This window comes from Lissotriton vulgaris, chromosome 4_1, assembly GCF_964263255.1.
Source record: "Lissotriton vulgaris chromosome 4_1, aLisVul1.2, whole genome shotgun sequence".
NCBI classification, from domain to species: Eukaryota; Metazoa; Chordata; class Amphibia; order Caudata; family Salamandridae; genus Lissotriton; species Lissotriton vulgaris.
In genome coordinates, this window is record NC_141691.1 from 1,486,955,908 (window position 1) to 1,487,027,996 (window position 72,089).

The window sequence follows — 72,089 nt, forward strand, 5'->3', positions numbered from 1 at the left end:
TGAAATTATAGCACCACAGGAAACAGGAAGGAAGAAAAAAACCTCACATAAGAAAAAACAATACCTCAGAGTGGTAGAGACTGCCGACGTATATCCTGAACAAAATATGTTTTTTACATAAGAATGGCAGTTCATATTAATTATGAATAGCACCTCAAGCAAGTTTATTTGTTTTTTGAAAAATGTTTTGGGAATCAGCAATTGGTTGGTATTTTCCTATGATTCATTTTTTTTAAAATATGTTTGTTTCTTTTGAATGGCATCATCAGTGGTTGAATGAACACTGAACTACAATTTTCATCCTTCTCAATAAATAAACAGGCTTATAAATAGCCATTTGAATTAAGTAGCACTGTGCACTATAATTAATAACAAAAATCGGTTGTGTTTATTGCATCGTGGTGTTACTCTTTGGAACCTAAGACTGTATAGTTTGTGATCCTATTTGTCTCTAAGCCTCGTCCAGCATTTTGGACTAAAATCCTTATTCTTTTAATTTATTCAACATTTTAGTTTTTTCCCCCCATATTTGTTGATTATGGGAGAGGATTGATGAGACCCATAGGATGAAAACATTTTGCATGAATCCTATTGTTATGGTCAGTTGGTTACCTGTAAAGAGTTGTTTCCAAATTACCATTATCATAGTCTAGTGGGACATCAAGACACCGTTGTTGTTGGGATTTATTGCCCTGAGAATTTAATTTTCATTTATTTCGAGTGTGGAACTTAGTGTGGCTATGTTGTCTACCAAGTGGGTCAAGACGTCCATCCACCAAGTTCTTTTTGGTGCCCTGCCATAAAAAAAGAAAATCATCACTGAACAGGAGAAAAGTTTGCAATCCTATCATCCACATGTCATATTGAAAATTTCTTCTTCAAAATGCTCCATGAAATTATTTGTGTACACAGGCTGTTTAAACTTAATGCTGACTCAATTATATCATTGTGCAGTGATACTGTTGCAATAACATCACAGGATCAAGAACATTCTGGGAAATAATATTGAAATTATTATTTAATATATTTATTAGTACATTCTGTTTAGATTTTTGCATTTTTCAATTATCTGTATTGATTAATTTATTAGCAGAATGTAAAAGTCTCATTATTTGCACTGGCTTCTTATAAATATATTATACATATATTCAGTACCAGGTAACTGTTTGTATTATGTTGTATTTAATATTATTTGACATTAAAGGCTATTGGTGTCTTTTAATAATACATTGATTAATTTAATAGAAATTATAAATCTATGTTATTATTATTGCTGTTGAAATAATAATACACTAATTATATACTTTTGTAAATAATGTTATTTTTACATTTTAAATTGTCAAAATAGTATATGCAATTTTTAAATTCTAAAATTCATACCACTTTAGTTATCATTTTTTATTTCTATATCTAACTATCAATATAAATATTTCTGTACCCTATTTAACTGTTTTGGATTTACATCATGTATTACTTATGTTGAATAATATATAGGGAGAGAATGAGAATAGTAAATGTAACTTCCTCAGATTTGAACACTTTCCTCATTATTTAGGGTGAAGTGTGAATAGTTAAAATAAATTCCCCATAAATTCCCCAAAATAGAACACTTTCCTTAATGTTGGTTGGGTTGGAGTGTTATTAGCATATATGTCCTCCAAAATCAAGCACTTTCCCATTATGAACTGAGAAATATAGTACCAGATTTGTTAAGGATTTCTTTTGGTTTAGGACTTTAAGATGCCTGGGACTTTTAAGGATTTTTCATGGGTCTCGAAGGTCTCAAGATTATTGCAGGCGATAATATACATTATTAAGACTGCCCTATACCAGCACAAAACTGTTTGTCATTCCAGGCCATCTTTCCTAGCTTCACACCAATTTAAAATTGTAAAATTCCTGGACAAATATTCTTTAAAGGAAGAAAGATGTGGCCAGTGCTGGTCCATGAGAGCAAAAGCTATGCAAGAATTTTACTTAAACCACATGGGGTAAATGTATACACAATACTCCTTTACATTGTCATTGGTTATAATGAAAATGTGCTATGTCACTGGCCGAAGAAGACTTTTGTGGGACAACCCTGTATAAAGGCATTGTTCATGGTGTCTATTTTTTAATGATTGTATATAGCATGAACTCGAGGAGTAGGTACTGCAGTGCTTGACATAAGTCCAAATTACACTACACAAGGCCAAGGTAATTCTTTAGACACATGAGGACTAAGGGCCTGATTACGAGTAAAGGTGCTAGTTAACCCCTTCCGTGCGGCCGCGATTTTCCCCGTGTGCGGCCGCCGGCAGAACACGGGCGGGCCATGACGAACCCCAGCCGTCATCAGCACACGAGCACCATAGTGCATGACGGCTGGGGTTCGTCACCAGCATGGAAGGGGTTAAAGCACCTTGTGAATAATGATACCCCAGAGTACGTTATTTATTGGATGCATTAAATAGAGCCTTTTGCAAGTATTTGGGGAATAACTTGAATTGCGGTGTATAACAAGCCAAAATGTCATGCTTTAATAAATACCATACACAGGTTAGACCTGTCGAAATTTAACAACCGTTGAGGTATTTAATACGATAATTATTGGATGTGCTAAATATAAATTCCTATTTTTGGCATGAGTGCAAACAGGGTTAACTGAGTGGCTGAAAACCAATGACACAGTCATTATCAGGCCCTAAGTGATTTGCCCTGATTCACAAAACATTGAACCAATACAAGGTTTTGAATTTCATTCCCCAGTTTCAAAGTTTATTTATGTATTTATTTGCGGGTTTATATCGCCCTCGAATCGACTCCCGAAGGAGTATCTCTGCGCCCTAAGAACACCACAAGCACAATCAGGGAGAACATTTAAGAAGAGTTAGTTTTGAAACAGGAAAGTTTTAAGCTTTTTCCTGAACAGCAGATGTTCCGGGTATTGCCTGAGCGCCAAGGGGAGTTTGTTCCATAACGTGGGCCCGACCACTGATAGAGCTTTACCTCCCTGTCTGGCAGATCTGCCCCTAATTCGCTATTGTCCAGGTCTTGCAATTCCTTTTCACTTGTGTTTGCTTCCTTTCCATGGTGGGTAAATGTCAATAACTTTCTTACATCAGTTAGTCGCAGAGGAATAGCTGTATAAGTAGCTGTATGGGAAATGCATATGAATGGGAAAAATTATGTGTAGGATTCAGTTATCAGCCTCTATCGATACACTGTCCTTTGTTTTCACCAAGGTTTTTGATGCTCTGCATTTCCTGTGTTTCCTTGGAGATTTTACCACTGGTTTAGGGGCAGAGCATGTGTGTTATAAAGTCATCCTTTTGCCCTGTTCAACCCCATTTATTTGTTGAATGATGCTGGTGGTAAATGACTATGACTATACCGAATCACTGAAAGAATTTCGACTACAAAAATATCGACCTACAAGAATATCGAGTCAACAATATCGAGGGCAAAAATATCGACATCCTATCTACAACATGGTAAGTACAAAAATATCGAAAAAAAAATATCGATGTAAAAAATATCGATGTTAAAAATATCGTTTTTTTTTATATATAAATGTAAAATTAAGTCTATAAGACTAATAAATAAAATAAACATATTTAAAAGTATCTAATAATGTTTAAAAGTAATAAATAATACATATATATTAAGAATACATTAATTAAATATATACTGTAAATATGTAATATATATGCACTGAACAATAAGTATTAATAATTATTTTACGAATTTATAAATTAATGAAATATATTCTAATTTACTAACACATATACAAACATAAAAGAGTAACATAAATAAAATGTAAGTAATATAAAAAATAAAATAAACATTTGATATTTTAACAATTAATTAAATAAAACGTTGGATAGCGTAAGGGTAAACATTTCTATTCCTACTCCAGAGAGTGCAACAGTAGGGAGAACTGACCCTGAACTCAAAAAACACCCCTTTACCCAAGAACTGAAACTGACCCTGAACCCTAAAAATACCCCTTTACCCAAAAACTGAAAACTGACCCTGAACCCAAAAAATACACCTTTACCCAAAAACTAAAAACTGACCCTGAACCCAAAAAATACCCCTTTACCCAAGAGCTGAAAACTGACCCTGAACCCTAAAAATACCCCTTTACCCAAAAACTGAAAACTGACCCAGAACCCAAAAAATACCCCTTTACCCAAGAACTGAAAACTGACCCTGAACCCAAAAAATACCCCTTTACCCAAGAACTGAAAATTGACCCTGAACCCTAAAAATACCCCTTTACCCAAAAACTGAAAACTGACCCTGAACCCTAAAAATAACCCTTTACCCAAAAACTGAAAACTGACCCTAAACCCTCAAAATACCCCTTTACCCAAAAACTGAAAACTGACCCTGAACCCTAAAAATACCCCTTTACCCAAGAACTGAAAACTGACCCTGAACACTAAAAATACCCCGTTACCCAAAAACTGAAAACTGACCCTGAACCCAAAAAATACCCCTTTACCCAGGAACTGAAAACTGGCCCTAAACCCAAAAAATACCCCTTTACCCAAGAACTGAAAACTGACCCTGAACCCAAAAAATACCCCTTTACCCAAGAACTAAAAACTGACCCTGAACCCTAAAAAAACCCCTTTACCCAAAAACTCAAAACTGACCCTGAACACTAAAAATACCCCTTTACCCAAAAACCCAAAACTGACCCTGAACCCTAAAAATACTCCTTTACCCAAACTTAATTAATATTATTTAATTAGCAATTAATTATTAATGAACAATAACAAATAAAGTAAATATATTAGCACATTAGCTGTAATTAATATAATGTAATAATTAATAATATTTTTCCCCAATTAATTAATTAACAGTAACTAAAAATTGTATATAAATAAATTACTCTAATTAATGTAACTAATTAATATTATTTAATTACCAATTAATTAATAATTTTAAATATGTACAAAATTATAATAATTAATTAACTAATTAATATTAATTATTTCCCAATAAATTAAATATAAATTTTTAAAAACATATATTAATTAATTAATTATTATTAAATTACTTCCCACCCTATTCCCCTATAAACCCACATCCCGCTACAGAAAAAATATATCAATTAATCAATTAATTTTTTCCCAATTAATCAATATTAATGAGCAATTAAATATAATTTATTAATTAATCCTACTAATTATTAATCAACTTACCATAATTAAATTACTTCCCACCCTAATCCCCTATAAACCCACAACCCGCTACAGAACATATATATCAATTAATAAATTAATTAAAATTATTTTCCCATTATTTTCACATAATTACCAATTAATGATAATTTATTAATAAATCCTACTAATTACTAATCAATTTACCATAATTAAATTACTTCCCACCCTATTCCCCTATAAACCCACAACCCGCTCATAAAATTTACTTATACATTTATTTATTATTATATAAAATTTATACACATATAATAGTAATTATTTTAAATACTTAAATTAAACATATAACACATACATAATAAAAAACTATACAATAATACAAATATCGATATTAGTGTCATCGAAATTAGTAACATCGATATATATGCTATCGATATTACTAACTTCGATATTACTTACATCGATATTAAGTATTTCGATATTACTTACCTTGGGTCGATATTCTGTCCTACGATATTTTTGCCTTCGATATTATGCACCTTCGATATTTCAGACTCGATATTATGGTAGGTCGACATTTCCTACTCGATATTTTGACTGTGTACCGACTATACCCTAGGCTCTGCTAACAGGGCCCAGGGCCAGTGCTATGCTTAAAAATGTGCATGTAATAGGATACGCCTACAATTGGCAATGACAGACCTTATAAGTCCCAAAAAGATAATTGGGCCAGGAAGTGCAATCTATCTATAAGTCCCTAGTATATTATAGGGCATAGAGGTTTAGAGGCCCTGCAGATTTTCCACACTTGCATATGTGCTCTGTTATGTGCCTTCTGTCCATTTAAAGGTAGTCCTGCCCTGCAGCCTGTCTTTTAAAGTACATTCTCACAATTGGTATTGACAAACCCTATCAGTCTCTACTATATAATCGGGCTAGGGGGGTTCAAACTACCTACACATCGCTTGTATGTAATAGGTCATAGAAAAGTACAGGCTCAGCAGGTTTCCTGCACGTGCATGCATGCACTGCTCAGTGCCTGCATTCATTTTAAAGGCAGACTGGCTTTGCAGACTGCTTTAAAAGTAAATGGTGTGCAAACTCAACTTTAGTGGCATGGGGCATTTAAAAATGATAACCAACCTTATTTTTGCATATTAAGAACTCCCCAGGTCTCCCGTATGTATCCCAGGGTGGATGGGTGTGTAATTGTAAGTAGGGACCTTATAAAAGAGGTTTTATATGCCCTGGTGAGGAAAAAACTGCCCATTTCATTTTTCCCAATTGTATATAATTAGCTCTATATGCTAACATTGCAATATTGTATTTAGATGTAACTATTGCTAGGAAAAGATTGAAATATCATTCAAAGACTTGAAATATTTGTATTGATAGGTCCAACTACTTGCCACTGTAAAATGTATCATAACTAGTGCAGAAGAGAAGTTAAAAACCGTTCTACTCTGTGAGCCAATCCAGCTTCTAGTGGTCCCTGTTGATTGGTCGGCCTTAACAGGTTTAGCCAGGTTACTTTGATTAGATGATAAGTGGCCTGGCCAGCGCAGAGGTTATCTAATGGAGAGCTCTGCGGCTGTGGAGGTTAGGTACTAGAAGAGGGGACTGTCTAGTGTGAAGTGGAGAAGTGTGGCTCACTGGTTAGAGGCGGCAGACCCTGAAGCAGAGATCAGGCCCGGGACCAGGGTTCAATTCCCGAGGCGGCAGGGTCTAGGATCAATGTCTGCGGACTCGATAATTCCCGCTTCGGCGCCTTCTCTAATCATGGGCCCTACGCTGCAACTCTGGGCAATAGCTTGCTTAATCTCCACAATGGCCCCACCAGCGCTGGGATGCCTGGCTCCGCCCCTCACTGGGAGTGCCAGGAAGGGTTCCACAGCCTAAGCGCCGAGATACCCTCATGGGTGATTCAGTGCTATATAAATCAATAACTATAACTATAAATCAAATGTAGCTCTTAGATCAGATCAGTAAGGAATGCCAGGTTTACCAACCCCCACATCATTTGCCTTAGCCAGATGGCAGGCTAAGGAGAGGAATTTGCAGAGGTCAGAGGTAGGAGAGTTACTGGAAATGAGCCACACTGTGGGTTGTTTTAACTAGCTCTTACTTCTCTGGAGAGAAACCATCCATGTTGAATTTTGAACACCAGTGCTTTATGGGACAAGAAGATGCCACACCTTGGAGGAAGATGTCATGCTTTTGGGTGGCACCAAGCATCTCATTGGAACGAGATTCCCCCTATTTTTGCCCCAGAACACTGAATAAATATGTGAGAACTGCATAGTCTCTCAGATCTGCTGCCTGAAGATACAAGCAAAAAAGACTGCCCTGCTGGAATCTAGGCTTGTACTTTGAATGACTTTGCCTGATGCACAATCTGGTACTACAGCCCTGTGGACTGTACCGTGCTTCAAGAAGGATTAAGGAGTGGTCTCCCTGCAAGCTACAGATTAACATAGACAACCTGCATTAGTTCCACTAAGGGTCCTCATCCTTGAGTGCATCCAGTGGACTTTTAAGGATTTGGCCAGGTGCACTGTGGAGATTGTAGTCCAGACATTCCAAGGACCATCTAGGAGATTTCAGACTTTTGGATTGGTATTTTGGACAGCTAAAACCTGCAAGGAGACGTTCTGGAAGCCCTTTCTGAAGATTGGGAATATTTACAGAACTTTTGAGAAAAAGCGGCATGAGATGACCGACCTGACCTCGAGAGTCAAGCAAACTATCCTCAACCGCAACCAGGCCAGGATTTTAGATTTGTCCAGCTCAAAGCTCCGGCACTCCAAACTTCCAGGATTTGACTGGAGCCTCACGGAAAGTCAAGCTGGCGAACCCTCACTGAGTCCGGCCTGCCTTGGAAGGTTGAGCGAAGTCATAAGAAAAAGCTCCAGAAATGTTTCTAAGTGTGAAGGTAAAATTTTGACTGAGGCCTCCCGCTTGGGGTATCCGACCAGGGTTGCATCGTGGTCAGCCTCACACTTTGACTTTGCCCCAGTCAAGCGTGACCAGATGTCCAAGAGAGGCGCTATATAATTGTAAGCACTGTAAATTGGTTAATCTTTAAAAATTCATATCTCCGGTTCCCTAAACTGTATTTTTATTTATTTATTTGCGGTTTTTATAGAGCGCGACACTCATCCCTAGGGATATCACGGCGCTATTTACCAAATAAGGACTACTGATGGCGTATGCTGAGAAGTTAAGGAGTGGGGAAGAGGTGGGTTTTCAGTTTTTTTCGAAACTGGAGGTAATTTGTAGTATGTCTTAGGTCGGTAGGGAGCTCATTCCACCTTTTTGCTGCTAGGTAAGAAAAAGAGCGACCACCTGTTCTGACTTTGTAGATGTGTTTGATTTTAGCCAAAGCTGATTGACATGATCGTAGGTTCCTATTGGGCACATAAAATTCGATCTTCCCTTGGAGAATTGTGGGGCCAGTTTTATGTAAAGCCCTATGGGCATGGCTAAGCAATATAAAGGCAGCCCTCTGGTGCATCGGGAGCCAATTAAGTTTCTTTAAGCACTCAGATGCCGAGTCTCGTTTACCTTTGTTGTAAATGAGTTTGGCCGCCAGGTTTTGCAAAACCTGTAAGCGGGAGAATAAATGTTCGTTCATCCCTACAAATAGTGCATTGCCATAGTCCAGGCGACTGACCAATAGGGCCTGTGTGACTGAGCGTCTGCAATCCAGGGGTATAAACTGTATGTTAAGGTCAAGCCTAGGCAGCGCATGCGATGTCTGCAAGATCTGCAGTAAACGGTATATGGAGGGTAATCCAACCTGCCCCTTGCTATTGGTTCACTCTGGCTCTGCTCAGCTGGCTCATTATTGGCTGGCGATCCCATATGTCACTTCCGTTTTGTGGGAAGCAGCACCGACCAACTACAATTTAGTTACACTGTAGGTAGGTATCTCTTTCATTTTGGGATTACTTAATTGTCTCAGTGTCCACAGCCTCGGAAACAAAGGAGGGCAGTTTTGTAGACGAAACATCCTTTGTTTTGAGCAGGAAAGAACCTTTGGTTTGACGCCAGTCTGCTCAAGTGATGTCTCGTTCCTAATAAATGTTAATTTCTTCATGAGGGACACTCAGGCGGAAGCAGCAGCGGAGGGGGTATGGTTATTGATATGCTCCCCACCCCTCCCCTTCCACCCCAGCTAGGAAACTGTTCAGTGAATGGCGACCTGTTTACTGGTTTTGTGCATTTGACACTCTTACTGGAGAGCCTCTGAAGTGCATGTGCAGTGGCGCTTTTGGGGCATTGGTGGTTCTGTGTATGTGCTTGTACTGTTAGAGCACTAGTGCTTTGTGCATGTCATGTGGTTCTGTGCACTTTTGAACTGTTAGCAGTGATCGTTCTGCATTTGTGCATGTGGTGTTTGTGCATGATTTTTTACATTGTTAGGGCTGCAGTTGTTCGGCACTTGATTGAACTGTTAGCAGTTGTGATTCCGCATATCCCCTTGCCATTTTGGGACTGTGGTGAGTTTGTATTTGAGTCATTTAATGAAGTGAACCCTCTTCAGGTTGTGGACAGTGGAGCTCTCCATACAAGCATACCCTTGGGCCTACCGACTGACTCCAAGTTCCCATTAACATGCGCCGGCCAGCATGAGCTCACTGTCTCTACATTACAGACAATAACAACCTGGCTAATTTTAGAAGTATCATGACGTCTGTGCAGACATGGTCTCCAGTACAGCCAAAAGCCTGGGAGGCAGAGGAGGACCTCAATAGTGGCAAACATGTCTGCCTGCTACCCTCCTCCACACCCAGACAAAAACAAGACCCGTCTCCTAAGGCTTCTCTGTGCCTTTTGAAGCAGGGGCTTGCAGGAACCCCTACATTTTTGTTGTTGTCATGTTATCCCCTCATCTTTGTGTGTGCAAAGCGCAGATAGGTGTTTTTGTGTGCGCTTCTGCAGCAGAAGTTTACTGAAGGCTGCACTCAACCCTTGCTTCTCATTAGGATAGGCTGGCCAACATCGGCCCTCCGCAGATATGGCGGGCGCACTGGCCCCCACCCACCCTGGGTCCCCTGGTGACCCGGAAGTGATTGAGTCCCTTCCGGGTCACAAAGGGAACAAAGGTCAGGCCGGTTAGATCCTGTCTGGCCGACAAAGGGTTAAAAGGCTGTGCAGCGCGGGAGTGGGCCTCTTTGACTTCTGCATGCCACGGCCTACCCTTCCAGCCTCTAGGAGGCTGTAATTATTTTTTTTGTTTTGTTTTACAGGTGTCGGAGCTCGGTTCAGGGATCGATCTGCGCTGGGTCAACTGGGAAGCAGTTTTTTCAAAGAGTCGGGCGGCATCACATTGAGGCTTTACAACACCTTTGTGCTTTATTTTGCAGGTTTTTTCATCAGATCCAAAAACTGAGCAGCAACTTGCAGTGGTATTTTTTCATTTACTGGGTATAGAGCACTTTGTCTTGGAAAATGTATACATGGAAACATCTGTATGAAAGACACCTATGTATTTCTGAATTGGGTACAAATTATAGAGTTCAGAAACAGTATATAATTGCAAATTTTTAAAAATTGGGAATACTCATACTAGCATGAGAATTATTGGTCATTTTTCAAAAATATTTTTTTTTTACACAATGTCTTTCATTGAAAGGGAGAAATAAATGAAAGCTCAATTGGTAATAACAGTTGATTTACAAATCTGAATTATCCCAAGTCTCCCGATAAAAACGGTACCTCACTTGTGTGGGTCCGCCGTGTGCCTGCGACAGGAAACGGTGCAAAATGCAACGTGGTTGCACGTCAAGTTACCCAGAATCCCTTGCAAAGCTAAGAATTTGACCAAAAAAAACTAATTTTCCTCAAATTTCTGTGGTGGAAAGTTCTGGAATCTGCGTGGATCAACAAATTTCCACCCACCCAGTGTTCCCCCTGGTCTCCCAAAAAAAATGGTACCTCACTTGCGTGGGTAGGCATAGTGGCTGCGACACGAAACAGCGCAAAACGCAACGTGGTTGCACGTCAATTTCCCAGTGAAATCTGGCGCTCTTTGGACAAAGAGACTACCTTTTGTTTTTGCGCCCTAGCTCTGCCAGCACCTAGGGAAACCTAGCAAACCTATACATTTTTAAAAATTAGACACCAAGGGGAATTCAGGATGGGGTGACTCAACTGTCTACCACCAGGTTTTGTTACCCAGAATCCCTTGCAAAGCTAAGAATTTGACAAATAAACACATTTTCCTCATATTTCTGTGGTGGAAAGTTCTGGAATCTGCGTGGATCAACAAATTTCCACAGACCCAGCGTTCCCCCAGGTCTCCCGAAAAAAAGTGGTACCTCACTTGCATTGTTAGGCATAGTGGCTGCGACATGAAACAGCGCAAAACGTAACGTGGTCACACCTCAATTTCCCAGTGAAATCTTGCACTTTTTGGACAAAAAGATTATTTTTTGTTTTTGCGCCCTAGCTCTGCCAGCACTTAGGGAAACCTAGCAAACCTATACATTTTTGAAAACTAGACACCCAGGGGAATTCAGGATGGGGAAACTCTTCTGCCTACCTCCAGGTTTTGTTACCCAGAATCCCTTGCAAACCTAAATAATTGACCAAAAAAACAAATTTTCCTCGCATTTCTGTGGTGGAAAGTTCTGGAATCTGCGTGGATCAACACATTTATACCCACCCAGCGTTCCCCCAGGTCTCCCAAAAAAAATGGTACCTCACTTGCGTGGGTAGGCATAGTGGCTTCGACATGAAACAGCGCAAAACGCAACATGGTCGCACCTCAATTTCCCAGTGAAACCTTGCACTTTTTGGACAAGAAGACTACCTTTTGTTTTTGCACCCTAGCTCTGCCAGCACATAGGGAAACCTAGCAAACCTATACATTATTGAAAACTAGACACGCAGGGAAATTCAGGATGGGGTGACTCGTCTGCCTACCCCCAGGATTTGTTACCAAGAATCCCTTGCAAACCTAAACTTTTGACAAAAAAAAACACATTTTCCTCACATTTCTGTGGTGGAAAGTTCTGGAATCTGCGTGGATCAACAAATTTCCACCCACCCAGCCTTCCCCAAGGTCTCCCGAAAAAATGGTACCTCACTTGCGTGGGTAGGCATAGTGGCTGCGTCATGAAACAGCGCAAAACGCAACATGGTCGCACCTCAATTTCCCAGTGAAATCTTGCACTTTTTGGACAAAATGACTCCCTTTTGTTTTTGCACCCTAGCTCTGCCAGCACCTAGGGAAACCTAGCAAACCTATACATTTTTAAAAACTAGACACCCAGGGGAAGTCAGGATGGGGTGACTCGTCTGACTACCCCCAGGTTTTGTTACCCAGAATCCCTTGCAAACCTAAACATTTGACCAAAAAAATAAACATTTTCCTCACATTTCTGTGGTGGAAAGTTCTGAAATCTGCGTGGATTAACACATTTCCACCCACCCAGCATTCATTTCCACCCACCCAGCGTTCCCCCAGGTCTCCTGAAATAAATGGTACCTCACTTGCGTGGGTAGGCATAGTGGCTGCGACATGAAACAGCGCAAAACGCAACATGGTTGCACCTCAATTTCCCAGTGAAATCTTGCACTTTTTGGACAAAATGACTACCTTTTGTTTTTGCGCCCTAGCTCTGCCAGCACCTAGGGAAACCTAGCAAACCTATACATTTTTAGAAACTAGACACCCAGGGGAAGTCAGGATGGGGTGACTCGTCTGACTACCCCCAGGTTTTGTTACCCAGAATCCCTTGCAAACCTAAACATTTGACTAAAAAAACACATTTTCCTCACATTTCTGTGGTGGAAAGTTCTGGAATCTGTGTGGATCAACACATTTCCACCCACCCAGCATTCCCCCTGGTGTCCCAAAAAAAATGGTACCTCACTTGCGTGGGTAGGCATAGTGGCTGCGACACGAAACAGCGCAAAACGCAACATGGTTGCACGTCAATTTCCCTGTGAAATCTTGCGCTCTTTGGACAGAGAGACTACCTTTTGTTTTTGCGCCCTAGCTCTGCCAGCACCTAGGGAAAACTAGCAAACCTATACATTTTTGAAAATTAGACACCAAGGGGAATTCAGGATATGTGACTCAACTGTCTACCACCAGGTTTTGTTACCCAGAATCCCTTGCAAATCTAAGAATTTGACAAAAAAACACATTTTCCTCATATTTCTGTGGTGGAAAGTTCTGGAATCTGCGTGGATCATCAAATTTCCACGGACCCAGCGTTCCCCCAGGTCTCCCCAAAAAAATGGTACCTCACTTGCGTTGTAAGGCATAGTGGCTGCGACATGAAACAGCGCAAAACGTAACGTGGTCACACCTCAATTTCCCAGTGAAATTTTGCGCTTTCTGGACAAAGAGACTACCTTTTGGTTTTGCGCCCTAGCTCTGCCAGCACCTAGAGAAACCTAGCAAACCTATACATTTTTGAAAACTAGACACACAGGGGAATTCAGGATGGGGTGACTCGTCTGCCTACCCCCAGGTTTTGTTACCCATAATACCTTGCAAAGCTAAGATTTTGACAAAAAAACACATTTTCCTCACATTTCTGTGGTGGAAAGTTCTGGAATCTGCGTGAATCAACAAATTTCCACCAACCCAGCGTTCCCCCAGGTCTCCTGAAAAAAATGGTACCTCACTTGCGTGGGTAGGCATAGTGGCTGCGACATGAAACAGCGCAAAACGCAACATGGTCGCACCTCAATTTCCCAGTGAAATCTTGCACTTTTTGGACAAAAAGATTCTTTTTTGTTTTTGCGCCCTAGCTCTGCCAGCACTTAGGGAAACCTAGAAAACCTATACATTTTTGAAAAGTAGACACACAGGGGAATTTAGTATGGGGTGACTCGACTGCCTACCACCAGGTTTTGTTACCCAGAATCCCTTGCAAAGCTAAATATTTGACCAAAAAAACACATTTTCCTCAAATTTCTGTGGGGAAAGTTCTGGAATCTGCATGAATCAACAAATTTCCACCCACCCAGCGTTCACCCAGGTCTCCTGAAAAAAATGTTACCTCACTTGCATGGGTAGGCATAGTGGCTGCGACATGAAACAGCGCAAAACACAGCATGGTCGCACCTCAATTTCCCAGTGAAATCTTGCACTTTTTGGACAAAAGACTACCTTTTGTTTTTGCGCCCTAGCTCTGCCAGCACCTAGGGAAACCTAGCAAACCTATACATTTTTGAAAACTAGACACCCAGGGGAATTCAGGATGGGGTAACTCTTTTGCCTACCTCCAGGTTTTGTTACCCAGAATCCCTTGCAAACCTAAATAATTGACCAAAAAAACACATTTTCCTCGCATTTCTGTGGTGGAAAGTTCTGGAATCTGAGTGGATCAACACATTTCTACCCACCCAGCGTTCCCCCAGGTCTCCCAAAAAAAATGGTACCTCACTTGCGTGGTTAGGCATAGTGGCAGCGACATGAAACAGCGCAAAACGCAACATGGTCGCACCTCAATTTCCCAGTGAAATCTTGCACTTTTTGGACAAAAAGACTACCTTTTGTTTTTGCACCCTAGCTCTGCCAGCACCTAGGGAAACCTAGCAAACCTATACATTATTGAAAACTAGACACCCAGGGAAATTCAGGATGGGGTGACTCGTCTGCCTACCCCCAGGTTTTGTTACCCAGAATCCCTTGCAAACCTAAACATTTGACAAAAAAAACACATTTTCCTCACATTTCTGTGGTGGAAAGATCTGGAATCTGCGTGGATCAACACATTTCCACCCACCCAGCGTTCCCCCAGGTCTCCTGAAAAAAATGGTACCTCACTTGCGTGGGTAGGCATAGTGGCTGCGTCATGAAACAGCGCAAAACGCAACATGGTCGCACCTCAATTTCCCAGTGAAATCTTGCACTTTTTGGACAAAATGACTACCTTTTGTTTTTCCGCCCTAGCTCTGCCAGCACCTAGGGAAACCTAGCAAACCTATACATTTTTAAATCCTAGACACCCAGGGGAAGTCAGGATGGGGTGACTCGTCTGACTACCCCCAGGTTTTGTTACCCAGAATCCCTTGCAAACCTAAACATTTGACCAAAAAAACACATTTTCCTCACATTTCTGTGGTGGAAGGTTCTGGAATCTGTGTGGATGAACACATTTCCACCCACCCAGCGTTCCCCCAGGTCTCCTGAAAAAAATGGTACCTCACTTGCGTGGGTAGGCATAGTGGTTGCGACATGAAACAGCGCAAAACACAACATGGTCGCACCTCAATTTCCCAGTGAAATCTTGCACTTTTTGGACAAAATGACTACCTTTTGTTTTTGCGCCCTAGCTCTGCCAGCACATAGGGAAACCTAGCAAACCTATACATTTTTGAAAGGTAGACACCCAGGGAAATTCAGGATGGGGTGACTCGGCTGCCTACCACCAGGTTTTGTTACCCAGAATCCCTTGCAAAGCTAAACAATTGACAAGAAAAACACATTTTCCTCACATTTCTGTGGTGGAAAGTTCTGGAATCTGCCTGGATCAACAAATTTCCACCCACCCAGCGTTCCCCCAAGTCTCCTGAAAAAAACTGGTACCTCACTTGCGTGGGTAGGCATAGTGGCTGCGACATGAAACAGCGCAAAACGCAACATGATCGCACCTCAATTTCCCAGTGAAATCTTGCACTTTTTGGACAAAAAGACTACCTTTTGTTTTTGCGCCCTAGCTCTGCCAGCACCTAGGGAAACCTAGCAAACCTATACATTTTTGAAAAGTGACACCCAGGGGAATTCAGGATGGGGTGATTCGACTGCCTACCACCAGGTTTTATTACCCAGAATCCCTTGCAAATCTAAGAATTTGACAAAAAAAACAAATTTTCCTAACATTTCTGTGGTGCAAAGTTCTGGAATCTTCGTGGATCAACAAATTTCCACCCACCCAGCGTTCCCCCAGGTCTCCCGAAAAAAATGGTACCTCACTTGCGTTGTTAGGCATAGTGGCTGCAACATGAAACAGCGCAAAACGCAACGAGGTCGCACCTCAATTTCCCAGTGAAATTTTGCGCTTTCTGGACAAAGAGACTACCTTTTGTTTTTGCGCCCCGGCTCTGCCAGCACCTAGGGAAACCTAGCAAACCTATACATTTTTGAAAACTAGACACCGAGGGGAATTCAGGATGGGGTGACTCGTCTGACTACCCCCAGGTTTTGTTACCAAGAATACCTTGCAAATTTAAGATTTTGACAAAAAAACACATTTTCCTCACATTTCTGTGGTGGAAAGTTCTGGAATCTGCGTGGATCAACAAATTTCTACCTACCCAGCGTTCCCCCAGGTCTCCCAAAAAGAAATTGGTACCTCACTTGCGTGGGTAGGCATAGTGGCTGCGACATGAAACAGCGCAAAACGCAACATGGTCGCACCTCAATTTCCCAGTGAAATCTTGCACTTTTTGGACAAAAAGACTACCTTTTGTTTTTGCACCCTAGCTCTGCCAGCACCTAGGGAAACCTAGCAAACCTATACATTATTGAAAACTAGATACCCAGGGAAATTCATGATGGGGTGACTCGTCTGCCTACCCCCAGGTTTTGTTACCCAGAATCCCTTGCAAACCTAAACATTTGACCAAAAAAACACATTTTCCTCATATTTCTGTGGTGGAAAGTTCTGGAATCTGCGTGGATCAACAAATTTCCACCCACCCAGCGTTCCCCAAGGTCTCCCGAAAAAAATGGTACCTCACTTGCGTGGGTAGGCATAGTGGCTGCGTCATGAAACAGCGCAAAACGCAACATGGTCGCACCTCAATTTCCCAGTGAAATCTTGCACTTTTTGGCCAAAATGACTCCCTTTTGTTTTTGCGCCCTAGCTCTGCCAGCGCCTAGGGAAACCTAGCAAACCTATACATTTTTAAAAACTAGACACCCAGGGGAAGTCAGGATGGGGTGACTCGTCTGACTACCCCCAGGTTTTGTTACCCAGAATCCCTTGCAAACCTAAACATTTGACCAAAAAAAAACATTTTCCTCACATTTCTGTGGTGGAAAGTTCTGGAATCTGCGTGGATCAACACATTTCCACCCACCCAGCGTTCATTTCCACCCACCCAGCGTTCCCCCAGGTCTCCTGAAAAAAATGGTACCTCACTTGCGTGGGTAGGCATAGTGGCTGCGACATGAAACAGCGCAAAATGCAAAATGTATGCACCTCAATTTCCCAGTGAAATCTTGCACTTTTTGGCCAAAATGACTCCCTTTTGTTTTTGCGCCCTAGCTCTACCAGCGCCTAGGGAAACCTAGCAAACCTATACATTTTTAAAAACTAGACACCCAGGGGAAGTCAGGATGGGGTGACTCGTCTGACTACCCCCAGGTTTTGTTACCCAGAATCCCTTACAAACCTAAACATTTGACCAAAAAAAAACATTTTCCTCACATTTCTGTGGTGGAAAGTTCTGGAATCTGCGTGGATCAACACATTTCCACCCACCCAGCGTTCATTTCCACCCACCCAGCGTTCCCCCAGGTCTCCTGAAAAAAATGGTACCTCACTTGTGTGGGTAGGCATAGTGGCTGCGACATGAAACAGCGCAAAATGCAAAATGTATGCACCTCAATTTCCCAGTGAAATCTTGCACTTTTTGGCCAAAATGACTCCCTTTTGTTTTTGCGCCCTAGCTCTGCCAGCGCCTAGGGAAACCTAGCAAACCTATACATTTTTAAAAACTAGACACCCAGGGGAAGTCAGGATGGGGTGACTCGTCTGACTACCCCCAGGTTTTGTTACCCAGAATCCCTTGCAAACCTAAACATTTGACCAAAAAAACACATTTTCCTCACATTTCTGTGGTGGAAAGTTCTGGAATCTGCGTGGATCAACACATTTCCACCCACCCAGCATTCCCCCTGGTCTCCCAAAAAAATGGTACCTCACTTGCGTGGGTAGGCATAGTGGCTGCGACACGAAACAGCGCAAAACGCAACATGGTTGCAGGTCAATTTCCCAGTGAAATCTTGCGCTCTTTGGACAGAGAGACTACCTTTTGTTTTTGCGCCCTAGCTCTGCCAGCACCTAGGGAAACCTAGCAAACCTATACATTTTTGAAAATTAGACACCAAGGGGAATTCAGGATGGGGTGACTCAACTGTCTACCACCAGGTTTTGTTACCCAGAATCCCTTGCAAAGCTAAGAATTTGACAAAAAAACACATTTTCCTCATATTTCTGTGGTGGAAAGTTCTGGAATCTGCGTGGATCAACAAATTTCCACAGACCCAGCGTTCCCCCAGGTCTCCCAAAAAAAATGGTACCTCACTTGCGTTGTTAGGCATAGTGGCTGCGACATGAAACAGCGCAAAACGTAACGTGGTCACACCTCAATTTCCCAGTGAAATTTTGCGCTTTCTGGACAAAGAGACTACCTTTTGTTTTTGCGCCCTAGCTCTGCCAGCACCTAGGGAAACCTAGCAAACCTATACATTTTTGAAAACTAGACACAAAGGGGAATTCAGGATGGGGTGACTCGTCTGCCTACCCCCAGGTTTTGTTACCCAGAATACCTTGCAAAGCTAAGATTTTGACAAAAAAAAACATTTTCCTCACATTTCTGTGGTGGAAAGTTCTGGAATCTGCGTGAATCAACAAATTCCCACCCACCCAGCGTTCCCCTAGGTCTCCTGAAAAAAATGGTACCTCACTTGCATGGGTAGGCATAGTGGCTGCGACATGAAACAGCGCAAAACGCAACATGGTCGCACCTCAATTTCCCAGTGAAATCTTGCACTTTTTGGACAAAAAGATTATTTTTTGTTTTTGCGCCCTAGCTCTGCCAGCACCTAGGGAAACCTAGCAAACCTATACATTTTTGAAAAGTAGACACACAGGGGAATTTAGTATGGGGTGACTCGACTGCCTACCACCAGGTTTTGTTACTCAGAATCCCTTGCAAAGCTAACAATTTGGCAAAAAAAACAAATTTTCCTCAAATTTCTGTGCTGGAAAGTTCTGGAATCTCCATGGATCAACAAATTTCCACCCACCCAGCGTTCACCCAGGTGTCCTGAAAAAAATGGTACCTCACTTGCGTGGGTAGGCATAGTGGCTGCGACATGAAACAGCGCAAAACGCAACATGGTCGCACCTCAATTTCCCAGTGAAATCTTGCACTTTTTGGACAAAAAGACTACCTTTTGTTTTTGCGCCCTAGCTCTGCCAGCACCTAGGGAAACCTAGCAAACCTATACATTTTTTTAAACTAGACACCCAGGGAAATTCAGGATGGGGTAACTCTTCTGCCTACCTCCAGGTTTTGTTACCCAGAATCTCTTGCAAACCTAAAAAATTGACCAAAAAAACACATTTTCCTCGCATTTCTGTGGTGGAAAGTTCTGGAATCTGCGTGGATCAACACATTTCTACCCACCCAGCGTTCCCCCAGGTCTCCCCAAAAAAATGGTACCTCACTTGCGTGGGTAGGCATAGTGGCTGCGACATGAAACAGCGCAAAACGCAACATGGTCGCACCTCAATTTCCCAGTGAAATCTTGCACTTTTTGGACAAAAAGACTACCTTTTGTTTTTGCACCCTAGCTCTGCCAGCACCTAGGGAAACCTAGCAAACCTACACATTATTGAAAACTAGACACCCAGGGAAATTCAGGATGGGGTGACTCGTCTGCCTACCCCCAGGTTTTGTTACCCAGAATCCCTTGCAAACCTAAACATTTGACCAAAAAAACACATTTTCCTCACATTTCTGTGGTGGAAAGTTCTGGAATCTGCGTGGATCAACACATTTCCATGCACCCAGCGTTCCCCCAGGTCTCCTAAAAAAAATGGTACCTCACTTGCTTGGGTAGGCATAGTGGCTGCGTCATGAAACAGCGCAAAACGCAACATGGGTCGCACCTCAATTTCCCAGTGAAATCTTGCACTTTTTGGACAAAATGACTACCTTTTGTTTTTGCGCCCTAGCTCTGCCAGCACATAGGGAAACCTAGCAAACCTATAAATGTTTGAAAGGTAGACACCCAGGGAAATTCAGGATGGGGTGACTCGGCTGCCTACCACCAGGTTTTGTTACCCAGAATCCCTTGCAAAGCAAAAAATTTGACAAAAAAAACACATTTCTGTGGTGGAAAGTTCTGGAATCTGCGTGGATCAACAAATTTCCACCCACCCAGCGTTCCCCCAGGTCTCCTGAAAAAAACTGGTACCTCACTTGCGTGGGTAGGCATAGTGGCTGCGACATGAAATAGCGCAAAACGCAACATGATCGCACCTCAATTTCCCAGTGAAATCTTGCACTTTTTGGACAAAAAGACTACCTTTTGTTTTTGCACCCTAGCTCTGCCAGCACCTAGGGAAACCTAGCAAACCTATACATTTTTGAAAAGTAGACACCCAGGGGAATTCAGGATGGGGTGATTCGACTGCCTACCACAAGGTTTTATTACCCAGAATCCCTTGCAAATCTAAGAATTTGACAAAAAAAAACAAATTTTCCTAACATTTCTGTGGTGCAAAGTTCTGGAATCTTCGTGGATCAACAAATTTCCACCCACCCAGCGTTTCCCCAGGTTTCCCGAAAAAAATGGTACCTCACTTGCGTTGTTAGGCATAGTGGCTGCAACATGAAACAGCGCAAAACGCAACGAGGTCGCACCTCAATTTCCCAGTGAAATTTTGCGCTTTCTGGACAAAGAGACTACCTTTTGTTTTTGCGCCCCAGCTCTGCCAGCACCTAGGGAAACCTAGCAAACCTATACATTTTTGAAAACTAGACACCCAGGGGAATTCAGGATGGGGTGACTCGTCTGACTACCCCCAGGTTTTGTTACCAAGAATACCTTGCAAATCTAAGATTTTGACAAAAAAACACATTTTCCTCACATTTCTGTGGTGGAAAGTTCTCGAATCTGTGTGGATCAACAAATTTCCACCCACCCAGCGTTTCCCCAGGTCTCCCAACAAAAATGGTACCTCACTTGCGTGGGTAGGCATAGTGGCTGCGACATGAAACAGCGCAAAACGCAACATGGTCGCACCTCAATTTCCCAGTGAAATCTTGCACTTTTTGGACAAAAAGACTACCTTTTGTTTTTGCGCCCTAGCTCTGCCAGCACCTAGGGAAACCTAGTGAACCTATACATTTTTGAAAAGTAGACACCCAGGGGAATTTAGGATCGGTGACTCGACTGCCTACCACCAGGTTTTGTTACCCAGAATCCCTTGCAAAGCTAAGAATTTGACAAAAAAAACAAATTGTCCTCACATTTCTGTGGAGGAAAGATCTGGAATCTGCGTGGATCAACAAATTTCTACCTACCCAGCGTTCCCCCAGGTCTTCCAAAAAAAATGGTACCACACTTGCGTTGTTAGGCATAGTGGCTGTGACATGAAACAGCGCAAAACGCAACGTGGTCACACCTTAATTTCCCAGTGAAATATTGCGCTTTCTGGACAGAAAGACTACCTTTTGTTTTTGCGCCCTAGCTCTGCCAGCACCTAGGGAAACCTAGCAAACCTATACATTTTTAAAAACTAGACACTAGGGGAATTCAGGATGGGGTAACTCTTCTGCCTACCTCCAGGTTTTGTTACCCAGAATCCCTTGCAAACCTAAATAATTGACTAAAAAAACACATTTTCCTCGCATTTCTGTGGTGGAAAGTTCTGGAATCGGCGTGGAGCAACACATTTCTACCCACCCAGCGTTCCCCCAGGTCTCCCAAAAAAAATGGTACCTCACTTGCGTGGGTAGGCATAGTGGCTGCGACATGAAACAGCGCAAAACGCAACATGGTCGCACCTCAATTTCCCAGTGAAATCTTGCACTTTTTGGTCAAAAAGACTACCTTTTGTTTTTGCACCCTAGCTCTGCCAGCACCTAGGGAAACCTAGCAAACCTATACATTATTGAAAACTAGACACCCAGGGAAATTCAGGATGGGGTGACTCGTCTGCCTACCCCCAGGTTTTGTTACCCAGAATCCCTTGCAAACCTAAACATTTGACAAAAAAACACATTTTCCTCACATTTCTGTGGTGGAAAGTTCAGGAATCTGCGTGGATCAACAATTTCCACCCACCCAGCGTTCCTCCAGGTCTCCCGAAAAAAATGGTATCTCACTTGCGTGGGTAGGCATAGTGGTTGCGTCATGAAACAGCGCAAAACGCAACATGGTCGCACCTCAATTTCCCAGTGAAATCTTGCACTTTTTGGACAAAATGACTACCTTTAGTTTTTGCGCCCTAGCTCTGCCAGCACCTAGGGAAACCTAGCAAACCTATACATTTTTTAAAACTAGACACCCAGGGGAAGTCAGGATGGGGTGACTCGTCTGACTATCCCCAGGTTTTGTTACCCAGAATCCCTTGCAAACCTAAACATTTGACCAAAAAAACACATTTTCCTCACATTTCTGTGGTGGAAAGTTCTGGAATCTGCGTGGATCAACACATTTCCATGCACCCAGCGTTCCCCCAGGTCTCCTGAAAAAAATGGTACCTCACTTGCTTGGGTAGGCATAGTGGCTGCGACATGAAACAGCGTAAAACGCAACATGGTCGCACCTCAATTTCCCAGTGAAATCTTGCACTCTTTGGACAAAATGACTACCTTTTGTTTTTGCGCCCTAGCTCTGCCAGCACATAGGGAAACCTAGCAAACCTATACATTTTTAAAAACTAGACACCCAAGGCAATTCAGTATGGGGTGACTCGTCTGCCTACCACCAGGTTTTGTTACCCAGAATCCCTTGCAAAGCAAAAAATTTGACAAAAAAAACACATTTCTGTGGTGGAAAGTTCTGGAATCTGCATGGATCAACAAATCTTCACGCACCCAGCGTTCCCTCAGGTCTCCTGAAAAAAATGTTACCTCACTTGCGTGGGTAGGCATAGTGGCTGCGACATGAAACAGCGCAAAACACAACATGGTCGCACCTCAATTTCCCAGTGAAATCTTGCACTTTTTGGACAAAAAGACTACCTTTTGTTTTTGCGCCCTAGGTCTGCCACCACCTAAGGAAACCTAGCAAACCTATACATTTTTGAATACTAGACACCCTGGGGAATTCAGGATGGGGTAACTCTTCTGCCTACCCCCAGGTTTTGTTACCCAGAATCCCTTGCAAACCTAAAATTTGACCAAAAAAACACATTTTCCTCGCATTTCTGTGGTGGAAAGTTCTGGAATCTGCGTGGATCAACAAATTTCTACCTACCCAGCGTTCCCCCAGGTCTCCCAAAAAAAATGGTACCTCACTTGCGTGGGTAGGTATAGTGGCTGCGACATGAAACAGCGCAAAACGCAACATAGTCGCACCTCAATTTCCCAGTGAAATCTTGCACTTTTTGGACAAAAAGACTACCTTTTGTTTTTGCACCCTAGCTCTGCCAGCACCTAGGGAAACCTAGCAAACCTATACATTATTGAAAACTAGACACCCAGGGAAATTGAGGATGGGGTGACTCGTCTGCCTACCCCCAGGTTTTGTTACCCATAATCCCTTGCAAACCTAAAGATTTGACAAAAAAAACACATTTTCCTCACATTTCTGTGGTGGAAAGTTCTTGAATCTGCGTGGATCAACAAATGTCCACCCACCCAGCGTTCCCCCAGTTCTCCCGAAAAAAATGGTACCTCACTTGCATGGGTAGGCATAGCGGCTGCGACATGAAACATCGCAAAACGCAACATGGTCGCACCTCAATTTCCCAGTGAAATCTTGCACTTTTTGGACAAAAAGACTACCTTTTATTTTTGCGCCCTAGCTCTGCCAGCACCTAGGGAAACTTAGCAAACCTATACATTTTTGAAAACTAGACACCCAGGGAAAGTCAGGATGGGGTGACTCGTCTGACTACCCCCAGGTTTTGTTACCCAGAATCCCTTACAAACCTAAAAATGTGACAAAAAAAACACATTTTCCTCACATTTCTGTGGTGGAAAGTTCTGGAATCTGCGTAGATCAACAAATTTCCACCCACCCAGCGTTCCCCCAGGTCTCCCGAAAAAAATGTTACCTCTGTTGCGTGGGTAGGCATAGTGGCTGCAACAGGAAATGGTTCAGATCGTACGGTGGTGAATTTACAATACCCAATTGCAAAACGACCTTGATTTTATAGGGGGGCACCTGAGTTTTTGGCCTGGGGCTCTGTGGTATTCTTTGGAAAGTACCAAACCCGAACAGTTCTTAAAAGTAGACACCCGGGGGAGTCCAGGGAGGTATGACATGCATGGGTCCCCCAATGTTTTCCTACCCAGAACTCCTTGCAAACCTTAAAATTAGGTAAAAATATCACTTTTCCAAACTTTTTTGCTTGGGATCTCGGTGCCGGCAAAAATGTCCTACCATCCAGCGTTCCCCTTGTTCTCCCGAGTAAAAGGATACCTCACTTGTGTGGGTGCCCCAAAGCAGAACAGGCCAAAAATGAATTTTGAAAAAAAGTAGTATTTAAGTTTTACAAGTTAAGCTCCCCTGCCTTAGTCACAGGCCTTTAGCCCACCCACACAAGTGAGGTATCATTTTACTCGGGAGAACAAGGGGAATGCTGGGTGGGAGGACATTTGTGCCGATACGGAGATCCCACGCAAAAATGTATGGAAAACTGTTTTTTTAACCTAAATTTATGGTTTACAGGGATATCTGGGTAGGAAAACATTAGGGGACCCACACATGCCATACCTCCCTGGACTCCCCCGGGTGTCTAGTTTTCAGAACTGTTTGGGTTTGGTAGTTTTAAAAGATGCCCGTCGAGCCCCGGGCCAAAAGCCCAGGTGACCCTCCAAAAAAATAAGGTTGTTTTATTAAAGGTAATTTTTAAGTATCCACCGTATAAATTGGGCATTTTCCTGTCGCAGCCACTATGCCTACCCACACAAGTGAGGTACCATTTTTATCGGGAGAGCTGGGGTAACGCTGGGAGGTTGGAAATTTGTGTGAGCCCAGTGACGCCACGCTTTCCCGCACAAAAAAATTGTGAAAAAACTGATTTTTTCACCAAAAATTGAGGTTTGCACGGAATTCTGGGTAAAGGAACGTTGGAGGATCCACGCAAGCCATACCTCCTTGGAAGCCCCCGGGTGTCTACTTTTCAGAAATGTGTGGGTTTGGTAGGTTTCCCTAGATGGCCGTCTTGCACGGGGCCCAAAACCCAGGTAACCCCTCTTGCAAAAGCTGGTGGTATTGAATGTCAATACCACCAGCTTTTGCAAGAGGGGTTACCTGGGTTTTTGGCCCTGTGCTAGACGGCCATCTAGGGAAACCTACCAAACCCACACATTTCTAAAAAGTAGACACCCGGGGGCTTCCAAGGAGGTATGGCTTGCGTGGATCCTCCAACGTTCCTTTTCCCAGAATCCCTTGCAAACCTCAATTTTTGCTGAAAAAAACAGTTTTTTCACACTTTTTTTGTGTGGGAAAGCGTGGCGTCATTGGGCTCACACAAATTTCCTCTGACCCAGCGTTCCCCCAGGTCTCCCGATATAAATGGTACCTCACTTGCGTGGGTAGGCATAGTGGCTGCAACAGGAAAAGGTCCAAATCGTACTGTGGAGAAATGTATAAAACCAATAGCAACATTACCTTCTTTTTTGGGGGGGGGACTGAGTTTTTGGACCGGGGCTCGGCGGGCATTTTTGGAAACTACCAAACCCGAATAGTTCTGAAAAGTAGACACCCGGGGGTGTCCAGGGAGGTATGGCATGCGTGGGTCCTCCTATGTTTTCCTACCCAGAACTCCTTGCAAACCTTAAAATTAGGTAAAAATATCACTTTTCCAAACTTTTTTGCGTGGGATCTCTGTGCCAGCAAAAATGTCCTACCACCCAGCGTTCCCCTTATTCTCCCGAGTAAAAGGATACCTCACTTGTGTGGGTGCCCCAAAGCAGAACAGGCCAAAAATGAATTTTGAAAAAAGTAGTATTTAAGTTTTACATGTTAAGCCCCCCTGCCTTAGTCACAGGCCTTTGGCCCACCCACACAAGTGAGGTATCATTTTACTCGGGAGAACAAGGGGAACGCTGGGTGGTAGGACATTTGTGCCGACACAGAGATCCCACGCAAAAATGTATGGAAAACTGTTTTTTTAACCTAAATTTATGGTTTGCAGGGATTTCTGGGTAGGAAAACATTGGGGGACCCACGATTGCCATACCTCCCTGGACTCCCCCGGGTGTCTAGTTTTCAGAACTGTTTGGGTTTGGTAGTTTACAAAGATGCCCGCCGACCCCTAGGCCAAAAAGTCATGGGAACCCCCTTGCAAAACCGAAATTGTTTTGAAAGATTTAAGTTTTCAATTTGAGAGCGTCCAATTCTTGGAACACTATTGCATGGCAATTGTGACAGACATTTTCAAGTTTGCAGGAGATTGTGGATAAGAAAAAAATAGAATACACTAGAAAGACATGACCATATACTCCCATGGTTTATCAATAATATCACAAAAATTGGAGGTACCCCTGTTTCTTGTGACAGGTGGGGGAACTAAACACTAGAAAATGAATAGAGGCCCTGTCTTAGTGATTCTTGATCAGATATCCTCACCTATGGACCAAGAGGACTAAGTACTTGAGGAGCTTATGCAAAGAAGTTACTCAAATGGTAACTACAGCAGGGCAATATCAAGTAGACAAGTGGACAAAGTGAATATAAACTAATAACAGTGATTAAACAAAAATTGTCTGAATTCAAAACATAAAATGTATTACCTCCCGAACGGGTTACAATCTAAAACATGGTTAAAATCAATGCATACAGGCCACCCAAGAGTGGTCAATTATAGCAAAATTTACTTAAAAACAATCCTAACTACACAAGTGACTGTGTTCACTTGTGTAGTTAGGATTGTTTTTAAGTAAATTTTGCTATAATTGACCACTCTTGGGTGGCCTGTATGCATTGATTTTAACCATGTTTTAGATTGTAACCCGTTCGGGAGGTAATAAATTTTATGTTTTGAATTCAGACAATTTTTGTTTAATCACTGTTATTAGTTTATATTCACTTTGTCCACTTGTCTACTTGATATTGCCCTGCTGTAGTTACCATTTGAGTAACTTCTTTGCATAAGTTCCTCAAGTACTTAGTCCTCTTGGTCCATAGGTGAGGATATCTGATCAAGAATCACTAAGACAGGGCCTCTATTCATTTTCTAGTTATCAATAATATCTAAATGTAGTAAGTTATTTTTAGCTATAATGTACACCTTAACAGACTTACTCAAAAGTCAAGCATTCAAGCACGGCTATCTATTCCTCAACAAAACACACATACAGGTTGGATTTGGCACGAGGGCGAATGATGGTTCAGTACATAAAATTTTATTAACATGATATTTCATCAAAATGAAATGCTCTGTCAATAAATAAATGCATGAAAACCGAACCAGTGACTCGCAACTCGTGAGCTGTAAAGCTACGACAAGGCACCAACCGTTTTACAGGCCATTCACGCACCTTTCATACCTGATACACACCAGACCATTGACACCATCCGGAAGGAAAAGCAACACATTACAACATTCACAAAAAGGGACAAGGTACACCCTACTTCTGAAAGAGAAAAAAAAACAAATATTACTGCACAGCCATCTAAACCGCAAGCACACACACATACTGGTTGGATTTGGCACAAGGATGAGTGATGATTCAGTACATACAATTTTATTTGCAAGTAATTTCACAAAAATGAAATACACTGCGTATAATTGAAAGTATGATAAACTGAACCACTGACTCACAGCTCGTGAGCTGTAAAGCCACGTCAAGGCACCAACCTCTTTACAGGCCATTCATATACCTTTCATACGTGTGACACATACTAAACATTCACACTGCCAGCCGCGGACCCATCACATTACAATACTCACACAAGCAGACCGCGCCATTCAAGGGCCCATCACTTTCACACGCCCACGTATCTGCCACAGCAACTACACAAAATGATGAACTGCGTAGAGTGTCACTCAACTAGCAGTGTGTGTAGTGACCAACAGAAATTTAGTACTCACACACCGCCAGCTGAGCGCCAGTCTACCCACACCACCATTCAAGCACCAGACCATGCACACCGCCAGCCAAACACCACTCAGCGCACACCATCCAGCCAAGCGCCACTCCACACACACTGCCAGCCAAGCACCACTCCGTGCACAGACAGCCAAGTACCACTCAACACACACTGCCAGCCAAGCACCACTCCACGCACACCGCAAGCCAAGCGCCACTCCACACACACCGCCAGCCAAGCACCACTCCGTGCACAGACAGCCAAGTACCACTCCACGCACACCATCTAGCCATGCGCCACTCCACACACACCGCCAGCCAAGCAGCACTCCGTGCACAGACAGCCAAGTACCACTCCACGCACACCATCCAGCCAAGCGCCACTCCACAAACACCACAAGCCAAACACCACTCCACACACACCACCAGCCAAGCACCACTGCACACACACCACCAGCCAAGCACCAGTCCACGCAGCCCACCAGCCAACCACCAGCACACACACACCTCCAGCCAAGCACCAATCCTTGCACTCCACCAGCCAAGCACCATCCACTCACACCGCCAGCCAAGCACCTAACCATGCACTCCGCCTGCCAAACAAAAATCCACACACACCACCCGCAAAACACCAAACCATGCACTCTGCCAGGGAGGCACCAGTCCACACACACCTCCAGCCAAGCGCCAGTCCACGCACACCGCCATCCAAGCACCAGACGGCACACACCACAATCACATTTAGAAATCTTCTTTTCAAAATAACACTAAACAAATGGAAATACCTACAAATCAGCTAACACAAATTCTAAAACTAAACACATTGCACTAATGCCAAACCTTGAAACAAACCACATTTTTTTACAGAATACAGACCAGGCAATTCACTTTTCAGCTCATTAAAACTCCCAAAACTTCGTTTTTGTGTGGTACGATCTAAAACAAGCTGACAGACACAATCCAGGCTTAGAAGGACAGTCGGGACAGTATATAGGAGACTCCTTCCGCACGCCTCTTCGCCAACAGACTCTGCATCTTCTAGTCGGAAAGTCTCTTGCGGTAGTGGAAGGAATAGATTCAGGAAAGTGGCGATCTTTCAATCTAGCCACTTCCTCCACCACTCCAAATCTAGGAACACTTGCCTGCTGCACAAGTACAAGGCTGCCTAATACAGACTCCTGAAACTTAACAAAAGGCATCTTCGTCTCAGGACAAGACTTCTGGTACACAACAAAAGCATTAAAGGATGCCAAGTGGAACAGATGGATAGCCAACTTCTTGTACCAAACGTAAGCCTTTCGAAGAGCAGCATAAGGTTCCAACCTCTGATCTACTCTGTCAACACCATCCATGAACTTATTGTAAGCTAAAATGCACACAGGTTTGCGCACTTCAGCACCCTGACCCCAAACAGGCACAGGTTCTGTACTTTCATTGTGGATAGTAGTCAGCATGTACACATCTCTCTTGTCTGAAAACTTCACAGCTAGATGCTCCCCACTTCGCAATGCCGTAGACTGTCCCCGCACAAGCCTTTTGCAAACAAGTTCCTTTGGGAAACCTTACCGGTTACTGCGCATTGTGCCACAAGCAACAGTGCCCACTTTGGCCAACTCCTTGAACAACCGTACATCAGTGTAGAAGTTATCTACATATAAATGATGGCCTTTGTTAAATAATCCGCTACCTAGTTCAAACACAATTTTCTCAGTCACTCCAAAAGTAGCAGGACAACCAGGAGGGTTAATGCTGGACTCCTTACCAGTGTACACCCTGAAATTGTAGACATATCCAGTCTCACTGTCACACAGCATATACAGTTTGATTCCATAGCGTGCCCGCTTACTAGGAATGTATTGCATAAAAACCAAGCGGCCCTTGAACAACACCAAAGACTCATCCACTGCAATTTCTTTACCAGGTGCAAAGATCTCAGAAAAACCATCAACAAAGTGATCAAGGACAGGCCGAATTTTAAACAAACGGTCACAATCAGGGGGATCGCGTGGCAACGCTAAACTATTATCAACAAAATGCATCATCGGGAGTCCACCGGATTGCTCTAGCATAGGGCTTAAGACTGGCACTGTGGGCCCTCAAAAATTGTTCAGCATACAAATTACTTTGATCAACAATCTCTTGCAAAAACACATCGTCAAAAAACAACTGAAAAAAATGTATTGGCAGAAAATTCTCAGTATTCACTCTACATCCAGAAATACCTGTGAACTCTGGCAATGCCGGCTGCACCATGCCAGGGGGAACCCAGAGGCCATCCCTATCAACGGGGGGAGCAGCCACCCTAGCCTGCAGCTCAGAAGCCTCTTGCTGCTGTTCACCAACGGGAAGCCTAACAGCCACAGATACTTCTGGCTGCACAACACCAACAGAAGACATAGCATCCCCAGAGGGCTCTTCCTGCACTACACCAACGGGAAGCCCAGCAGGCCCAGATGCCTCTTGCCGCTCTACACCAATGGGAAGCCTAACAGCCACAGATACTTCTGGCTGCACAACACCAACAGAAGACATAGCATCCCCAGAGGGCTCTTCCTGCACTACACCACCGCGAAACCAAGCAGGCCCAGATGCCTCTTGCCGCTCTACACCAATGGGAAGCCTAACAGCCCCAGATGCCTCTTGCTGCACTACACCAGCAGACGAAAAGCACCAGATGCCACTTTGCGCACCACAGCAATGTGAAGCCTTTTGGGCGCAGGCTCCAGCCCACATGCCTCTTGCCGACGTAAAAAGAAAGGAAACCTTGCGCCCCTAGGCAGCAGCACAGGTGCCTCTTGGCCCACTACCAGCACCTCAATGTCCTCCTCTACCATAGGCCCTTCATCAGCACTAGAAGAAGATTCATCATCCGATGATGATGATTCCATGCGAAGAGAAAACTCACTGCCAGAATCTTCTGCCATCACCTGGGAGTCCGAATCGGACTAACTCTCTGAACCATGGTCAGAGGAAGACTCAAAAAGCAAACCAAGAACCTGCTGAGCAGTAATCCTGCGACTAGCCATTATCCTTACAAAGCAAGAAGACTGCACACACAAATGAACAACAACCTACACTGTGCAAAGTAAGAAGTAAACAAGATAAGGCTTTCACAAAAAGATAAATACAATCCAAAACAATTTCACTCTTACCAAATATAGCTACACTCACCAGCACCTACTCTGTTGAGACACAGCAAAAAGAAATGATATCCCACTAGAAAGAAAAAAAGAAATGACAGATTAGAAAACAAAGTGCACATCAAACACTAATGCTGAAAAAGAAAAAGAAAAAAAAACATAGAGCCACACAAACTGCTACAAGTACAACCTTTTTCAAAAAGACAAACATCAAGGGAAAGTAGTACAAAATACATTCACTTACCAAGCACAAGCAACTACACAAGCTGCAAACAGAACCGCAACCTACAACAATCCAAACAGCAAAAGCCTGGAACAAGACAAAAATAGAGAAGAAAAAAAAATTACTACCACATTTCACAAACAATATAACAATTAAAACAACAACACACAAATTTGCCCCCCAAATTTAAATTCGGCCAGATGGGCCATTAAATAGGGCTTAGACCAATTGGGATTAGATGAGGTTTAACATCAAGACACTGGTTAATTTTTTGATTTTTTTTTTTCTGCCTGACCCCTTTGGTGCCAGTCAGTCTTTTGCTCCTACCAGTACCCCATCACACAGGGGCAGTAAGGACATTCATACACCTTTTGTACATGTGACACATACAACACATTTACAGCGCCAGCCGCCAGCGCCATTCAAGGGCCCATCACTTTCACATGCCCACATATCTGACACAGCAACTACAGAAAATGATGGACTGCGTAGAGTGTCACTCAACTAGCTGTGTGTGTAGTGACCAACAGAAAGTAACTACTCACACACCGCCAGCCGAGTGCCAGTCCACCCACACCACCATCCAAGCACCAGACCATGCACACCGCCAGCCAAACACCACTCAGCGCACACCGACAGCCAAGTACCACTCTACGCACACCACCAGCCAAGCGCCACCCCACACACACTGCCAGCCAAGCACCACTCCGTGCATAGATAGCCAAGTACCTCTCCACGCACACTGCCAGCCAAACACCACTCAGCGCACACCGACAGCCAAGGACCACTCCACACACACCGCCAGCCAAGCACCACTCCACGCGCACCGCAAGCCAAGCGCCACTCACTGCCAGCCAAGCACCGCTCCACGCACACCATCCAGCCAAGTACCACTCCCCACACACCGCCAGCCAAACACCACTCCGTGCACAGACAGCAAAGTAGCACTCCACGCACACCACCAGCCAAGCGCCACTCCACACACACTGCCAGCCAAGCACCAATCCGTGCACAGACAGCAAAGTAGCACTGCACGCACACCACCAGCCAAGCGCCACTCCACACACACCGCCAGCCAAGCACCACTCCATGCACAGTCAGCAAAGTAGCACCACACCACCAGCCAAGCGCCACTCCACACACACCGCCAGCCAAGCAGCACTTCGTGCACAGACAGCAAAGTACCACTCCACACAGACCACAAGCCAAGCGCCACTCCACACACACCGCCAGCCAAGCACCACTCCGTGCATAGATAGCCAAGTACCCCTCCACGCACACCGCCAGCCAAACACCACTCAGCACACACCGACAGCCAAGTACCACTCCACACACCACCAGCCAAGCACCACTCCACACACACCACAAGCCAAGCACCACTCACCGCCAGCCAAGCACCGCTCCACGCACACCATCCAGCCAAGTACCACTCCACACACACCACCAGCCAAACACCACTCCGTGCACAGACAACCAAGTACCACTCCACGCACACCACCAGCCAAGCGCCACTCCACACACACCGCCAGCCAAGCAGCACTCTGTGCACAGACAGCAAAGTAGCACTCCACGCACACCACCAGCCAAGCGCCACTCCACAAGCACCACCAGCCAAGCACCACTCCGTGCACAAACAGCCAAGTACTACTCCACACACACCACCAGCTAAGCGCCACTCCACACACACCGCCAGCCAAGCACCACTCTGTGATTAGATAGCCAAGTACCCCTCCACGCACACCGCCAGCCAAACACCACTCAGCGCACACCGACAGCCAAGTACCACTCCACACACACCGCCAGCAAAGCAGCACTCCGTGCACAGACAGCCAAGTACCACTGCACGCACACCATCCAGCCAAGCGCCACTCCACACGCACTGCCAGCCAAACACCACTCCACGCACACTGCAAGCCAAGCGCCACTCCGCACACACCGCCAGCCAAGCACTACTCCTTGCCCAAGGGGTCGCTTCCTAAAAACAAAATTTTAATTCCCTGGTGCTAGTGGGCATTTTCTGCCCCCCCCCCCCCCTGGGGGCAAAACGGGTGGACAGAAAAACAAAAACACAATCATGGCCACCTGGAAGCGACCCTTACCCAAGGGGTCGCTTCCCAAAACAAACAAATTGCCCCAACAAAAATCCCTGGTGCTAGTGGGAAATGTCTGCCCCCCCCTGGGGGCAAAACGGCCGAAAAACAGGCCAATTTGCCCCCAGGGGGGGGCAGAAAAACAAAAAGTTAAATATGAGGCCACCTGGAAGTGACCCTTGCCCAAGGGGTCGCTTCCTAAAAGCTAAAAACAAAATCCCTGGTGCTAGTGGGCATTTTCTGTCCCCCCTGGGGGCAAAACGGCAAAAATAAACGGGCCGATTTGCACCCAGGGGGGACAGAAAAACGTAAACAAAAACCATGGCCGCCATCTTGGCTCCAAAAAACAACCCTGGTGCTAGTGGGAAATTTCTGCCCCCCCTGGGGGAAAAACGGCCGAAAAAACGGGCGATTTGCCCCCAGGGGGGCCAGAAAATCGAAAATGTTATGGCTGCCCACCTGGAACCGACCCTTGCCCAAAGGGTCGCTTCCGAAAAGCTAAATAAACAATCCCTGGTGCTAGTGGGGGCATTTCCGCCGCACGATCGCGACGCTGTGCGCGATCGTGAGGCAGAAATGCCCTGCAAAGAGACATCAGGGGAGAGGAAAATCTCTTTCCTCTCCCCTGATGCCTCTTCGCTGCCCCAAACCCCCGCCGGAGTCCCAAAACCTACCTTCTTCCACCGGCGCTCAGGAAGCAAATGGCTTACCGAGCGGTGGGAGTCCCTGATGATGTCAGTGCGCGCTGTGCGCGCTGACGTCATCAGGGATTCCCATGGGGGGAGCGGGGATGCCCCCAGCAAAACAACCAAGATCGGAGACCCTCGGGGGGAGCGCCAGCGCTTCCCCCGAGGGTGGGGCTGATGACGAGCTGGCCTTGTCATCAGCGCACGGCAGGTAAGCGCCATGACGAGCCCAGCTCGTCATTAGCCCCGAAGGGGTTAAAAGACGGCGTCCATTTGTTCACAGCTGGGGATTAAACCATTGCATGGAATTTTCTTTTCTAGTTAAGGGCATACAGGGACAAGGTATGATCTTGCAGGGAGTTGGTAGGTCCCGATAATCGGACTAAAAAATATAACGGCTAGGTTTATGAATTTGAGGTTAGGGCATGACCTTTGAGTGTAGGAGGGTAGGGGGTGCCAGATAGTCCATCAACTATGCTGGCCTGTGGCAGTAAGGTCATGATTGGTAAGCAGTTAATTAAGGTCCTTAGGGGGCGGCGCCATTCTCGAATGGGGTCGCCCAATGGGAGGGACAAGTGGTCTTTCCTAGAACTCCAGGGGCAGGTACTGCCAGTTGGGTACATGGGTACGGGGGAGGGGAGAGTCACACTTTCTCTAGGCTGGTTGGCCACCCTGCACATGCACAATGACGCCAGTAAACGGCGCAGAGATGCAAGGGCCCCCTTTTAAGGGAGTTAATAGGGCATACAGGGGTAACCGGGGGGCAGAAGTACCCTAACGGTAAGCGGGCCCTCTGCGCATGCGCACTTCGACAGAAGGGCGTGGTTAATCGGGCGTACGGGGGTAGCCGGGGGGAGAAGTACCCTCATGGTAAACGGGCCCCCTGCGCATGCGCACTTCGACGGAAGGGCACGGTTAGTCGGGCGTAGGGGGTAACCGGGGGGAGAAGTACCCTCCCAGTAAACGGGCCCTCTGCGCATGCGCACTCCTTCAGGAGTGCGTGATTTAGTAAGGATCTGACACCAGTTATTGACCTTGCTGTAGGCCCAAATAGGTATGCAGAAAATAAATATTGTATGAGATTGATATGTTAGTCTCGGATAGGAAATACCTTGTACTAGAAGTATGTTAAGGTTAGCCGTCTGAAATCTGTATATGTCAATTGTAAACGTTTTCTGCGTAATTGTGTAAATATTGTTTATTTCAATTTTTGATTTTTTTTGTATGTTTTAACAAATACAGCCAGGGAGTCGAAAGATCCCCCGCCTTCTAAAAAAATCCCTCTCATGTCCTGTTATTAATGTTTGTTAACGGAAGGGTGGGGGTCCTCTAGCAGTCCCTGGCCATATTGAAGGTCGTTGTGTTGAAATCTGCTAGGTATTTGGAGAGCGGTTTCTGGAAAGCTAGTTATTTTTGCTGTATTAGAAAGGAAGCTTGCAGTGTCACTTGCAACCTTAAAAAAATTAATTAATAGGACAGACCATTTTTTGCTCCCCAGCCCTGCCCGCCATTGAACAGCCGGATGGAGTGACCCTTGGAAGTCCCCGTGTATCTCTGTTTCCATTCTAGCGACGCAGGTTAATTTCCCTGCTTGGCAAATTTATTACAAATTTAGTAAAGAGCGTATGTTCTTAACAATGGGATGTATTATAGGTTAAAGATCCTGCCCCCTCTTCTATGTCTGCTGTCCAAACAGACGTATTGTTTCAAGTGCTTTAGGCTGACCCCTTTGTGCCATTGGCTTGACTGCAAACACCATAGAAAGGCATTATTCTTTAACCTACTGCTAATAGCTGACTGGATTTATCTTTCTTCCTCCAACTGCATGTGTGCATGAGGGGCTCCCTGTTAGCTTCTTGTTGAACGCTCGACTTTACAACACATGTAATGCAATGCAAAGATTTACACCGCTGTATCTTTACTGTACATTTGTTGTTGCAAAGGATAGATAACCTTTCATGATAGAATCTTCTTGAGCCAACACATCAACTTTTGCTTTTAATATATTGCAATTCATATTGATGACTGTAGCTGGATTTTATTTTTAATTGGGAAGTAGTTACCTCTTTTTTGAGGACTCACAGGTGACGGACAACCAAAATATAAGTTGCATTTGATTTCCCAACACCTTTTTCTAATAGTCTATCCTGTTGAAGTGTGAGGTTTGGTTCGTAACTTGGGAGTGCACGTAGCGCAATGTTTTATACAACTTAAGCTAACATTCAGCCATATAAAAGGAGTACGATTTTCAACTATTGCGATTTTATTTTGCAAACAGAACCAGGTCTCCCAAATAAGAGTTGGCCATCAGAGCTGCAGGAATGGACAGAGGCAGCACCTTGAGAAAAGAAAAGTCCTTAGGAAAATACCAATATCAGACCGTCGGGAACTGGTACTGCTCAACTTGGGTGACATGATAAAATAAGCATTTGAAATGCAATAGGTCACGCTTTGCGAGATTTTTAGCTATTGGCGTTTTAAATGACAATGCCTTTTTTTATGTGTTTAAAAAACCTGCAATGCTAAAAGATATTGTCATTTACACTACCAATAGGTCAAAATTTAGAAAATGCAAGACCTATTGCATTGCACATGCTTGTTGTTGTTTTGGTGTTTTTTTGTTTATAAAAATATTTCCTACTTTTATAAATTGATGTAGAATTTTTATTCTGTGTTGTATCCTATTTATTTGATGTATTATTGTTTCTAAATGCTTTGCACTTCTGGGGCTTCATTTATGAAAGCCTTGCCCCACTGGTGTGTCAGTTTTTTCCATGTTAAAAGTGACGCACCGGCGGCGCAAGTCCGTCATAAATAAGGTCCCTGTCTCCTAAGCTAGACCTGACTGCTCGTTGTCAGCTACCAAGGGTTGAGCAAGGGGCTAATTTACTGAGACCCTTACTGGACCTTATACTGAGTTAGTGGCCTTAATATTAGTGGGAGGTGCATATTTACCCCTACCAATGACCCATTTTTCAACAATGTGGATGTTCATAATCGTAAATGAACGACCTATTTATCTTGTTCCTTCCTTATTGTAGTCACATGAACAAGAACTCAAGATAAGCTTTGCAAGCAGGTACCTATTCGATCAATATTTGACCGTTGCTGAAAGCACGCTCACGTTTTTGCTTTTTCCGCAGTGTGTATGTTAACTGTGATTGATTTTAATCTTGTGGGGAGGGACGTGTATTTTTGGTTGCAGAAAATGTCTATGGCACCATATTTTCTATTGCTGTACCTTTATCCCATATTTGTTAAATATACTGTTTTTTTTTCATCGGGAGTCCAGTCCTTTACTTCTTCCACTTGCACCACATTCACTCCTCTCTTGTATTATGTTCAGTGTCCATTCAAGTGTTTTATTGATAATATGTATCGCTTTCGGGGGTTTCGCTCTAAATAGTGCAGCAGATGCAGTGGCACTAGGGCACTGAAATGTGCTCTTCCCCAGCACCATCTATGGATATAGTTTGGCATCAAACCATGACTAGGAGGGTCCATTTCCTTTGCTTGCATAGGGGATCTTGTTGCGCCACCAACTGCTTCTGTGGGGCTTATTTGCAAGCCCCTTGCGGCGCCAGTGAGACACTTTTAATATCGGAAAAAGTGATGGCCCGGTGGCACAAGGGGCTTGTAAATAAGCCCCTGTGTGTTGGGTATTCTTTGTAAAGGTTATCATATTGTCTTTGTTTCTTTGCGCTCGGATCAGTCACCTTTGTCAAACCAGCCATGCACCTGCCACGCCGCACACTTGTTTTCACTTTCCTCATTGCGTGGTTAGGGATGTGTCAACATGTTTTCACTCTCTTTTGTACTATCAGTCATTTTTTCTTTCATTTTCGTCCGCCTTCCGTTATCATGTTGAGAGAGCGCAATTTGAATAAAAAATATATCTGTACCATATTCACAAGCATATAACGCAAACGTAGAATCTATAACGTGAAGTTAACATTTATAGCGTAAAGTTAGCCGATGTAACCAATGTAATAGGAAATGTATCTGTATCTATTCTATAAAGAGTATTAGAATTAGAAAGGCCCGTATACATAGTGGGCTAATATAGAAATGTATAGAAATGCTTAAGGACAGTAGAATGTGCAAACTGAATATACGTGTGTAATTATTAAACGGAGAAAGAAGACGAAACGTAAAGCGAAGAAATGTGCAGAGAATGTATAACACTATGTAAGCACGAGAATATAAATGTTGTATTCTATGTAGAATGCATTCGCGTATAATCACTGATTTGCTAAATTCGATTATATATAAATGTGTGTTAAAGGTTATACTGTGTAGAAGAGGTTGTAGGAATGTTAGAAAGGTTTGGTCATGTGTGATTTTAACCTAACTGACCAAGAGTTCGCAGGAGTGTAGTCCGCTGTATGTAATTTAGTGGGCTCACAGGAATCGTGGATAGCCTTGATCTGAATGTGCGAGACAAGAGTCAAAGGTCTTGCTAGATTTAAGGTGACAATGCTGGACGAAGTTTATGGCCTAAGTGAGATAAGAGACGCTTGGAATTTGAGTCTTGTTTTGAAATGACCGTTCACAGGACCAAATGAGGTTACGAATACAGTCGTAAAGAATAAAGGTCTGTTGAGGTGATAGACTTTGCTCTGAAAGTGTCAACTGGAATGTCAATGAAGTCACCAGCAAGAAGACGAAGATGGTGCCTACGAAGCAAGGTCAACTTAACGGACGACGCGAAGAGATGAAGCTATGGAAAGAGTTAGAAATGACATCATGTGAATGTGTACGTGGTGGGCGTCAAGGGGCGTTCCACCCATACTGTGATTGTGTATTTAGGGACAGTACCCCGGGGAGAAGTTAGCGCAGATGGCATGAGCAGATGGCCAGAGAGAAAGAGCAGAGCGCAAGAGAGCAGTAGGCCGAGGACCCTTAGAGAGCGGATGGGTAGGCAGAGAGGGTACTGCTTCTCGACATAAGTCACCATTAGAGGCTAAGAGAGTTTGAACTTCTTTGGAAGTCAAACTGCTGACACCTTTTTTAGGTAAGGAACTTGCGAAGTAGGGATGTCACCTAGTACAGAGTAGGGATAGAATTAACTTGTTTATTCTCTTTTTGTAGATGATGCAACGGAACCACTTTGTGTCTATGCTTTTTAATCTGCTGATATTGGAATTGACTTTAATTGTATTCTTTTGTAGACTGAGGTTCTTTAGGGAATTTATGTTCCTTTTAGTTCCTGTATACTTGCTGAATCTTATCCTGAGAGGATTTTATATGCAACTTATTCTGATTTTATATTAAATTTTAAAACTTCATCAGTCGTAAGTGGTTCTTCAGAGTTGCGTCAGTTTATGGGGTTAATTTAACCTATGCGGGGTTTGTCTTTTACTCAATGACAGAAAATAATCGATCCAAAATAGATGAATGAGATAGGTATCTAATTGATCAGAAAAGGTATCAAAATCTCATTCCCCGCAGTTGGTAGCAGAAGATGGTTTTCTTCTTGAGGAAGACAACCTAGGTCAGGTCTAGATTACCCCAAGGTCCCTAGTCATCGGCGACCAGAAGAAGAATCCCTGCCGAAGACGGTGCTGACGGTGCGTCGAGAGAAAAGCAGCAGAGTCGGTCGAGAGTGAGTATAAGGGTCATGCGTTGCCAGATTGCGGTGTTTTATGTTGTACTTGTGTTGTAATGTCAAGCGGAGTTGAATGCCTGTAGTGTGATTGAGGGAAGGTTGTGAGCGCGCGCAACCGGATAAAATCTTAAGATCCAGAGAAGGGCTTAAGTGGTTCGGGTGTATCGAACACCCAGAGTAATTGTCTACCATTGAAAGGGGGTCATGAGGTACCATTGATCGCCCGAAGGACCGATGATAGGGGGAGTGACAGAGTGAGTGTATGAGTAACGGACGCTGGTCGGACGTTTACTGTGTGTAAGTAACCTATCAGTTAAGGCGAGCGTCTGACCGTGAGAGGAAAGACGTCTCGTCAGTTGAGGTGACAATTACAGTTAGACTGTGGACGTACAGTCAAGAAAAGTGATCGCTTGGACGGAAGTAGTCATTTTTCGGCGTATGAATGAAAACGCATGCAAGACCGTGAGACGAGTTGAGAAAGGAGGGGAACTGCTGCAGAGGGGACGAGTGACGTCAGCGTAGTGCCGCGCTAAGATTGGTCGGTCAGTGTAGAGACGCGCTGGGATAGGCTGGTCAGCGAGAGCCGCGTAGGGATTGGTGGTTTGTCATCGGGACGTAAACAAGGAAGAGAATTAATAAAAGGAAAATCGTAGATTCTTGAAAATGAAGTGTTTTAAACGTTTAAGGGCAATCTTTAGGAGAGATAGAGGAAACTTGTATGCAGGAGAAGAAGCTCCACCAGAAGGCACACCAGCTTACCATATGGCAGTGAATGTAGGCTTACACTCAATACTATGGATCTCTGAGTGGAATAAGCTAACAGAAGGGAATAAGGAATTGACGTTTCCGAGATACGGGACGTTTAAGCTAGAAGTATTGAACCAACTGAAAGGAGTAATGCTTGCAACGAGACCTCTACCGAGGCCAACACAGTTCGAAGCCCTTAGTGCATGGTTTAGAACGGCACACGAAAAGAGCTTGAATAGGCGCCAAGAAAGAGTGAGACGATCGGTAAAAGCAGTGCAGGATGCTAAATGGGATGATGAAGCTAAAAAGTGGAGGGTGCAAAAGATAGAAGCAGACAAACTGTTCACAATGCTAGAGACTACGGGAGAAAAGAAACCTCTAGAAGAAGATGAGGATAGCGAGCCAGATGAGGATCTGATAGATAGGCTATTGTTAGATAGACCACCTCCGTACAACAGAGAAGCCGAAAGTCCCGAACTACAGCAAGGGGACGGAGCTAGATGGGGGGAATATAAACCGCTCCCAGTATCAGAGTGGGATCCCAAGAAAGGTGAGGAAGTACCTCAATCTAGTCCCGTACAGAGAGTAGTAGGAAGATTTGTGGTCCAGAAGGTGCCAGAAACGCAGCATGCAAGGTCGTATCAATTGCCAGATGCTCTACAAGTACCTGTTACCATAGATCCTATAGTGTCAATCTACAACCCCGAGGGAGTCCAGCAGGAGGAACAGGCACGATGGGACAGGGAAAGGGCAGAGATGGAGAGTAGGAATAATACGATCAATTCCCAAAGGCAGTTGCTAGGACCAAGGAGTCGGAGTACCCCATTGGATTCGGCAACGGGTCCCTGGATAGAACAGAGGGAGAGAAGCCAGATGGATCTGAGGGGACCGAAACCGAAATCCTTTAAGGAATTAAGGGAGTATTTGAGAGAATGGGATGCTGCCGAAGAGACTCAGAATAAAAAGTTAGAAACAGAAGCAGAATGGAGAGATCAGGATAACAGGATCCTCTCTCACTGCGGAGCTGACGTAAGCAGCCCTGAGTGGGAGAGAGGGAGTCAGGGAAGCAAGGGAGATACTTGCCATACCACTAGTGGCAGTAGACAAATGTGCGATGACAGGAGTGCAGGGTGTGGGGGAGTGCCTCGCCTCATTCTTAGTGAGGGAGAACGAAAGACGCAGGAGTACCGAGATAGCTTCAGGTGCACTCACCATGCCCCGGGAGAAAACGTGCGACACTGGAGTCACGAGAATATAGAGAGTCGCGAAAGGTCTTGCCATACATCCAGTGATCACGGAAGGGATCGCGGGAACATGGAGGACCGTGAAGGACCTTTCCATTTATTAAGTGACACCAGACAGCAAGGAAGTTGCAGTGATGTAGAACAGAACGGAAGATCCTATCTCGCATCTAGAGAGACCGAGCCGAAAAGACAGAATGTAGTAATGGGGAATAGATCAATGTTCCACCATACCCCAAGGGAGGATGGGAGAGCTTGGGATCTAGAGAGGTGGGAACAAAGAGAAACAAGAAGGACGCCTCATAACTCACCTGCACCGAGACGTAGGGCTCGTAGTGGGGGTGAGAGGGATGTAAGCGAACCACCTAGGAGTGAGGTACTGAGAGCTGAGATAAAGGCAAAACGGCTCGATGTAATGAGTTTAAAATCAGACTTGGATGAAATAATAGACGGCACATTGCCAATGGAAAGGATAGAGCTGTATGATCATGATGAAATACTGTTTATGTCTAAGGACGTTACTCGAAAAGCGAGGTCAGTTCATGAGAAATTATCTGAGTTGGCAGACAGGTATATGATAGACATGTCACGAACTAAAGCGTTACAGGGTAACCATAGGCTAAATTGCACGGATCAAGATCTGGATGATCGCAGGACGATTGGGCTGAAAGTACACATAAAGGAACTGATCCTGAGTATCAGAGTATGGAGGGATTTGGATAAATGGGAAGAAAGATGGTCTAAGAGGGGATCCGTCAGAAGGAATACACTTGCGAGGTCCCAAGATGGAGAGCTAATGCGAATGGAAGCTTTCCCTTTGCGAGAAATCGCGAACGGAAGCTACGTGCATGTACCCTGGAGTAGGGGGGATTTAGCGGCATTTACCAATTCCTTTCCAAAGCTCAGGGAGAATCCCGTTGAGTGGTATAAGCAGGTAGAGAGGTTCGTGAAGATCTCTAAGGTACTGTGGATCGATTTGAACACTCTGTTTGATATCGTAGTACCCGGAGATTTGTGGACGGCATGCAAACTTAGTATTGAATGGCCCGCTTGTGAACCCCCGAGGGATGCCCAGACAAACGGTCCATCAGAGAGAGTAATGGAAAAGTACGAGAGGGTAATTGCATGGTTAAAAGAGAAAGTACCGGTGCAAGACATAGACTGGGTTAAGATAGATCGAACAACTCAGGAACCTAAAGAGACCGTTCACGAGTTCTATGAGAGATTGCTGAAAGCATTCAAACAGTACAGTGGGTTGGATGTGATGGATCCTAAAGACATAGGACAGTTTGTGTCGAAGTTTGTCCTAGGATTGAGGCCAGACATAAGCCTAATGATTCAACAGCATTTGATTTGTTGGCAAAACAAACCTTTAGATGAGATTCTGAGGTATGCAAGGTACTGTAGCGATGAAATAGATTCAAAAGCAAAGAAACTTAAGGAAAAGCTGATGTTGGTGCAGATGCAATCAGCTGGAAAGGGTGTACAGCGACAACAGGGAACAGGAACACCAGGAAAGAAACAGAATAATCAGAGCAGAGATGAGGAAGAAAGACTGAGACCGAGGGTAGATATCGCAACACTGAAAAAGACAACGAGGTGCCATCAGTGTAACGAGGTGGGACATTGGAGACGCGAGTGTCCCTATAATGTCGAGATGGGGGAATTAGAACAGGAGGAGGATGAGGTTCAAACCAGCATGGTAAAAGGAACAGCAGTCCCGAAGGGAAAGTTTATCAAAGGGGGGACTCAGACTCCTCGAGCCCCGTTCCCTCAACCGCCTCGCATTACGAATGGAGGGAAAACCTATAGACAGATGCCACTGTTCGTAGGAGGAGAAGAATGCTACTACGTTGATCCTCTTACGGGGCAACAAGTGAATAAGGAAGAAGACTGTACTCTAGGAGCAGCCCTGGAAGTAGACCAGAGAGGACCATACGTGGAAGCTGAGGTGGCTGGATGTCCTACGACCTTTTTGGTAGACACGGGGGCCACTCGATCCACTTTGAGATCGGCGGTAGTCCCAGGTTTGCCAATGTCGGGAGAGACGATTCAGGTGGTAGGAGTCGCAAATAGGAGAATGACGAATCCTCTAACTGAACCAGTGTCAGTAAAGATATGGAATTACAGTGATGAACATCAGTTTGTGATCTGTGATTCTAGCCCTGTGTGTCTGTTAGGAAGAGATCTGTTGTGTAAACTAAATTGCACCATATATTGCACACCTGAAGGAGTAGAAGTGCAGACGAACGATGATGATGCCGATTTCAAGGTTGTAAACTCGCAGGAATGTGTGGAACTATATCCTACCCTAACGGTGGAGGAGCTTCCACAGGACTTGAAGGAGACAGTGTCAGCTGAGGTGTGGGATTTTACTGGAGAAGAAATAGGACTGATCAAAGGGGTAGAACCGGTAAAGATCATGGTAAAACCCAATGCTGAGTATCCAAGGACACCACAATATAAGTTGACACCGGAGACGATTGCAGGAATAAAGCCTGTGATCGAATCCATGATTAAACAGGGAATACTGAAGGAGATCGTGGGAAGTCCATGTAACTCCCCGATCATGGGTTTGCAGAAGCCTAGTGGGAAATACAGAATAGTGCAGGATCTTCGAAAGATTAATAATATCGTTGTTTCATGTTGTCCAGTGGTACCGAATCCATCAGTAATATTGTTTCAGATACCGTTCCAAGCTGAATGGTTCACAGTGATAGACTTGTGCCAGGCTTTCTTTTCGATTCCTTTAGATGAGGAGAGCCAGTATTTGTTCGCTTTTAAGCTGGAAAATCACGTTTTAACATGGTGTCGTATTCCCCAGGGGTATACAGAAAGTCCATCGATTTTTAACCAGCTGCTGAAGAAAAATCTTGAAAGTCTAGTACTGCCCAAGAACTCGGTTCTGGTCCAGTACATAGACGACCTCCTAGTTGCGTCAGAAACTGAGGAAGCTTGCAAGGTAGACACCATCACCTTGTTAAATCACTTGGCCGAGAACGGACACAAGGTGTCTCCAAGTAAATTGCAGTATTGTCTCACCAAAGTGCAATACTTGGGCCACAGGATTGAAAAGGGAAAACGGAAGGTGTCTCCAGACAGAATAGAGGCGATCATGAAAATGAGCGCGCCTAAAACACAAAGAGAAGTCAGGATGTTTCTAGGCATGGTCGGTTATTGTCGGCAGTGGATAGCCAATTTTTCACTGAAGGCAAAACCTTTACTACAACTGTCGCACAAGGGAGTGAGTGATCCGGTACCATGGAACAAAGATTGTTTGATGGCATTTTTGCAGCTGAGGGTGGACTTGTGTCGTGCCCCGGCTTTGGGAATGCCTGATTACGAAAAGCCATTCTTGCTTTACTGCTGCGAAAGAGAAGGTTGCGCTTTAGCAGTTTTGGCCCAGATACACGGCAATGCGCGTAGGCCAGTTGCTTACTTTTCGGCTACATTAGACCCAGTAGCCGCAGCGTTGCCCGGATGTCTCAAATCCGTAGCTGCAACGGGTGTCAGCATTGAAAGATGTGAAAATGTGGTCATGGGACATCAGTTAGTGGTGTACGTACCGCATTCTGTGAACTTGTTAATGACCAGGACTAAGACTCAGCATCTGACGAATAGCAGGCTCACACGCTACGAGCAAGTCATATTGGCTGCTGAGAATGTGACCCTAAAGAGATGCTCTGTCTTGAATCCTGCTACTTTGATGCCACTTCCAAATGAGATTGATGATGAAATTTGTACAGATCATGACTGCCTTGATGTGACTGAACTATGCACCAAACCGAGACCAGATATCGTAGATGAGCCATTGACTGACCCCGATGAAATATTCTTTGTTGATGGTTCATGCGTAAGAAACGATATCGGTCAGCTGAGAGCAGCTTATGCAGTTTGTACTATTACCAGAGTTGTGGAAGCCGCTTGCCTGGAAGGAGTACATTCCGCTCAGGTAGCTGAAATTATTGTTTTGACCCGTGCCTGTTTAGCAGGTAACAAAATTCGAGTCACCATATACACCGATAGCCAGTATGGTTTCGGGGTAGTTCACGACTATGGGCAGTTATGGTCTCAAAGAGGTTACATGACCTCCTCGGGTTCTCCTATTAGGAATGGAGAATTCGTGAGATTATTGTTAGAGGCATTACAAGGTCCGACAGCCATAGCGGTTGTCAAATGCGCCGCGCACACGAAGAATACCGACTTTGTGTCGCAAGGCAACAGATATGCCGACGAAGTTGCACGTTATTGTGCAGAACAAGGTTATTCTCACACCAATGTAGAAGTGGGGGGAATACAGGAAAGAACTGAGTTGACTATGTTGTTAGACACTGTAGATACGTGGGACGAATTAAAATGTGTTCAGGAAAATGCACCAGATGATGAGAAAAAGGGCTGGGAAACAGCTGGATGTACTAAAAGTGAAATGAATTTTTGGATTTCTGCAGATGGGAGAGCAGTTTTACCAAACAAACTTGTTAGTCCAATGGCAAGGAAATTGCATGGATCAGCACACATAGGTAGAGATGCTATGGTGAGAGTATTCAGACAAACGTGGTTTAATCCGAAGTTTAGAGTAGCGGCAGAAGCAGTATGTCAGCGTTGTGCGATCTGTCAGCAACTAAACGTAGGAAAGAGAACACCAGTCACGTTGAGTCACATAGGGAGGTCTGGGGGGCCTTTCAATAGAATGCAGCTGGATTTTATTGAAATGCCCAAGTGCAATCGACTCAGATATGTCTTAGTGATTGTCTGTATATTTTCTAGATGGGTTGAAGCTTACCCGACACGTAGGTGCGATACACTTACAGTAGCAAAATTGTTGCTTAGAGAGTTGATACCGAGGTTCGGGGTGCCATCCTCTTTGGAATCGGACAGAGGAACTCATTTCAACAGCGAAATAGTGAAGATGCTATGTTCAGCCTTGAGTATTGACCAGAAGCTCCACTGTAGTTATCGACCAGAAGCTTCGGGGATTGTAGAGCAAATCAACAGTACGATAAAATCCAGACTTGCCAAGGTTTGTTCATCGACATCCCTGAGTTGGCCTGATGCACTTCCATTGGTTCTTATGAGCATACGTAGCACACCAGATAGAAGAACAGGTCTTTCTCCACACGAGGTGCTAATGGTAAGAGCTATGAGATTGCCATCGGTTCCGACTGCAGCGTTGTTGAACATCACAGACGATTTGATCTTGGACTACTGCAAGGGACTATCTGATGCCATTCATTCTGTGTCCCTCCAGGTCCAGGCTGCAGAGGTTCCATCAGCACAAGACTTGTGCCATGACCTGTGTCCAGGGGACTGGGTCCTGGTGAAGAAGCATGTCAGGAAGAACTGTCTAGACGTGCGTTGGCGAGGACCGTTCCAAGTCATACTAGTTACGAACACTGCAGTAAAGTGTGGAGGCTTGCCCAACTGGATACACGCCTCACACACCCGAAGAGTGCCGACACCTCTGGAAGAAACAGCTCCTCTCTCGGATGAGAATCCAGCAGAAAGCGGAGAAGCCACAGAGGGGGAAAGCCAAGCTGTAGAGGTGATCGAAGAGGCTGAGCCTGTGTCGGAGCAAGCCGACGATGGTCAGGACACCAGTGAGACCGAAGTCGTCTCAGAGGAGGAAAGTAGCTGGGAGTTCGAGTCCGATACCGAACAAGCTGCAAGTGATCAAGAGACGAGTCCAAGAACAAGGAGCAGGAGGACAAGGAGTGACGAAGCTAGTTGGCCGGAGAGAAGGAGAAGGCCAAGCTTAAAAGCAAATCAAGAGAGAACCCTTGTCCCGATCTCTGAAGAGTCGGATCACGAAGAAGAAACTACGGATTCAGGCTCTGAGAGTCCGAGAAGATCAAGAAGGGTACGTGTGCCCTGCAGAAGGTACGCCACCCCAGAGTGGACTTATCTAGCAGATGTCTTGGGGACAGAAATCTGGGAGAGTGAAAGAAGTGAAGGTGATCAATCTCGATCCATTTGTGGCAGTGGAGAAATGGATGTTGACGCCTGGAATCGAGACTGAGGGGCTACTGACTTTCACACTTCCCATACCCCCTTACCTGAGTCGGATCAAAGATCTAGTGCTAAATCGATTAGAGTTTCCGACTTTTGGTCATCAAATACCAGAACAAGAAGAAAAAGTCATTCGTTTAGAATTATTGGAACATGTTATTAAAGCTGCAGGTACGAGAATAATTGTAGATGCATAAAGACTTTTGTGTTTAAGCTATAAAGAAGAAGATAACCTAGCGCCGAGTGGAAAGAAGAATAAAATTAGGGATTACATTTAGAGGACGGAGAAGGGTTAGGGTTGTCTATTGCTGAAGATAAAAAGACATTGTTGTGAAAAAGAAACTTTTGTTGCTAAAGAGCGCTTCACAGACTGAGAAGGCAAACAAAGCAAACCAAAGACTTGAAAGGAAAACTTTTCTTCGAAAAGGAAAGAGCTACGCTGTTTGATAACATGGAGAATGGCAACCCAAACCGAAAAGCCAAATGCATAATAGGTACACTAATAGCGGTAGTAATTTTTCTTATTATTACAGTAGTTACCACATCATACATGGTAGGACATGCAAGTGAAAAAGAGACAACAGATGTAAAGCCTGTAACGACTTTGAAACCTGCTCTTGTTGGGAAGAAGGAGGAGAGCAATGTCATCCGTGAAAAGACGTTACTGGCAAATGAAGCTCGTAGGTTACACGTAGACGAGTCACAGGGAAATTTTAGATCAAATGCATATGCCAAGCTATTGTATGAGTATATCGATGCCATGGAGGCCAAAGAATGTTATGTATGCATGCAATTGCCGGCTTCCGTAGATGAAGGCATCAGATATCATCATATCCCACTGACATATGGGATAACATGTAGTTTATTGCTCAGTATATTTTATGGTAGAGAAGGGTTCGAGTACTACTTTTCAAATTATGATTCGGTACTGCCTGAAGTCCCGAATTATAAACAAATGAATAAGTGGGACTATTATAAAAAGGAAGACAGATTAACAAAGTTCTTTCTTCCTTGGGATACACTAGATACTTCATATGCACGCAGAAATAATCTGACTTGCAAAGTGTCAGAAGTTGAGAAAAAGTTCATAGGACAAGTAGACGACAGATACAGAAGGCAGAAGATTCTAAAAATGTCAGGACAATGGAAAACAGATTGGACCGAAGAAGAAAAAGCGCACAAGAAGAAGGGTAGCAATGGTCCAATAGCTTTGGATAGAACGCAGAAAGGAAAGTTATGTTTAACTCGAAGCAAGACATATTATGAGAGTGTATTTGTAGGTGAAGTAAATTGCGAACATGCTTTTAGGTTAGAGTACTATACGAAAGATTTTATGAAAGGGATGCAAGCGATTCCTAATGTATATTTTGTATGTGGAAGAAATGCCTATGTAAAACTGCCTGACAATTGGTATGGTTCGTGTTACTTGGCAATTGTCTTCCCCAAAATATATCATGCAAAGGATTTAGCGATCATAGAAGGCAAGGCTTCGACAAGAACGAAAAGGGAAATAGGAGATGCTGAAGTAGTTGGAGACATATTTGGAGCAATGTTTCCTATGTTAGGTTTAATACTTAACGATGTTAAGATCAGGAGACTAGCTACAGTTGTAGATAGATTATCTGCAAGTACTGCAAGGTCATTAATGCTAGTAGAAGGAGAGATGCAGTCGATTAGAGCAATGGTTCTTCAGAACCGTCTTGCTTTAGATGTACTGCTAGCAAAAGAGGGCGGAGTCTGTAAGGCTTTGAAGGTCCAAGAATGTTGTACTTACATTCCAGACAATTCAAAACCACTTGAGAAAGGCATACAAAACATTACAGAGATACATAAAGAAATCGAAGATTTAACAAAAGTAAATGTTTGGGAGAAAGTAGGTCATGGAGTAGGAAAGGTTGGAAATTGGTTTGCCAATCTTGGTAAAAGCGTTGTGTGGTACATATTAAAACCTGTTTTAATAGTAATGATTTGCATATTCACATTGTTAGGTTTAGTGAAACTGTACAAATGGTATAGGTCGAATCGGTTACAAAGATCCATGAGGGAGCAACAAAGGAGATTAGCTGCTTTGCAAGACCAACAGTACAAAAGTTTAAGAGCTCTTGAAACGATAAAAAGAGGGAATCTTGTAACTAGTTCTGTGTAAGGTGTTATTCAAATTGCATTTAGTGATGACTCCTAGAGGTCATCAAAGGGGGGAACTGAGAGAGCGCAATTTGAATAACAAATATATCTGTACCATATTCACAAGCATATAACGCAAACGTAGAATCTATAACGTGAAGTTAACACTTATAGCGTAAAGTTAGCCGATGTAACCAATGTAATAGGAAATGTATCTGTATCTATTCTATAAAGAGTATTAGAATTAGAAAGGCCCGTATACATAGTGGGCTAATATAGAAATGTATAGAAATGCTTAAGGACAGTAGAATGTGCAAACTGAATATACGTGTGTAATTATTAAACGGAGAAAGAAGACGAAACGTAAAGCGAAGAAATGTGCAGAGAATGTATAACACTATGTAAGCACGAGAATATAAATGTTGTATTCTATGTAGAATGCATTCGCGTATAATCACTGATTTGCTAAATTAGATTATATATAAATGTGTGTTAAAGGTTATACTGTGTAGAAGAGGTTGTAGGAATGTTAGAAAGGTTTGGTCATGTGTGATTTTAACCTAACTGACCAAGAGTTCGCAGGAGTGTAGTCCGCTGTATGTAATTTAGTGGGCTCACAGGAATCGTGGATAGCCTTGATCTGAATGTGCGAGACAAGAGTCAAAGGTCTTGCTAGATTTAAGGTGACAATGCTGGACGAAGTTTATGGCCTAAGTGAGATAAGAGACGCTTGGAATTTGAGTCTTGTTTTGAAATGACCGTTCACAGGACCAAATGAGGTTGCGAATACAGTCGTAAAGAATAAAGGTCTGTTGAGGTGATAGACTTTGCTCTGAAAGTGTCAACTGGAATGTCAATGAAGTCACCAGCAAGAAGACGAAGATGGTGCCTACGAAGCAAGGTCAACTTAACGGACGACGCGAAGAGATGAAGCTATGGAAAGAGTTAGAAATGACATCATGTGAATGTGTACGTGGTGGGCGTCAAGGGGCGTTCCACCCATACTGTGATTGTGTATTTAGGGACAGTACCCCGGGGAGAAGTTAGCGCAGATGGCATGAGCAGATGGCCAGAGAGAAAGAGCAGAGCGCAAGAGAGCAGTAGGCCGAGGACCCTTAGAGAGCGGATGGGTAGGCAGAGAGGGTACTGCTTCTCGACATAAGTTACCATTAGAGGCTAAGAGAGTTTGAACTTCTTTGGAAGTCAAACTGCTGACACCTTTTTTAGGTAAGGAACTTGCGAAGTAGGGATGTCACCTAGTACAGAGTAGGGATAGAATTAACTTGTTTATTCTCTTTTTGTAGATGATGCAACGGAACCACTTTGTGTCTATGCTTTTTAATCTGCTGATATTGGAATTGACTTTAATTGTATTCTTTTGTAGACTGGGGTTCTTTAGGGAATTTATGTTCCTTTTAGTTCCTGTATACTTGCTGAATCTTATCCTGAGAGGATTGTATATGCAACTTATTCTGATTTTATATTAAATTTTAAAACTTCATCAGTCGTAAGTGGTTCTTCAGAGTTGCGTCAGTTTATGGGGTTAATTTAACCTATGCGGGGTTTGTCTTTTACTCAATGACAGAAAATAATCGATCCAAAATAGATGAATGAGATAGGTATCTAATTGATCAGAAAAGGTATCAAAATCTCATTCCCCGCAATGTAACGGTTTTGCTTATGTACGCCTTTTTCCTACCTTACGTGCAAAATCCGCATTTTGTCCCTGTTTAAAACCGTCACAACTTAGCGATTTCCTAGTAAGGTTATTTTCGAAGCTATTTTTAGTATAATTTTGTGAGCTGTTCGTATTCCAGTTACAGAAACGCAAAGGTGCTCTAAAGTGCTGGGCCTAAGACCTGTTTCACAGAAAGCACAATTTCTTAATTTCTTGGCTGACATGGTAAATGCAACAACTAAGCGAAAAGACGTTAGATCCATTCGTCAGGCCTTGGCTCAAGCTGCAGCATTTTGTTGCCAAGGCTTTTCATCAAATTTTAAACTATGAAAGGCTGGTTCTTACTCAGATGAATCTGACACATATGATTCCTGTGCAGACGAAATACCACAGCTGCTCTTCTGAAAAACAAAATATATCAAATTCTTCAAAGCCATCCCAGCATGAATAAAAAAGTAACACAATACGACAACAAGTTCTTTTGGTAGCAAGTCATCTAGTCGACAAATGGTCCGGTTTACTAAGGGGCATATCAACAAGAGTCAGCGTTAATTAACGCTGACCGTACTGAGCGCGGTTTTTGTTAATGCCGGCTATCGCTGGAATTTATCGCCATGCTTGCACTGTATTAACAATGCATTGCGCAATTCCGGTATAAATTCCAGTGATAGGTGGGAAATTGAAGTTTTGCAGAGAACATTGCTGTTTTTTCAGCAATGTTCCCTGCGAAAAGGTGACATGCTTGATGATACGACCCTGTGGTCGTGACACAATAATCCACCCCCCATGTTACACATACATTAGTCAGGATTTTAGCAGACGTTAGTTTATAGCGAAAACCGCGTTTTTTTGACAAAAACTAACGTCTTCTAAACTGCTGTGGGCCGCCTTGTAAATATCCTGATGTGCGCTTAGCGATATTTTACAAGTCTCCCTGTGTGAGGTACGCCCAGTGGCCACTTTGCATCTCATTAGAGATGCAGAGCGAGGCGTCGGGGAAAAGGCTGCTAACATGCGCTAATGCATGCTAGCATCCCCTTGTAGATAGGGCGATAATATTATCTCCGCTTTTTTGGCTGTTAAAGCAAAAAATGGTACCTCACTTATGTGGGTGGGCCAAGAGACTTTGACACAAAAGGCCCTAAAGTGCTATGTGGAGAGATAAGCAATAGCGGTAGCTGCGGGATTTAGAGCCGTGCTCAACCGCGACCCATGGAAACCTACCAACCGCAGACATTTAAAAAAAATATATTTTTTATTGTATTTTCATTTACATGGAACATATATATACAGACATATAACATATTTGGCTGTTAGTCTATTGGTCTTTCTTTGGCACATAGAACATTTCATTAGCAAAATGGTTGTAGCTGTTGGGTTGTTGGTTACAATACCCTCTTGGCTATACGTATCCGTGCCTGCTTTGTGATGGGCCCGATTTTCTTGGTTCTGTGCTTGTTCTTAAACATATAACATAAAACATATAACACTTAGTTGTCGTCGATTTGTTGGAGATCGTTGCATGGTACCGTGCCCTGTTCTCAATGCGTGTGCATGTGGTGTCTATGGTGGCTTTAGCGGGTCTAGGGCGATATCGAGGGATGTCCACATCTCTCTGTTGGGTTTTTTCCATGGTGTGTATCTTAGAGCCGTGATATCTGCTCCCCTTAAGAATGTTACCCAGTTTAGCCACCACTTGAAGGTGGCCTTCGAGGTATCTTTCCAGTTGGCTAGTACTATTTTTGTGGCACGCGTTAGGAGGAAGTCTTAAAGGTTTCTATCTTGTTGTGTGTTGATGTGGATATTCAGGTGTGCTGTTGTTAGAGTGCCAAACTCTTTCTTTAGTGTGCATTTTAGTGTCTGGTTTGTAAAGTCGAACACTTTATCCCAGAACTTTTTGACCTTGCTACACTGGAAGATTAGATGCGCTAGGTCCCCTGTTGTGTTGATGCAGTTCCATCATTGGCTGTTCTTTCTTAGGCCTAGTTTCGCTAGTCTAGCGGGGGTCCAGTGTGCCTGATGCAGTAGCCAGAACTTTCTATGTGCTAGTGCTGGACATATTATGTTCTTCGTAGGGGATGCCCACATGGTGGCTATTTCTAGTTCTGATAAGTTCCTGCCTATCTGGGTTTCCCAGTACTGTTTATTTTTTTCGTTGACTTTCAAGGTGGTTGGGCGGAGGAGTTTATACAGTTGTGATACATGGTGGCCTGTCTTGTTTAGATTTTCCATAAATTGGAAGATTGAGGGGGTCAGGCTGTTTAGGTTTGCTTTTGTGAACGCCGTTTTGATGGCCAGGAAGTTGTATAGCTCCACTTCTGGCAGGTTAAACCTTCCCTTTATGGTGTTGAAGGTGAGCGGTTTGCTTTTTTCCTCTATGTGTGCCGGGTGTGAGAGCCTAGTGTCTTCCACGTACTTATGTCTAGGTGCTTACCTCTGTATTTTATCTTGGGATTTGCCCAAAGAGCTTCGAGTTTTTGAGGCTTACCTCTAGTTTCTGATCTACCTTCAGGAGCGCCATTTTTGTTATTTTGAAAATTGGGTTCCTTTTTAGTGACTGTTTGTTGGCTGTTAGGAGAGTTAGGGGGTCCGCGTTGTTAAGGATGGCTTTCTCTAGGGATAGCCAGGTGGGTGTGTATTTCTGGTTTTGTATTACCCAGTGCAGCCCCTGTCGTGCTATGCAAGCTGTTTGAAATGTCCTTAGGTCTGCAACGTTGAGGCCTCCTAGTTCTTTTCTCAATCTTAGTTTTTGCCGGTCTAGTCTGAGTCGTTTGTCCCTCAAAATGAATTTGTTCAGTGCCTAGTCTATTTTCTGATGGAAGTCATCTGTTAGTGCTAGAGGGAGCATACTGGCTAGGTAGTTAACTATTGGCGTGCCCGTCATTTTGACCGTCTCTACTCTTCCCCACCAGGTGATAAATTTGGGCGACCAGTTCTCCAGCAGGCCTTTTATCTTTGTCAGTGTGCTCTCCTCGTTCTTCTCGAGAGTGATTCCTAAGTTCTGCCCGAAGTTGATTCCTAGATATTTAATCGATTGCATTTGCCATGCCAGCCCCGAGTCCCCTAGTATTTCTCTGGTTGTGTGTACTTTCATGGGCATGCACTCTGATTTGTTTCTATTTAGTTTGTACCCGGAGTGGGAGGCATATGTCTCAATGGAGTTCATGAGCGCTGGTATGGATTCTGTTGGATCTTCTGTAATGATCAACAGGTCATCAGCGTAGGATAGCTTGGCTGTGGTTTTGTTGATGAGGATGCCTGCTATATTCGTGTTGGTAAGGATGTCTTTGATCAGTGGTTCAAGGGCAAGTAGGAACAGCAGTGGGGATAACGGGCAGCCTTTCTGGTCCCTCTTTGGAGATCAAATGGGGCTGAGGTAGTGCCATTAATGGCAATCTGTGCTTTTGGGTTTTTGTACAGGGCCATGACCTTTTTGGCGAACGTCTCTCCTAGATTGTATGCCTGTAGGCACCCTTCTAGGAAGTGCCAGGATACTCTGTCTAAGGCTTTTTCTGTGTCTAGTGTGATTGTGACTGCTGGGGAGTGTGTGTTTCAGCAGTGTTCTATGATTTGGCAGAGGAGTCTGGTGTTGTCGCTGGACATTCGGCCTTTCATGTACCCTACTTGTGTGTTGCCTATTAGTTGTGGGAGCACCCCGCTGAGCCTTGTTGCTAATATTTTGGCATATATTTTGCAGTCTAGGTTGATGAGTGATATTGGACGGTAGTTTTTTGGCCATTGTGGGTCTTTATCCTCCTTTGGAATGACGATGATGTTGGCTTGTGACATTGTTGCGGTTACTTTACCTAGACCTCCGCAATGGTTGAATGCTTTCGCTAGGGTCGGTACAATTTGTTCTTGGAAGGATTGGTAGAATGGCGCTGTGTAACCGTCTGGTCCTGGGGCCTTGTTGTCTTTTAGAGATTTAATGGCTATCTTAACCTCCTGGGTTTTGAAGTCTTGGCATAGCGCTTTCGCCTCTTCTGCCGTTATTTTTGGTAGTTTTAGCTTCCCTAGGTAGGATTTCGTTCCTTTTATGTCTAGCCCCTCGTCTTTGTTGTAGAGCTCCTTATATAATTCCTTGAAGGTGTGTACGATCTCTCTGTGTCGGGTGTGTGTTTTGTTTGCGGTATCTGTGATTGATGTGATGCTGTGCTGTCTTTGTTTGCGTTTGAGGTAGGATGCCAGTGTTTTCCCTGCATTGTTTGTTTCGCAGATGTTGATCTCTTTCTATTTTGTTATCCATAGCCCTGCACGTTCACTAAGTAATCTATTGAATTCGTATTTCTTTTTTGTGAGTTCCGATAGTGTGTTATGGTTTGTGGTGTCCCCAATGTGTTGTGTTTCTAGACTTCTGATGTCTTTTTCTAGCTGCGCTAGCTGAGCTCTCGCCTCCCTGTCTCTTCTCGCCTTTATTTCTATTAGTACTCCTCTGATAGTTGCTTTGAGTGCCTCCCACACAGTGCCTGGGGTGGTGTCTGGGGTTTCGTTGTCTGAGATGTAATCTGCAATGGCCTTCTGGATCTTGACTCTGTCTTCCTGTTTGGCTAGGGTTGTAGGGTTGAGTCGCCATCTGCGAGTTAATTGATCGTTGTGCCTCCCCACCAGGTGTAGGCTTATGCATGCATGATTTGATATTGTTTTGGCCACAATGTCTGTGTGTTTGGTTAGGTGTATATGAGTGCCTCATATGAGGATGTAGCCTATTCTGCTGTAGGAGTTGTGTGGGTGCGAGTAGAAGGTGTAGTCTCTGGTGTCGGGGTGTTGCACACGCCATGGGTCAGCTAGGTCCAGTTTGTTGAATAGGTTCATTAGTGTCTTGTGAGACATTGGAGTGCGTGTCTTAGATTTGGCCTGTCTATCTCGTATCTGGTCTAACACCATGTTGAAGTCTCCCGCTACTACCATCATGTTGTGTGGGGGGCTGGATTCTAGATCTTTGGTTACTCTCTCCCAGAATGGAGTGTTGTCTGTGTTGGGCGCATATATGTTTGCTACCTGTATTGTCTCCTCTCTTTTCTTTAGTTTAGCTGCGTAATCAGTAGTCTTCCATCCCTGTCTTGCTGCATGCTCTCGATAGTGATGTTAGATCTGCTACTGATCAGGATTATGACTCCTCTTTTTTTTCCCACCGCGGGTGAGCAGGCCCGTTGGCCGATCCACCTAGCTCTGATTTTGTCTGCCTCTTCTATGGATAGTTTTGTTTGTTGTAATAGGATGATGTCTCCCTTTGTTTTGGCTAAGAAGTCTAGGGTTTTCTTTCTCTTGATTGGGTGGTTAAGATCTTTGACGTAGAGCGAGATGATCTTGAGGTATGTTAGTAATGTACTGCTACCTGCTTGTGTCATTGTTGGCAGTGCTTGGGGCTTGAATACGGTCTGGCCGCGGATGGTCTTTCTACCCTTACCCTGCTTCTGTCATTAGGGATTAGTTGCACCGATGTCGGGGACGATCTTTATAGAGTGCTGGCAACCGCGCTAACGAAGATATGGACAAGACGAACACCACATACTTGACATACTTGACGGACATGACATATTGGACGAAATACCCTACCACAATAGACATACCACCCCCTCCATTTCCCCCTTCCCTCCTCTCCCCCCTGCTTTGTAGACTCGTACTGAAGGCGTGCGACGGCAAGATCCCTCCCGCCCCACCCTTCCCCAGGGAGTGTCCCTTAAGAGTCATTTAACACTAGTGTGCAGTTTTTGGTTATTTAAAGGATATTTGTTTCTTGTCCTCGTCTCTTAATGGCTAACCATACATTGTCTTTTTGTGTTTCCGGATGAGGTAGGTTTGTTGACGTTCATGAGGTAGTGAGTCTTGGTATTGCCTCAACTGGGATTTGAGGTAGGTCTCGATTGCAGTTTGTTTCTGTTTTTCATGCTGTCTGATGTTTAATCCTGTGGATAATTCCGCTTCTTGTTCATGCGAGGCACGTCTTTTACTGGTACCCGGTGTTGTGGTCTCCATTTCCTGAAGTGTTGGTCCTTGCAGATGTCTTGCTAGATCTCGTGGGGCCTGGAATATGTGTGTCCTTCCATTATTAATGATCTTAAATTTGGTGGGGCCCACGAAGGAGAACGTGATGTTTTTTTGTCTCAGTTTGTCTCTTTGTGCTATGAAGCCCTTTCTTTTGTCTACAGTTGACTTTCAGTAGTCTTGTGTTAGGATTACTTTCTGCCCGTTCCATTGCAGGTTTGGATTCTTCCTTGCGACCCCGAAAATGGCATCAGTATGATGTGATCTTAAAGGCTTGCAGATGATCGGTCTTGGGCCCGACCTGTTTGAGGCTCTGAAGGCCACCACTCTGTAAGCTCTATCTAATTCGAAGGGTCCATCAAAGTTGATTTTTTTGAGCTTCGGTATGATTTCTTGCAGCGGTGTTACGCATGAACCCCGCCTTGTCCTCTTCTCCCTCCGGTATACCCAAAACTCGTATGTTCCCTCTTCTGCTTCGGTCTTCGGACTCTGCAGCTTGTTTCTGGAGGGCTCACACGTTGTTCCACCTCCGAAATTCTGTTGTTAGCTGTGTGGATATCCGATCTAACTGCTGCCAGTTTGAGTTGGATTGCGTCCGTAGTACGCTTGGTGGATTTGGCTAGGTCGTTTACTTCTGTGAGTTTTTTAAGGATGCTGTCTAGTGTGCTGTTAATATCTTGTTTTTGTTTGATGGGGGAGTCCGAGTGGCTTTCCGGTCTGTTCTTCTTCTGCGGTTGGTTGCCTGCCATTGTGGGTGTTCCTCGGCCTGTCAGCCTTGTCTGTGTTGTCTCTTCGCGTGCACCTTCCTCTTCCTCGCCTTTCTTCTGCCCTCTTTGCACTGTTTTGTTGTGAATCTTCGGTTTTTTGCCCCTTTTACGTCTTTTGTATTTGCAACCGTGTTGAGATCGTGTTGGCTGTGTTTTACGTTAGCTCTTGCTTTACCTTTTGTCCCTGGCTGTTTGTGCTTTTTGTGATGTGTAAGCTATCGTTTTCTCTTTCGATTCTTGTCCCTTCCATGCTTTTTTTATCGTGTTTTCCTGGTTTCCTGTTTGAGCCTCCTTCGCCTCTTGATTTTGATTTCAAGATTGTGCGATAGCTCCGTCTATTAGGGTGGTGGCGCTCACTGCTGCTCTTCTAGATCTGTTTATTTGCTCCTTTGCACTGTTTCTTCATGTTTGTCTGAGCTTTCTATCCCCGCTTTCTGCCACTTTGTTCCCAGTTTTAGGAGTGCCAGCTGTGGTGTACCACTTTTTCTTCCTTCTGCCGCTGGTTGATGGCTCTTTTTTTGGGTATGTCCGTGTTTCCCTTCTACTTGTCTGACCCTTGCAGTATGGCGGCGTGCGTGCTGCAGTTTCAGTTTCGTTTTTGTTTTCTAGCGGCTTTTGCTTCCGCTTCTGTTTTATTGTTTCCCCGTGTGGGTTTTTTCCGGCTCCAGTGCACCGCTTTCTGATTTTTGTCGCCGGTGATTTGTGGAATTCAGCTTTTCAGATTTTCTGCTGGATCGCGCTAGTGCACTTCTTTCTCTTGGTTTTTGCCCACCCCAAAATGGCCGCCGTTGTTGGTTGGTGCAGGCGATTGACCGTCTTTTCTTTTCCCTGTTTGGCATGTTTGGCAGCGTTTGAGTTGGCTACCTCGTTGCGCTCAGTATTCTCCGTTAGCTCTCTTTCTCTCCGTGGTGTTCTCCCCCCTGCGCTTGGTCTTTCCTTTCTTTTCTTTTGCCCCTCACAAGATGGCCGTTCCCTGTGTAGCCTTCACTTTTGTAATACACTCGGGGGCTTTGGGCGCCTTCTCGTTCCTTTTTGCGGGTGAGGCGCTATTCGGGTTGGTGGGGGTGCTATGTACTGACCTTGATGCAGTTTCTGGTATCCGGTAGCAGGTCCTTATATTTGCCTCACTGGGTCTTCCTTACTTTTCTAGTCACGTCTAGGCAGTGATTGTCTCCATCTTGGTTTCTTGCCGTGCCTCTGGTACTCCGTTCTGTTTTCCGCTATTTCGGTTTTTAAAGAGCTATTCTTTGCATCCTTAGTAGAACATTCTGTTCCTCTTTCGTTACAATCGCTATTTCTCTTGTTGTTTTCGATTTTTCATTTTTTTGGGCTTGTTTGTTCGCCTCGCTTGTCCCTGTGTAAAGCGGAGCTCTGGATTCAGGCAACTCTCTTCCTTGCCATCCAAGCCACGCCCCGACCGCAGACATTTTATAAAAGAAGACAACCAGGGAATTCCACGGTGGTGTGCCTTCCTTGAATCCCATGAGGTTTCCTTATCCACAATGCCCTGCACATCTCAAACTTTGCCTAAAATCACAAATTTTTCCTACATTTCTGTGATGGAAACCTCCCATATCCAGAAGAAATTTCCCACCACCCAGAATTTTCCAACTTGTGCTGATAAAATGCAGCTTCATTTGTGTGGCTGGGCCTAGTGTCTGCCACAGGAATGGACCAAATCGAGGTCAATGGGAGTCCACACACAAGGGCTCCCATTGATCTTGGTTTGATCCATTCCTGTTGCAGGGACTAGGCCCAGCCACACAAATGGCACAACGTTTTTAATGGCACAAGTGGGGAAATGCTGGGTGGTATGAAGTTTGTGGATTTCTGTGGATTCCAGAAGTTTCCATCACAGAAATATAAGGAAAATGTGTGGTTTCAGGCAAAGTTTGAGGTTTGTATAATACTGAGGGTAATATCCTCATGGGATCCACTCAAGGCACCCTCAACTTCCCTGGTTGGCTAGTTTAAAAAAATGTGCATGTTTGCTAGGTTTCCCTAGGTGCTGCCTAAGTAAGGTCCCAAAATCAACAGCTACCCACTTTGCAAAAAATGGGTCATTTTTAGTGGAAACATTTGATGTATCAATGTTGCATTGTGGGCTGTTTTCCATTGCAAACACTAGGCCTGGCGACACAAGTGAGGTTCTACTTACAGCCTAGTGAGAGCCACACAAGTCACCCCACTCTGGATTCTCCTAGATGTCTAGTTTTCAAAAATGTACAAGTTTGCTAGGTTTCCATACGTGGCGGCTGAGGTAGGACCCAAAATCCACAGCTACCTGCTACTGGTCAGTTTTGAATGGAAAAATGTGATGTATCCATTTGATGTTTTGGGCCATTTTTTGTCATAGGCACTAAGACTCCCCTCACAGGTGAGGTTCCAATTTTATCAGAAGACTTAGGAAAGTGCTGGGCGGAGGGAAGTTTCAAACCCCTCACAGATTCCAGAGCTTTCCATCACAGAAATATGAGGAAAATGTTTTTCTTTAGTCAAAAATGTAATTTTGCAAGGGATTTTGAGTAAAACAACCTGGTGAGAGCCACATAGGTCACCCATCCTGAATTCACGTCATCCTGGTTTCACCAGGTGTCTAGTTTGCAAAAATGTACAAGTTTGTTCGGTTTCCCTATGTGTCATCCGAGGTAGGGCCCAAAATTCACAGCTATACACTTTGCAAAAAGCGGCCAGTTTTGAGTGAAAAAAATGTGATGTATCCATGCGGTGTTTTGGGCCATTTCCTGTTGCAGGCACAATGTCTACCCACACAAGTGAGGTACCATTTTCATTGGAAGACTTAGATGAATACTAGCTGGAAGGAAATTAGTGGCTTCCTCTAGATTAGAGAAGTGTGCATTACAGAAATCCGAGGAAACTATGTTTTTCAGTTAGAGTTTGAAGTTTGCAATGGATTCTGAGTAAAACAACCTGGTGTGAGCCAGGTGAGTTATCTATCATAGATTCCCCTGGGTGTCTGGGTTTAAAAAATGTAGAGGTTTGCTAGGTTTCCCTACGTGCAGGCTGAGCTACTGCCCAAAATCCACAGACACCCTCTTTGTAAAAAACTGGTCTCTTTTGAGTGGAAATATTAGATGTATCGATGTTGTGTTTTTGGCCATTTCCTGCTGCAGGCACTAGGCCTACCCACACAAGTGAGGTACAATTTTTATCAGAAGACACGTAGGAGCATAGAATAGTAGAATATTTGTTTTAACCAATTGGAATTTTAACCATTTGTGCATTCCAAATGTAAGCCAGTGAAAGAAGACATTTTAAAAAATACCCTCTTATGCATATGCTTGTGTATGTACCCACAAAATGAGAGATGTACAAATAACCACTGCTCCTAAACATCTTCTGCCCATTTAAAAAATGCATAGGTTACCTTGATACCTATTTTTCACTCTAGATATGTTACCAAATTAATTACTTTATACTGAGTACACAATGAAAAACCATTGTACGGTGCAGCTCAGTTGTTGGCGCTGGGTACCTCTGTTCTTGGAGAACCTACAAATCATAATGTATCGCCACAACCAAAACTGTCTAACAGACATAAGAGTACATGGCTTTTATAAATTAGCCATCACGACAAAAAGTTACAAATGCAAACATTGTACCAAATGGCTGTGCACTCCAACTCATTTTCAATATTTCTTTATTTCAACAATTATTTTCTTTTGGAAACCCTTGAGGGATCTAAACTATGGCCCAATGATAAATTTAGAATTTTGTCTACTTTTAAGAAATATGTAGCTTTTCCTGGATCAGCCATGGGTTTCACACTAGTTTCAACCACAAACTGAAAGTATGTTGAAAACCCCAAAAATTGGAATATTAGGCTGCCTGCTCAGATTCACCTCTGCATGTTGTACCCCTCCTGTCCTTCTCCACCATGCGTACTGTAGTGTCGGCACTAATTGTGTCACGACTGGACTACAGTAACGCGTTATACATCGAGCTACCAGACAAATTATCAGGGAAGCTTCAGGTGGTTATGAACGAGTGCATGCCACACCAGTGCTGCAACAGCTGCATTGGCTCCCAATCAAGCAGTGGGCTAGGTTTAATGGTCTGTGTATTGCACAGAAAGCCCTGCATGGAACGGCACCTGATTACATCAAGGAGCGGCTGAAGAGTGATGTGCCAGGATGATGCCGCCGATCATCTGAGGCAAGCTTGTTGTCCTGTCCATGGTTTGACAAAGCCACCATGGGGGATTCCTCCGCTTTGGAACAAGCTACCAGAGAGTTCGCGCAGGGAAGTTTCCCTTCTCACCTTCATGATGAAACTAAAGAATTTTCTATTGTATTCAGGCTTTTGGTTAAGCCTCTCCCAGATTAACAGAACATCAGGTTGTGTAGCTATGGGATGGATTTATGTTTCTCACAAGCGCCTGGAGACCATTGGTGATTTTGGCGCTATACAAATAACAATAACATAACATGTTCCTGAAAGCTGAGAAGATGGTGAATTTATCACAGCAAACCATTTGCTGATGTCATTTTTAAGCAAAAAATCCGACATTTCTATGCAGAGCTATTTTTTCCAATGTTTCCCTAAAAACTCAAAATGTTGCTATATTTGCCAATTTTTCTGTTCCCTCCAGGGGGATCCACAACCCCTGTTTGCCTTTAGAATCTCCAGGAAGTAGGAAAATAAGGACTTAAATTTGTAATGGATACTTTATGTGAACAAAAAGTTATAGAGGCCTAAGCACACACTACCCCAAATAGCCAAAAAAGGGTTCAGTACTGGGTTAAGGGCATTAGAATGTGTGTACTATATGTAGAACAACATGTGGGTACAGGTCGATACAGAGCATTTGATAATTGTAAGTCAAAAGAGTATGTTAAGGTAGCTATTGGACAATCATTTTTAAACAAAAATATTATACAGTGGGGACCACGTGTAGCAGAAACGTATGAATGTTTGACATACAAAGTTATTCTTTTACTGCCATATAGGTTGAGGTTCATGAATTGCTCCAACAATTTCTCAGAAGTCTTGTGGCTGTTTTTAATCATAGTTGAAACAGAGATTTTAAAAAGAAAGAGTGGCACATGTATGATACCTACAATATTTGTGCGGTTGGGTAGAGAGTCTGATGCTTAAGTTTGATTGGTAGGATGTAGTTTAGTATTCTGGCCATGATGGGAAGAGTATGGTGTTATGCATGGGTTTGAATGGTTGTGCCGGTTAGTGAAGTGAAATATTATTGTGCACTCACGCATGAAGTGCGTTAGGGAGAGTAGAACGGGTAGTAAAGAAGGTGTGGAGTGTATATACAAAACAAAAAATAATGCCTCGGGATAAATACACCAAACATAGGTCGGAAAGATACTCAAATTACCTCTCCCTAATATTTAATCTTAAAATCTAATCTGATGATTTAATTAGAATCACTAACCACAAGTTGACTCAAAACAAATATCAAATGCTTTAGATTATAAAGCGGATATTTATTATCAGTTTTCTTCTTCTTTTTTGTATATTCTTTAGAATCACAAACACATCAGTATGACATTTATATACACATATACACATTTACCACAATAGACGTATATATACAAAGTTTTTATACAATGAACATAAATAGAAACAAAAAGATATACAATTCACTTGTTGTTTCTCATAGCCCTTATCATTCAATACTGGATGCTCTACCGAAGGTTTCACTGAGCATTCCTTATACATGAGATCACCCTGTAGAACATTAAAGGTTATCAATTTTAATCCTTATTTTTTCACAAATGCTCATGGATATATTTTCTATATTTTTAATTTTTATTGGGTGTCTTCCATTGTATGTGTCGACGCGTTTTAGCCCATCAACTTGCGGGCCTCATCAGGACTAGGGCTCCAGAGTAACACCTTTTCATAAGAACCTCTGGTGGTCAATGAGTCTTCCCAACAATATCCCACTTCTCAGGCGTAGCAGCTCACAAAATTCACTTGTTTATATCGAAAAATAATAGATAAAGAGAGCACACCGGCTCGCTTGTAATCCACTGCCTCCTAGAGTCATACTCTCCCTCTCGATAGTGTATCTTGCCGTATTAATAAACGCCTCGAAACCATCAAACTTTCGCCTTTGCCGAAAACATCCCGTGTAGAGTGTGTCAGAAGGAGTGGGGATGCAAGGGGGTGCCAGATTTGTATGTACACAGAGAGCAGGTCCCCTAATAACTCTTTTTACCATATTTATTTGTTGGAATTTTCAGTAGACAGAGGTAGAAATATCACAAGGTAGGCGCCTTGATGCCTTCGGGTTTTAGTTGCGCATTACAAGTTGCTTTTCATTCATTCATTCAAAATATATACAAAAAAAGAAGAAAGACAAAATCGAAGACATGTAAGACGTCTGGCCATGTTGATTAACAGATCCGAAGGACAATGCTATCAACCAGTTGATATATAGACTAGACATTTAACATTTGAATGTTTTTTTTTCTTACCGAAATGATCTGTTACAGGTATGTAAATATGAGCCTATGTCATCCGTGTGTTGAGTCTAGTTAGAGTTAATGTGACATGTCCATTGCTGTATTCCGCAGCCCTGAAGGTATCTCAGTATATCTCCAGTTTAAATTGTGGGTATTTGCTGAAAGCAGTAGGCCAAAGCCCAAAAGAAGAACATTTCAGACACTTATCCATCATGCATTAAATGCCCACATGTTCACGGGGTCATACATTTTGAATCTGTGGCGAGTTTAACCAACAAATCCTCAACATTTGACACTAGGTCCGTCCCCTCGTCACGGGTAACCAGTAGACCAGGGCTGTGCATTCTGCTGTAGTCTGCATAACAACATCACCCCTCAAGCAAGTTCTTGTGAGGGCTATCTGACTTCCAGTTCATAACTATCTTGCTTCTTATCAACAAGAAGTACAGGTTCACAAACCTGCATTCTTGCTTTACCTTTACAACTGTAAAGACTAAATAAGCAGGTGTCATGTAGGAGTGGATTTCATCTTTCCACAAGGCCACAATTTCAACATTTACCCTTCCCCAGATGTACTTAAACGACAAGGGATTTCTACACCATAGGGACAAGGTCAGCCTCATCAGCCCTAACTAAGAGACAATATTATTTTTGGGTGTCATACATTTTGCATTTGAGGGATGGTATTTAATATGTGCAGTGTAATTAATTAAATTATAGTAGTTTCATTCACAAACCACATGACACCACTACAGTGTGATTCCCTTCTTTCTTTCCCATTTGTCAACTATAACGTTTTTCTATCTCTCTATACTGAGCTTGCAAAGACTTTTTGCACCTGTCCTAATGGTCCTCAGAGTCGTAAATCTCTGTGGCTATCAGGCACCTGTGTCCCTTACCCCCATGTCAGTCATGCCAAGAGTGCGGATAGACTACAAGTCAAGAATGTTGTACGTTGCTATACATTTCTCTAATATTTTTAGGTTCTTGACTAATACATCTGCAATTATAAACGTCACAACTTAAATTCCTATAGACAAATTGGCCGTATTAGTGAATATGGATAGAGACCATATGGTAATCCCAAGAAGAAAGGGCATAGCGGCTCCAGCATCTTATCCAGTAATGAAGTGCTACTCCCACTAATATAGAGAGTGGTGACTAGGGTGGAGAGCACACCAGAAGTGCTTCTGGCAAGAATCACGGCCATATGTAATGTTTTCTGAGCTCCACCTCTAATGTGCATTCCTTAATCATGCCTATTGTAACATACATGAGGGGTGGGAGTCCTCAAATTCTTGCGAACCTTTTGTCTTGGTATGTGCCTGCCCGGTCCCTGATATCTTTGGGTCAAGCTCTTACGGTGATCCCCCGATACAGGCTGTGTTGGGTCGGCGGCCGCTCTTTCCGGGTCAGAGCGGCTGAGCTTTGGAATTCTCTTCCTGCTGAGATGCGGTTGCTTGATGATCTTTTAGCTTTCCATAAAGCTTTAAAAACCTTGTTGTTTGAATAAATTGCCTTTGTCTCCTTTTCTGTTATGTTCCCTGTAGGTGTTGCTTATTTCTTGCCATGCGCCAGGACGCCCCTTAGCTGGGGCAGCTGTGCGCAATACAAAAGTTCATAACATAACATAACATAACATACTGTGGTCGAGTAGCTAAAAAACATAATTTAATATCTTGGACAAGATCTCTCTCCATGCTCAATATTTCCACCTAGAGCTTGCTGATTGCTTCTCTCCTACTGCCTTCGCTCCAGACAAAGTTCAGCACAGAGTACAAGTCCTTGAAGAGCATTTAGATGACTACCATTGGAATGTTCAGAAGAATTATAAATCCAGAATGGAAACATTACAATCTTTACCCAAGATACCGGCCCTTCATGTACAGGGGAAGAACTTTTAAGGAGGCTACTAACCTGCAAAACCCGCCAATACCCAATGCAGGTTCCTTGAAACCAGGAAGTCCTGTAACGCAGTTCATCAACTAAAGTTGCTGTGCTGCATTGTGTGAAAAGGAGAGAGTGGAACACGGCCATATCAACTAAAATGTGGCGCTGTTGTGCTCTCTCCTTGTGCTGATGCACTTTCATCAGCCATGTACCAATATACACCCCTGTGCAATACTGCAAGGGTGTCTGTGTCCTCTAAAGCATAGGTTTTCTACTAGAAGCCATCTCTTCCACTAAAGAAACTGTGCTCTGAGGCTTTTTCCATTTTTTATGTGTGCTGTATAATGCAGCACAAATGGAAGGGCGGAAAAACGATGAGAAATGAAAACCTTTCTCCTCATTGGCATTGCCTTGAGGAGGTGTAGGGTTTTGGCACAAATACCTGTCTACTATTCTTTGTAGACAGAAATTTGCCTCAAAACCCCTGGGTGGTTGCAGGGGACTCCTGTGACCCATCCATGGAAAGCCCCCTTGATGCAAAGTAATGCAAGGCAGTGTATTGCACGGCTTTGCATTACTTTAAATACTATTGAAAGCAAATCTAGATTTGCGTTGACACCTTAACATCTTGTGGAGTGGTGTGGCTCACTGGTTAGAGGCGGCAGACCCGGAAGCAGAGAACGGCCCAGGACCAGGGTTCAATTCCCGACACGGCAGGGTCATGGACCAGGGTCAGCGGACTCGATAATTCTTGCCTCGGTGCCTACTCTAACCAGGGATCACACTCGGCAACTCTGGGCATTAGCTTGCCTCATCTCTACAATGGCCCCCCACATTCGCTGGGGATGCCTGGTTTCACCTTGGAGATACCCAGTAGGGACCATCTCACAGGGATAGCCAGGACGAGTTCCCCAGCGGTCTACAGTGCCACGACGCCTCAGGGCAGCAGTGCGCTTTACAAGACACATACATTTACATTTACATTTAACACTTTGTGTTGGGTTTGCATTACAAAAGTAATGCAAACCTAATGTGAAATGTTAGTAACTCCGGGCCTTGCTCTTCGTTGGAGCGATAATCCCACCTTCCTTGGTACTTGAATGTATTAAGGGACTCCAGACTAGGTCTTGCGAATGTTGTTCCATTTTAACCTCCATTACCCTTCTCAAGGGGAAAAGAAAGACTTTACTGCAGTTTACCTGCAGCACTGAGAGTGGCAATAGATTGTGTTTTTTTGGGCTAAAATATACAATATTGTCAATAAGAGGTTCACATTTCTTCAAAGTCAGGTCCTTCCGTAATAGTTTGCCAAAAGGCAGGGTCACGCACAGCTGAGACCTGTAGTTCCAGTAGCAGGATACACTTGAGTCGTCTCCCTGAGGCTGTTTGAAGCATTTAATATTTATGTTCCAGCTGTGAAATCCTTGCCAAATATCCCATAAACCCCAATGAGCGAGTTAGTCTCCAAACTGGATTGGCGCTTCCCACTAGATATGATTGTTAGCGGGGGTAAGGTTTTGTCAAGGGATGGGAAAGTGAAGATTTTGAAGTCCATGCCTTACCAAGTTGTGCCAGTCCAATATTGGATAGTCAACTCCTTGCTTTGGTGTGTGTGAACAGCCCTAACGTGCTTTTGGCTGCTTTTTTCCAAATGCCAGCAGGAAAATTGTTCATTAGGACAATTTTCCTGCTGCCAGTTGGAAAAATGCAGTCAAGAGGGCGGGGCCATTCACACACATCAAAGCAAGGAGTTGACAATCCAATAATACTTCTAATACCATTTAAATATCCTTGTCAAATTTAACAGCCATATTCTGGAACAGGACCCCGGCTTCAGCCTCACCAGCATCCCAGGAAAGTAGGCAGCGATTAGGTAATTGAGGAGGAGGTGAAATATAGTTGCACTTTCTAGCACTTCAAGGGGCATATTTATGAGTTCTGGCACATCTCTGAAAATCAGCAGGGATGCGCCAGAACAAATGCGTCACGCAAAACTACCCTTGCGTCACGGCGGATGCGCCGCATTTACAATGCGGCGCATCGTGGCGCAAGGTTAGGCAGATGCGTGACGCGTCTCATGACGTAAGGGCGGCGCATCGCTGGAGTCGCGTCACAAGTGTGACGCGACTCCAGCAATGCTCGGTTGTGTCCTATACTTAACGTGCTGCGTCAGTCCTTACGCCTGCTTCAAGCAGGCGTAAGGAATTGACGTAGCAACGTCGCACAAGTGCCTGCGTGAAATCTTATAGATTTCACGCAGGCACTTTTGCGAGGCGCACCTGCCCCAGAACGCCCACCCTGCACCGGAACGCCCACATGTGGCGCAGGGCATTACAATGTGACGCATCTGCCTAGATGCGTCACGTTGTAAATGGGTCGCAGGGATGCGCCACGCTTAGACCGCCGTTGCGTCACGCAATGGCGGCGTAAACGTGGCGCAAGTGCCTTGTAAATCTGCCTCCATGAGTTTAGTGCCCTCCACACCAGGGGCCTCATTTATGACTTTTTGCCGTAGGGAAGCGCAGCAGGCCTTCCTGCTGCGCTTCCCTACGGCAAAAGAAAAGGGCAGAAATGCGCCGTATCTATAAGATACGGCGCATTCCTGTCCTTTTCCCCTGTGCCAGCGCACAATGGGCTGCCTGCGCCAGCGCAGGCACCCTTGCACAATGGTGCAAGGGTGCCTGCGTTGCGGGGAAGATTATTTTTGTACAGGAAGGGAAACCTTTCTGTACAAAAATAATCACAAGAGGCTTTTCCTCTTTCTATGTGTGCTGTAGAATGCAGCACACATAGAAAAAGGAAATACGAGGAGAAATAAAGACATTTCTCCCTGTTGCGCCTCCCTTACGCCTCTTTTGCCACTGCTTCAGAGTTACGATTTCTCGTAAATCTGGGGCAGTGTCAAAAGGCCATGGATGTTGCTAGGAATGCCCCCAGCAACACCCATTGCACGCCCCCTTAACGCAGAACACTGCGTTAAAGGGACTGATATTTATCAGGCAGCAGTACGCCACAAAAACTGGCGTACTGCTGCCTGATAAATACCACGCAGGCTTCTGCGCCACGGAACTACATGAAAAGTGAAGTTCCGATGGCGCAAGGGGGATAAATGAGGCCCCATGTGTTTGAGATGCCTTTTCTGTCGCAAAGCAGAAGAGTACTCCCTGCGTGGCAAGATTGTCAGCACCATATACCAGGCCTTCACATTCCAGGGTAGGATGATGTATTTTTCCAGCGGTTTCCTTCTGGCCTCGTCTGGACTATTTGTTATAATAGCAGCTGTGCCAAAGCAGTGAGAATCGCCCAACACCTTTTTTTGACTCAGCATGTCATACCATTGCTAATTCAGGACAAGTAATCGCACTCAATTTGCAGCTTTTTAAGCGACAGTCATGTGCAGAGGTCGCCATCGGTGTCACAGGCCAGCTTAGGTGAGCAAACATTATAACAAAAGCCAAATAAAAATGGAATAACCCCTCCCCTTTTTGATGTTCAATATTAAACAGTGTATAATAATGAAGGCTGCCATTTTTCACGTAGGACGACATTTTCCTAAAGCAGATGCAACACTTTCCAGGCAGTTGCATTCATATATGCACATACATAGGGTTTCTAAAGTCATTTACATATCTGTCTGGTAACTGTTTTTATTGTTGACATATTGTGTAGATAGTTTATCACATCCACTGAAAGTACTGGTGAAGTAAAAAAACTTCGCACACATTCTAAAGCATTCCTCCATTGAAAAGACTGAATATGCAAGGTCATTCTTCAAACCACATAATTGGAACTATCTACGGAAGGCACAGCCTGACCTACTTATTGTGAAACACACACAGTACCTCTCAAAGAAGAAGCTGTCATTGAACACAACGACCTTGCAGAGGACACTGCCTGCCTCTCACAGGGCTCAGCGTGCCTTGCTCAAATAGTTGTTTCAATTACTGAATTCATTTATAACTGTCACTAAAGATATGAGTCATGAAATTAGGCATCACTTAGCCATAACCTCGATTTCTATTGGATCCAAATTACCATGAACCGGGGAAGTTAAAAAGATGGATCTTTTGGTAAGCTCTAAACCAGTAACGATGTCCACATTGCACAAACTCATTCCTTAAAACGAGCAGAAATCACACAAAAATAGGGATTAACAAAGAAGCAAAGTGGAGCGTACTACAAACATTAATGTATGTAATTGTTAAACAATATTGTTGGAATTTATATCAACACATGCCAATCATTGAGTTTATTACAGTTATAGTAAAAACGAAGGTATTATTACGTTATAACGTCCTATATTTATTTTCTAAATGTATGTGAATTCTGGTGCCAGAATGCGCTAGAAATAAGAAATGATATCAATAGTCTTTTGAGGAGATTTATTTGTATTAGTAGTGGCTTCAGGGTGCTAGCAGTGGCCTCCCCCAGACGCTTCCCTCAGCAGGGAGAAGCCGTGGGCAGTAGTCGGTGCGTGTGTACGGGTGGTGTAGTGCTAGACTTCCCTACTGTTTGTCTGCAGAGTTCTATCGCAGTCAAAGTATGAAACCCCGAGGAAGCGAGGTGCTGGGGCTCGTGCGGCGCTTGTATTTACAGCCGTCTCACCACGATAGGTCAGCGTGGCCGGGAAGGAATGGCGTGACCCTAGAGCAGGGGTCCCTCTCAGGCCTCTTGTTAGGCTCTGGGGCGTAAGGAAGGTGGCACAGGGCACCTTGCGGTGAAGCCGTCCTCCATAAAACCGTTTTCGAGGCATCGGAGGTCTATGCCGAGAGGAGCTGTTGTGTCTCCCCTGTCTCTGTTACTATCTACTCCCTGCTACCCTTTCCAATACCCTTCTTTACCTTCCACATCTCCCTCTCTTCATGTTCTGAACCCCTCCCTCTTCCTGTCTCACTGTCTCTATTTCCTTGTCTATGCTATTTTTGGACCTGACCTTGTCTGCAGGGTCACCTCCAAATGTTTTGCCTTCACCCCTCTTGTTTTTCAACATGTTTTTGTTGACTTTTAGGACTCCGTACACCTTAACACTGCTAATCATTGCTAAAGTTTTTATGCTCTCTCCTTTAACCCCTTGCATGCTCATGACGGAGCCGCTCCGTCATGAGCCGCGGTTGCACTGTGCTCATGACGGAGCGGTTCCATCATGGCCCTGCCGCAGCGCCTGCGCGGTGCTGATTTCGCGCCTGCGCGGTGCGTTCTATTGAGCGGGCGGGGCCATGACGGAACCGCTCCGTTATGAGCACAGCGCAACCGCGGCTCGTGACGGATCTCCCCCCCCCCGCGCGCTGCGGCGGAATTGCAGCCGCAGCAAAGGGGTTA